Source organism: Sphaerodactylus townsendi, linkage group LG03 (genome assembly GCF_021028975.2).
Source record: "Sphaerodactylus townsendi isolate TG3544 linkage group LG03, MPM_Stown_v2.3, whole genome shotgun sequence".
NCBI lineage: Eukaryota > Metazoa > Chordata > Lepidosauria > Squamata > Sphaerodactylidae > Sphaerodactylus > Sphaerodactylus townsendi.
In genome coordinates, this window is record NC_059427.1 from 150733136 (window position 1) to 150805224 (window position 72089).

The following is a 72089-nucleotide window of genomic DNA, read 5'->3' on the forward strand; positions in this document are numbered from 1 at the left end:
CCTCATCCACTTGACAACCTTATAATGCCAAGTCTGTGAAAAAGGGCAGAGTAGGATGAAAACTCTATGAGGTCACCATGAGTTGTGTATGACTTGACGGCACTTTACACACAGGAGCATTACACTCTCCACCCAATGGTCCATTCTAAACTGTAGGCTGGGCTTGAGTCGGAATGAGCTCAGAAGGACGGGATCAGTGGAATTCAGTGGTGAGCAGCGAATCCACTTTTTGGCACTATTGCTATACTCTGTTTCAGATAAAGTTGTATGGTCAGTTGAGCCGCAGTGGTTGAGAAAATTGTCTGCTTCCACATTAGAATATGTGGCTGGCCTCCACACGGGCCAGGGCTTTTACGGCTCTGGCCCCGGCCTGGTGGAACACCCTCCCTCCGGCTGTCAGGGCCCTGCGGGACCTCAATGAGTTCCGCAGGGCCTGTAAGACGGAGCTGTTCAGCCGGGCCTTTGGAGGGACCAGCCGCTGAAATGGTGCCCCCCCCCCCAGTTGGCTCTTTACATCTGGGCCTGTCATCTTGGGACTTGTCCTCCTCCTCCGGGGAGAATTTTTAAAAATGGGGTTAGTCGGACGCCTCTATTATTGTTATTACCCGTTGCTATCGCTGTTTTTAATGGTTTTAGTTATTTACCTATATTAATATTGTATTTATACTGTACACCGCCCAGAGCCCTTCGGGGATGGGGCGGTATAAAAGTCCAAACAATAAAATAAAATAAATAAATAAATATGGTCCCAAAAGAAAATGAAAATTATCATTCATTTTGACACACCGCCTTTGTCAAAACCATTGTTTTGTGCATTATTGAACATGGTATTTTGATACCAGGGCATTTACAATTCATTGAACCACTATCATCAAACTTTCAAATGGATAATGGGGGGGGGAAGGGGGGGGAAAGCAGGGCTAGGGAGGCGCTCACACCCAGGCAGAGCATTCTACAACAAAGAAGGTCCGGCATGATGAGTTCTGTGGCGGAGGAATACATGATCCGCTAACATCTTTTTGTGAGACAAGAGTATAGCGAGTTGGGTTGCTGGGAGGAGAAAGTCCTGCAATTGTGCCATTAATAGAGGCTTAATGTGTGGAAATAGGAATGGGCGGCAAGGCTTTTAACAGCATGGAGGTAAATCACAACACTTGGTAAATAACATGCCATTAAGCCTCTATTAAAGCGACAGGGCCTTTTTCCCCCCTGCAGACAGCTGGCAGTCCTTCTAATGAGAGGTTGTAGACAGAATAGTTAATGTGTGTGTAGCACTAAATGTCTTTTTCTCTGTAGTGGAGAAAATGCAAGCTTAAGAACATCACTTGGATGGAAACTAAACTTTTCCCTAGTGCTTCCAACATCTGGAATGAGAAGTAGGGTTTGCCCACTTGTGTCCTACCACAGCCATTCCCCCCCCCCAAAAAAAAATCTCATTAAAAGTCACTGAGCACCACCCCAAAGCCCAGTTCTCAACATTCTGGTCCAAATATTGTCACTTTCTAGTCTAGTGTGATAAGGAAACAGAACCAAGGAGGTGCATCAAGAGGGGAGAGAAATTAATTTCACATACTACACAATCATTCCACCGATTCCCCAGTTAGGATACACACATAGTGTGTTGTAATGATCTGGGAGATCCTATTTTCAGTTGCCAGCCTGCCATGGAAATTCACTGGGTTATCTTGGATGCCTGCCACTCTCTTGGCCTCAACTATCTCACAGAATGGTTGTTGAGAGGGGAAAAAAATGGAGAACAGTGTTGTAGGTTTCCTTGGGTCCCTCCCAGGGGCAAAAGTGAGGTATAAAGATCTAAATAAATAGAGAAGCAGTCCATTGGAAAGAGCAGGAAAGCTCAGCTCCCAGATTTATCACATATTGACTCTCTAGGAGCAGCAGTGGCGCAGGTGGTTAAGAGCTCGTGTATCTAATCTGGAGGAACCGGGTTTGATTCCCAGCTCTGCCGCCTGAGCTGTGGAGGCTTATCTGGGGAATTCAGATTAGCCTGTACACTCACACACACGCCAGCTGGGTGACCTGGGGCTAGTCACAGCTTCTCGGAGCTCTCTCAGCCCCACCCACCTCACAGGGTGTTTGTTGTGAGGGGGGAAGGGCAAGGAGATTGTAAGCCCCTTTGAGTCTCCTACAGGAGAGAAAGGGGGGATATAAATCCAAACTCTTCTTCTCCTTCTCCTTCTCCTTCTCCTTCTCCTTCTTCTTCTTCTTCCTGTATAGTGCTTCATTTTAACATATCCTGAGATCATCAATGCACGAAGGTTTATCCTGGACCAACATCAGCGTATGACTGAGGACTTCCACAGACCAGCTTGGGTGGGCCAGAAAAGTCTCCTCGCGCTTCCAGAGAGGCTAATCAGCAGCTATTTCAGGAAAGTTTATTTGTGCCTCTGGGGCAGGATGACACCATCAATGGGTGGCTTTAAACAGCAGCAAGCAAAGACTGGGTGGGTGGATCAGGAAGCTCAGATCCTGTGAGGGTTGCCAAGTGGCGCTGACAGACAGGAGATTTCCTCTGAGGAAGAGATGACTTTGGAACAATGAGAAGGGGCGGAAAGTGCTTGAACGTCTAATTAAGCCAAGCGGAGCTCAATCCAAGAAGCTGTTTTCTTCACTCTGCTTACACTGTGGAAAACCTCTAATGGAATATCAGTGCTCTTGGGCAAAATCTCCTGCTAAAGATGGACACTGCATCCATCCTGGCCTGTACCTTTTTCAGGGTCTGTTTCTCTTATAAGGGCCAATTCACTCAATAGCTGTGGAGAAGAGGAGGAGGAGGAGGGGGAGGGGGAGGAGGAGGAGGAGGGGGAGGAGGAGGAGTTTGGATCTAAGTCCCACCTTTCTCTCCTGTAAGGAGTCTCCAAGTGGCTTACAAAGTCCACTGCCTATGTGGAGGAAGGGTGAATCAAACTAGGTTTTCCAGATTAGAGCCCACCATTCCTAATCACTACGCCATGCTGTACACGGTTTGATGCGCTTTGTTCCCTGTCCAGAACTAATCACGTACGTGGCAAATGAGCGAATGTGCAAAACACTCAACCTGGAGCAATGGTTTGATTGACACTGAACGGAACCACTGCTTCTGGACATAGTTTGGACAACCCATTTGCAATGAACTTTAGTGGAATTTATATGGGGGCGCAGCCTTGCCTGTGGGCAAAACAACTGTGTGAACCAGGGCCAAAATACTGTTTTATATATTTATTTATAGACTGCTTTCCCCTAGAACAACAAGCTCAGAGCAGTTTACAACATTTGATTTCCAATAAAATCAGTATAATATAACCATGGCTCCCTAACATAAAAAACCAGCAAAGAGCCAAACAGAACACTTGGGATTTAAACCCAGCTTTTCTCAACTGTAAGGAGTCTAAAAGTGGCCTACAAACTCCCTCCTTTCCTCTCCTCACAACAGACCCCTTGTGAGGTAGGTGGGGCTGAGAGAGTTCTGAGAGGACTGTGACTAGTCCAAGGTTACCCAACAGACTTCATGTGGAGGAACAAGGAAACAAACCCAGTTCATCAGATAAGAGTCTGCTGCTCGTGTGGAGGAGTGGGTAATCAAACCCAGTTCTCCAGATAGGAGTTCACCACTCCCAACCACTACACCTTGCTGGCAAAGCCATCTCTCTGGTGCCACTGATGGGATCATGGCCAATATGGCCCCCCATGGCCCCCCCCCACTGCTCCTGCTTTGGCACTGGTACAACAGAGCTCCTCATATTGAGGGGCCTGCCGTCCCCCCCTTCTTGGGGTGGGTTTTTAAATTGAGCCTGGACGCCTCTTGTTTAATTTGCTAATTGTTAGCCGCTGTTTTTATGTATTTTAAGATGTTTTATTGACGGAGCCTATGTTTGTATTGTACCGGATTTGCTCCTGCTTATTGTTTATATATTATGTTGTTCACCGCCCGGAGCCCTTTGGGGATCGGGCGGTATAGAAATTGAATTAATAATAATAATAATAATAATAATAATAATAATAATAATAATAATAATAATAATAATAATAATAATAATAATAATAATAATAATAATAATAATCCTCTTCACCCTCACTTCAAATTAGCTCCTTGGTATATCTTAGAGTAGGGGGTCTCAAAATTCTTAGGGGCACACTGGAAGGCTGTACACCCCCTCCACAACTTCCCCATTCCAAACGCCACATGGATTTCCACATGGCGATTGGGGCAGGGGCACAGTTGAATGCCGACGAGTGGGGCTCAATGACCCCAATCTCCATGCGGAGATCAGGTGCAGCCAGTTGGGCTGGTCCCATCACAATCTCCATGTGGAGTTGGAGAGTGGGGCCAACAAGGTTGCCCGACTCTGAGCTCCACATGGAGGTGGGGAGCAGTTGGGGCTGTTTGAGGCCTGTAGCTGAAAGACTGGAGCCTGCAGTTTAAAGCCTGAACCAAGCCTTGCTGAGGCCAAGTTCAAACAGCCCCCGACCTCCACGTGGAGTTAAGGGTGGGGCAGCCTTGCTGGCTCCACTCCCGACTTCATATAGAGATCGGGGGCTGTCCAGTCTGGCTGGCCACGCACAATCTCCACATGGAGATTGGGGGTAGTAAGCCCCGTTCACCAGCGTTCAACTGCACCCCTGCCCTGATCTCCATGGGGAAATGCACATAGTGTTCCGAATGGGAGTGCAGTTGCGAGGGGGGCGCAGCCTTGCAGTGCACCCCTAGGAAGTGGTGCCTGGGGCTCCAGCCCCCCAATGCCTACTAGCTACGCCACTGGGCTTGTGAAGAGGAAGAACCTCAGAGGCGTATAGTGTATAGTGCTGTACAGTCCACCCTCCAAAACGGACATATGCTGAGCTCTGGAGTCTGGAGTCAGTGGGAATTCCAGGAGATCTCCAAGCCCTACCTGGAAATTAGCAACCCTCATGCACATAAATTCGACTCTATATAAAGACCCAAGTTCACAGGCTGAATTAAAATAAAAACCATACCTAATATATCCAAAGTAGCCACATTCAAACACCGCTTCTCCTTCAACTCACTGGCGTAATGCCCATTGGGCAAGGTGGGCAGCTGCCCAGGGCATCACCTTGTGGGGGGCATCAAAATGCTGGGTTCGTTTTGGGGTATTTTTAGTGGTTTTCCATTTTTGGCCTGCAGGGGGCGCAGTTTTTAGGCTAGCGGCACCACAATTTCAGGGTCTCATCTGGAGACTGCCCCTATGCTACCCCCCAAGTTTGGTGAGGTTTGGTTCAGGGAGTCCAAAGTTATGGACTCCCAAAGGGGGTGCCCTATCCCCCATTGTTTCCAATGGGAGCTAATAGGAGATGGGGGCTACAGTTTTGAGGGTCCATAACTTTGGCCCCCCTGAACCAAACTGCACCAAACCTGGGGGGTATCATTAGGGCAATCTCCTGATGAGACCCTGAAATTTTGGTGCCAATACATCCAAAAATGCACCCCCTGCAGGAACATCCCAGAAATTTGCCCAAGAATCTTTGTTCTGCATTGAGTTTTCTGTATTGCTGTCCATGGGGGTTGCTGGCGGCGGGGGGGGGGGGGGCATTTCTGAAGGCACAGTCTCAAAACTTTCAGGGTCTCATCATGAGACTGCCCTGATTATACCCCCCAGGTTTTGGGGCAGTTTGGTTCAGGGGGGCCAAAGTTATGGACCCTCAAAACTGTAGCCCCCATCTCCTATTAGCTCCCATTGGAAACAATGGGGGATGGGGCACCCCCTTTGGGAGTCCATAACTTTGGACTCCTTGAACCAAACCCCCCCAAACGTGGGGGGTAGCATAAGGACAGTCTCCTGATGATATGCTGAAATTATCGTGCTGATATGTCTAAAAAGGCACCCCCTGCAGGCACCAATGTCCTGGTGCAAAAAAGAATTTGGTCATGGTGGAGTGGCCGCCCATGGGGGGGGAGGGGGATCCAACTCAGGTTTCGCCCAGGGCTACAGTTTGCCCAGTTTGCTACAGTTTGCCTCGTTATGCCCCTGCTTCAACTACTTCACTGTCCAAAATAAACAGGAGTCTGTCACACCATAAAGTTTTCAGGATAAGTTTTTGTGGACGAGGACCCATGTAACTGGATGGATCTGAAGAAGCCACGTCGTTTATTCCAAAACGAGAATTTGTTCGTCTCTGAGGTGCCACAAGAATCCCAAGAGCCAGCATAGTGTAGTGATCAAGAGTGACAGTCTCAAATTGGGAGAATAGGGTTCGGTTCCCCGCTCCTCCACATGAAGCTCGCTGGGTGACCTGGGGCCAGTCACAGTTCTCTCAGAACTCTCACAGCCCTTGTGGAGCCAGGCTATGGCAAACCACCTCTCTTGCTTCGAAAACCTCACGAGATCAGCGCACGTCAGCTGTAACCTGAGAAAATATCCCACCACCACCCAAATCCTATCAATTCTTGTTGCAGGCAGGCTAAGATAGCTAGTCCTCTGCAGCTAATTGTCCTCTAAAACCATCTTAGCGATGCTCAAATTGTTCCATTCCCCTCAGATTTTACCTTGTGCATGCAAGTGGGTTTACTGTCCCCCGTCTGAGCAACACTTTGATCTGTGATGAAGTTTTCTGCTCCCTAAATATTCTTGCACAATTTGGTCCTCCTGGATTCCAGAATCCAAATAAGCCAGGATGCCCTGAAGATGCAGTGGGAGGGAGGGAGGGAGGGAGGGAGGGGGGGTCAGTTCAGGTGCCTTAATACTTCAGCTGACAGTTCCTAAATCTTGAGAATCCGCCAGCTCTGATTGCATGAACTGAAGGCGGATGATGAAGCAACGTGGCTGGGGCAATCCAGACTTCCACTCAGATTCGCTGGAACAGCAAAGGCCTTTCTCCCCAAGGAACTGGCAGGGGGCTGGAGGGGGGGGATTAGTACAGATTGTTTTTCTTCAATCTGTAGATGCCGTGCATTGCCTTAAGCCTTGTGCCCTTTATCCTACTTGACAGCCGTGGTCTGGAGCTAGCCTGTCTGTAGGGAGCGTCAGCAAAGCCTGGGGGATAGTGGGAATGTTACAGATGTTCCTTACAGGATCGGTGAAAAAATCTTTACTGGATGATTGGTGTGTGAGGGGGGCAAACAAGGTGCAGTTCTTGCTAATCTGCGGGAGGTTATCCATGGTCGTTTCCAGACAGACACTTTAAAACGTTTTGGAACAGGAAGTAAAACGTTTCCTCCAAGAAATTCTGCATCTCCCCCCCCCCCCAAAAAAACCCCCATTTTATTTGCAGCCTCAAAATGTTTTAAAGGCATCCTCTTTTCTAGTGATTCTTTTGGCTGAATTCTTTTTTCTTAAAGGCTTTATTGGTATGCTGTCTCTTTTTAAGAGCCATTTTGTGAGTTCACTCCTTGCCCTCAGAAGCCCCTTGGCCTGTTTTTTTTGGAGCATTTCGGAGCATTTTTGAGATGGGGGAGGCTTAATCTTCACAGCCTCAATTAGCCTGTGCACTCCCACGCACGCCAGCTGGGTGACCTTGGGCTAGTCACAGCTTCTCGGAGCTCTCTCAGCCCCACCCACCTCACAGGGTGTTTGTTGTGAGGGGGGAAGGGCAAGGAGATTGTAAGCCCCTTTGAGTCTCCTGCAGGAGAGAAAGGGGGGATATACATACAAACTCTTCTTCTTCTTCTTCTTCTTCTTCTTGTGTGGAAACAGCCATATTTATTTTCCTTAGGAGAGCTTTTCTGACACACTCCAGTACATGCCATCAGAAACATGGCTAACAGAGCACATGCAAGCAGGTAGGGGAAGAATGTGAGTGAGGGCATCAGAGGAGATGGCTGGGAATTCAACAGCAGTGTGTCCTGGCAGCTTCCTCACTTCAGGGTATGTGAATGCTGGCTCTGAACAGACACTTGGCTTGTCAATTCTGGGTTGGGAAATTCCTGGAGGTTTTGGACAAGGAGCCTGGGGAGGGGAGGGGCCTCAACAAGACAGAATGCCATACAGTCTTCCTTCCAAAGCAGCCATTTTCTCTATAGTCTGGAAATCAGTTGAAATTCTGGATCTCCAGCCTCCACCTGGAGGTTGGCAAGCCCATCAGATTCTTTCAGCTGTGCTCCCTCATAAGGAGGAGAGGATGGGAAGGAGGTCGTAGGTCACCCAGTCGTTTAGAGGGCAAAGAGGGGGACATTTGTTCACTCAGAAGCAAGCAAAGCAGCTTTTCCTAAGCTGTGTTTCCTTCCCCGAAGCCCAAGGGACTCCACGTTCCGCAACACCTTTCAGAGCTAAAGGGGATTAGTGTTTCTCATCTGACAGTACGGGGCTATGCAATCAGTCCCCTTCGGCCACTCAAATGCTCACACTCCGCACTGAATTTCTGTGCCTGTGCGCTGCTCATCGGGGCCTTTGCTACCAGCACGGTGCCACTTTATACATAGCTCACACCCATTTGGGGGAGGAGATTGTGAGACAGAGGGATGGATGGGGAAGTCTCCAGGTGGGCCAGCCCAGGAGAAAGAAGGGTGATGCATGGCCCAGCCCCGTGGTGGTGAACCTTTGGCACTCCAGATGTTATGGACTGCAATTCCCATCAGCCCCTGCCAATTGGCCATGCTGGCAGGGGCTGATGGGAATTGTAGTCCATAACATCTGGAGTGCCAAAGGTTCGCCACCACTGGCCCAGCCAAACCATCTGGAGGGAAGAATATGGCACTCAGACATGTGCAGCACAGAGAAGGTGGTACCAGTACCTGACTGAGCCACATTGTGGTGGAGCGAGCCTGGCTTGGCAGAAAAGGAAGCTGCAGCCAGTCATCAAGCAGGGTCCTTTCCCCAGCTATTTTTCCTCTGAGTTCTCTCCGTTTGGAGACTCATTTGTGCCTTGTCGAAACCACACCTCCGGATTGTTAATTTCCCAGCACGGCCATCTTAAAAGTCGTTGGATTTGACGGGCTTACACGCAGCAGGCACAGAGTTCTGGCTCAGCAAACATTCTGAAAGTGACAGTTGGAGGCTGTAGCTCTCTAACTCTGCTGAGGAAAGATGTTGTCCAGTGTTCTGTCAACTAAAGCTATGTAAAAGCCTCTGACTGAAAGTTTAATACTATAAACTGTGCTTGTTATTGGTAACCAAATTGTAACCAAAATGATGAACTGTAAATGTATTGATATCTCTCAGTATAAGTAAAGTTATCTTGTTTATGATTTCTGAGGTAAAATGATGGTCTTTATCAAGATAACTGTTCTTATTTAAAATGGCACACAAGCTACATTCTGCTCATTATTCTGCTTACAGGATTATATATATAAATATACCTGTTGACCTTTGAAAGTTAGATATCTACATAGCACGCACAATGCAGGTGGTACTTTACAGAGCAAACAATCGGTGTCTTACTCATAGAACCATAGAATTGGAAGAGATCACAAAGGTCCATCGAGTCCAACCCCCTGCCATGCAGGAAGACAAAGAGGAGTGCAGCCAAAGCACTCCTGACAGGACACGCACAATCAAAGTACTTTTCAAGGAACTTTAGTTTAGAGTCATTTACAGACATACCAGTGGTGCCCAATGAACTTGCATGAGGAGAGGGAGATCACAGAGCAAGCACCATCTAGGGTCCCCAGGTTTCATGGTATCGTGGAAGATAGGGGCCTGGAGATCTCCCAGAATTACAACTGATCTTCAGACCACACTAAATTCTCTGGAGCAGTGGCGGAGCTACAAGGGGACAGGGGGTGCGCCGTGAACCAGGCGCACGCCTGGGGGCGCAGAAAATCGCCCCCAGGCCCCGTGGCGGCCCCCCTGCGGCCCCTCTTTCCCCCCTTCCCACACTTACCTTAGTTCCTTTCCTTTTTCTAGAACTTTTTCAGGCTGCAAAAGGCCCGTTCGCAGTAAAAACGGCCTAAGGAACTACAGTTCCCAGGAGACCTTGGGGCTCACAAGGTTTTCTGGGAAGTATAGTTCCCATCAGGCTGTTTTTACTGTGAACAGGCCTTTTGTAGCCTGAAAAAGTTCTAGAAAAAGGAAAGGAGCTAAGGTAAGTGTGGGAAGGGGGGAAAGGGGGGCCGCGGGGGGGATATAGAATGTGCACCGGGCGCAGTTTGGCCCAGCTACGCCTCTGCTCTGGAGAAAATGGCTGCTTTAGAAAGACGACTGTATGGCACTATGACCTACTGAGGTTCCTCCCTTCCTAAACCATGACCTCCCCAGGTTTCACCCCCAAAATCTCCAGGAATTTCCCAAGTTGGAGTTGACAATTCTACTGGAAGGCCTTCCACCCCCCGAGGCCATTGCCCACTGCCACTCAGCTGGATGGGAGGAGGAAAAATTGTAGGGGGGAGGGTGAGCTTTGAAGGGAAACTACAGCATCACCCGGTGCGATCATATAACTCAGTGGTTCTCAACCTTCCTAATGCTGCGACCCTTTAATACAGTTCCTCATGTTGTGGTGACCCCCAACCATAAAATTATTTGTGTCTTGGTTCCTAAGACCATCGGAAATATGTGTTTTCCGATGGCCTTAGGCGACCCCTGTGAAAGGGTCGTTCGACCCCCAAAGGGGTTGCGATCCACAGGTTGAGAACCACTGATATAACTTCCCAGTCATGTCAGAAGTGACATAACTGCGCTGGGGGAACTGATTGCCCCCAACCATAAGTCCCGCCTGCCGCCTCCCTTGGCAACCCTACTCTCAGTGTATGTGTGTTACTAATACACTTTCATATGGCCTATGAGCATCCATCTATTTGCATGAGAAAGCCCTATATTAATGTAACCTCTCCAGATGTACAGATGTATACTTGTAGGGCTTTGTCGGCATGAGTGGTAATAAGCATTTCTACATCTGTACCATAAAAACGTGTCTTTTGTATATACTATAAATGTCTGAAAAGGCCTTTTAAAAAAATCTTATTTCGGAACCTAAATGTTTTGCACTTCTTTTTTTTTAAAAAAAGAACTCTTCGGATAACACTTTTGCAAGATTCCCAGGCTACAAAATCTCTCCACTTTTTCCTTCCCATAAAAGCATTTCGCTGCCAGCACTCAGCAGTCCTGGGGGAGATAGTGGTAGCTCATGCATGTGAATATAAAATTCTCTCTCTCTCTCTCGTTCTCTCTTCAGTGCTGATGGGCTCCATCAATAATCCATTTTTAAGCCTCCAAAATAACCATCTCAGTAATCTTCTGGCAAAGACATCTCGAAGAGAATACAGCAGATATTTAAGCAATACCTGCATGATAGGTGATAAAGAATGCTGTGCCAATGTGTGTATGTGTGGAGTAGATGTGTGTGTGTGTGTGTGTGTGTGAGAGAGAGAGAGAGAGAGAGAGAGAGAGAGAGAGAGAGAGAGAGAGAGAGAGAGAGAGAGAGGACGGAATTCCTTTCTGCCCGGCTGCAGCATCAGGTGCACGCCTGAAGTGCTCTTGTTTTCTGCGGGGAAAGCCGAGAGCAAAAGCAGTAGGCGCGCAGCAACTTCCTTGTACTTTAGTACAGGGAAGTTTGCTGCGCGCCACTTCTGTTCCCCATGAACGGCAACTTCCTTGTTCGTTGGTACAAGGAAGTTTGCCGTACCGGGGTTTGGATTTGGATTTATATCCCCCCTTTCTCTCCTGCAGGAGACTCAAAGGGGCTGACAATCTCCTTGCCCTTCCCCCCTCACAACAAACACCCTGTGAGGTGGGTGGGGCTGAGAGAGCTCAGAAGAGCTGTGACTAGCCCAAGGTCACCCAGCTGGCGTGTGTGGGAGTGCACAGGCTAATCTGAATTCCCCAGATAAGCCTCCACAGCTCAGGCGGCAGAGCGGGGAATCAAACCCAGTTCCTCCAGATTAGATACATGAGCTCTTAACCTCCTACGCCACTGCTGGTTCAGTTGCCAGCGTGCTGCAGGGGTCTCCTGCGTGATTGATCAATATTTTCCTCACAGCAATCATTTGCAAAAATGAATGGGCCATCACAGACATACCTCCTCAGGATCCAATTACATGAGATACTGTTCTTGGGTCCATTTGTGGCTTTGGTCAACAGAAACTGCCTGGGAGTTCTGTCATTCCTAGGTATGCAGAACTCTCAAATTGGACCAAGACTGTAGCACAGGGAGAGGGGCACAAGTAGGGTTCCCAGGAGTGCAGAGATGCATCCGGTTCACCAGATAAGCCTCCACCACTCAGGTGGAGGAGTGGGGAATCAAAACCAGTTCTCCAGATTAGAATGCACTTGCTCTTCTGGAGAACCGGCTCTTCTGGAGAACCAGAAAGGGACAGTGTACACATCTGTGGGAATCAATTAAGAACATAAGAACAAGCCAGCTGGATCAGACCAAAGTCCATCTAGTCCAGCACTCTGCTACTCACAGTGGCCCACCAGGTGCCTATGGGAGCTCACATGCAGGATGTGAAAGCAAGGGCCTTCTGCTGCTGCTGCTCCCGAGCACCTGGTCTGTTAAGGCATTTGCAATCTCAGATCAAGGAGGATCAAGATTGGTAGCCATAAATCGACTTCTCCTCCATAAATCTGTCCAAGCCCCCTTTAACGCTATCCAGGTTAGTGGCCATCACCACCTCCTGTGGCAGCATATTCCAAACACCAATCACACGTTGCGTGAAGAAGTGTTTCCTTTTATTAGTTCTAATTCTTCCCCCCAGCATTTTTCAATGGATGCCCCCTGGTTCTAGTATTGTGAGAAAGAGAGAAAAATTTCTCTCTGTCAACATTTTCTACCCCATGCATAATTTTATAGACTTCAATCATATCCTTCCTCAGCCGCCTCCTCTCCAAACTAAAGAGTCCCAAACGCTGCAGCCTCTCCTCATAGGGAAGGTGCTCCAGTCCCTCAATCATCCTTGTTGCCCTTCTCTGCACTTTTTCTATCTCCTCAATATCCTCAATATCCTTTTTGTGACTTTAATGTGATGGGCCTTCCCCAGTTTGTTGTCAGCACTGGGAAATCAAAGGCATGCTGCCTCTGGATCTCATTGGATTCCCCTGATCATTCAAAATATCTTATTGAAGGAGAGAGATCACTTTTGAACAATATATTGGGCACTTATACTTGCAATATGGTAACTGCTTCAGCATACCACAAGTCACTTTATCCTGGCAACCGTGCTCCTATTTCTGCTCTGATTTCCTCACAGCACCTACTCATTGCCTGGGACACTGTGTACTCTACAAGGAGTTAAGGAGCCAACAGATGGCATCAAATAGGCTAAAAAGGCATTCAGAACCAGATAAAAGACTTCCAAAAGGAGACAGAGAGAAAAAGCCAGAAAAAGATATAATAAAGTACGTAGCTTTAGACATATGGAGTTATGACATTTCTATACCGCAGCTGCCAAATTTACATTTAAAAAGTCATAAATCAGCATCTCAAATCATCAGATCAAGGGCTTTTTAAAAAATTCAAATGTAATTGGAATAATATGGTATTTAAAAATTCTTTTTAATGTTTTTAGCACACTATAGCAATCCTATTTTGTTAGGTCTGAAGTAAAATCGAGAGGTCTACCAAACTATCTTCTAATGTATTGTCGAAGGCTTTCACGGCTGGATTCAACTGGTTGTGGTGGTTTTCCAGGCTGTGTGGCCGTGGTCTGGTGGATTTTGTTCCTAACATTTTGCCTGCATCTGTGGCTGGCATCTTCAGAGGTTTAATCTTGCAGAGAAGGAAGCCTTCTGGCTTTCTCACTGCGTCCGATGGCCCTTTCCGCCCCAGTGGCCGAATATGGCGGCCTGAGGAGACGGCAAAGCGCCGGTCCCCTTAGGCCGCTATTCGACCCGCACAGCGAGGCGCAGCGCTGCAAAGCGCGCCACTGGCTTGGCCGCCGCCCTCAAGCTGCTCCGCCTCGATCGGCGCAAAGCCGGCATTCCCAAACCACGCGTGGTTTTTTTCTGGAAACGCCTTGACTTGGAGCCGCTTTTGCCATGCAAGCGGCAGCTGGCTTTCAAGCGTATACTTTCCCCGGATGACTTAACCAGTCCCCGCCCTCGGAGGCGTGCGCCGAGGCCTGGGGACACGCCCCTTGCCTTGGCGTAACCCACTGGAGCCGGAGGGCCGCGGGACTGGAAGTAAAGTCGCCCGGACATACTTGGCGCGTACTCGCGCGCGTCGTCCCAGCTGGTTCCGGGACCGTCCATGCGGACGGTCCCACCATCGTCGGGGCGGCGTGGGTTACGCCGACCCAACCCCTTCCGCCTCCGTGCGGAAGGGGCCTAAGTGAGAAGGGAAAGTTTAGTGTGGTATATTGTCCATGTCCCAGGGTGGGGAACCAATCATTAACTGTTTGGGTGGAACTTGCTGTGCGAAGGTGTGGTTGAGTGACATCACTTTCCCAAGCTCATTTTAATGGACCTGTGGTTGGAGACAATTTAGGGAACGGAGGTGATTATGTTAGGAAGGCAATATTACCCAAGTCTCAGTCCAAATATTCATTCCAAAATCATCTCTGCTCATAGGTTTTTAAATGTTTCAAAACCTGCATAACTTTTTTGGATGAGAAAGACTAAGAGAAAGAAGAAATTCCTCCCTCCCTCCCTTCCCTTTTTGTTTTTCAAAGCAAGTTTTAAAATATGATGGTCTGTAGCCTGGGAGTAACAATGAAGATAGCAAGGTCAATAAGTGAATGCATCTGAATAGGTGAATGTATCCTGGTCTTTGTTTGATTGCTATTGTCTATAGTTGTCCTGTGTTTGTGTGGAGCTGATTAGTCACTGTCTTGATTCTAGAGTTTTTCAACATTGGCAGCCAAATTCTGTTCATTTTCATGGTTTCTTCCTTTCTGTTGAAATTGTCCATGTGCTTGTGAATTTCAATGGCTTCTCTGTGTAGTCTGATGTAGTGCTTGTCAGAGTGGTCCAGAATTTCTGTGTTTTCAAATAATATTCTGTGTCCAGGTTGGTTTATCAAGTGTTCTGCTATTGCTGATTTTTTCTGGCTGAAATAGTCTGCAGTGCCTTTCGTGTTCTTTAATTCGTGTCTGAGCGCTGCGTTTGGTGGTTCCTATGTAGACTTGTCCACAGCTACATGGTATGCGGTAGACTCCTGCAGTAGCTAGAGGACCCCTCTTATCCTTTGCTGAATGTAGCATTTGTTGCATTTTCTTAGTGGGTCTGTAGATTGTTTGTAGGTTATGTTTCTTCATCAGTTTTCCTATACGGTCAGTGGTTCCCTTGATGTATGGTAAGAACACTTTCCCTCTAGATGGCTCTTTATCCTTGTTCATGTGGCTTGTTCTTGGTCTTACAGCCATACAGCCCGGAAACCACACAGCACCCCGTAGATGCAGTTGCTAGCAGTTGCGACCCTCCCATGGGGAGTGGCCAACATCGGTGCCTGCTGCTCCTCAGGTTGCTGCAGTGACTGTAATTATTCAGCAATGGGGGGAAAGGGCAAGCATACAAGAGAATGAATAGCCCCCACATTCTGCTGTTTTGTTTGTTTGTTTTACCTGTTCTGTACCTCCATAAGCCATGTGTGTTTAGCAATTGGCTGGAAGTGAGTCAGTTGTGGCAGTTGGCTCGAAGTGAGCTGTCATCACCACAGCTAGCCTTTTATGTAATAGGATAAAAAAGACGTCCTGTTAAACAGATCTGCGGCCTGAAATTGTGAAGAGTTCTTATTAGAGTTATGCATAGGGTTCCCGTTGGCCTGGTAATGTCGGGCAATCTCCCGCCAGTTAATCAAGCTGTCCGCTGATCCTCAGCGGGTCAGAAGATGGAAGCAGACCTGTTAAAGGAGGGTGTGAGCCACTCATGCAGGCAGGATGATTTCTTGGTTTACTTTGGCAGAGCTGGTATTGCGATGGGGATGCTCTAGCAAGCCATAGGGAGCAGCAGTGGCGTAGGAGGTTAAGAGCTCGTGTATCTAATCTGGAGGAACCGGGTTTGATTCCCCGCTCTGCCACCTGAGCTGTGGAGGCTTATCTGGGGAATTCAGATTAGCCTGTACACTCCCACACACGCCAGCTGGGTGACCTTGGGCGAGTCACAGCTTCTCGGAGCTCTCTCAGCCTCACCTACCTCACAGGGTGTTTGTTGTGAGGGGGGAAGGGCAAGGAGATTGTGAGCCCCTTTGAGTCTCCTGCAGGAGAGAAAGGGGGGATATAAATCCAAACTCTTCTTCTTCTTCTTCTTCTTCTTCTTCTTCTTCTTCTTCTTCTTCTTCTTCTTCTTCTTCTTCTTCTTCTTCTTCTTCTTCTTCTTCTTCTTCTTCTTCATAGAGTTTTTAGAGAACACTGCTGGAGCATCCTGCCACAATGCCAGTGCTTCTGGGTACGCCAAGAAGTTACCCCAGTGTGCCACACACCTGGATTGTTGCCTCCAGCCCTGTCTTCAAGAAGTTCCTGGTAGTACCCAGGAGGACCTAGCAATCCTAGTTATGCATAACATCACTCCCTGATGTTTTGTAGTTGACTCTGCCTCCCGAGGAAGTTTTGCCAGTGCATCCACCACTCTGTCTCAGAATTCCAAAGGCACCCAGAGGCATAAAAAATTGGTATCCTAAAATTGGTATCCTTTTGGTATCCTAAACTGTCAGCACTACCCTGAAGAACTGGGTGTTTTTGTCAAGGGGCCGCTCTTCACTCACCATAAGCCGCGGGGTCACCTCTTTATAAGACACGGGGATCCTGGACGCTCCCCACATCGCCAGCGGCCACTGCGCAGCTGCCAAGAATTTGCCGCTCTCCCACCTCCTTGGCGCGCGTCAAATTAGATCCTCTACAAACAGCAACATTTTCAAAAACCCCGCGGGTGCCGCGGGGTGGTGGGGAACCTCGGCTGATTTGCGCGGCTGATTCGCTGTGACGCACAGCTTTCCGGCCAATCAGGAAACAGGAGCCGCCATTTTGTTAAGGGAGGGTGTCCCCGGCAGAAAGTGCACGAAGTGATGACGTAGACACGAGTCGACATCCTCGTTTCATGGCACATTCGGGGAAATTGTGACGTGTGCACAACGAGATGTGCCAATGTTGCTCTTTTTTAAAACTCGAGCTCCAACTGAAGCAAGCGCGAAGCAAGCACGACCGGCGATTTAATACTGACGTCAGCATGTGCCGACGTCTCAAAACAATGCCTCCAGCCTACCAAAACCAACTTCTCGTCTCAGCCAATAAAAATGGAGGCCCGCCTTTGGCCGGCCGCAACCTCCATGTGAACGCTCGATTGCAACGGGAGTCTTGCTGTAGAACCCCACGCTATTTCCTGAAAGGCTGATGAGTGGGGAACAAATGTCTCCGTGGTCAAAAGCCGCAGAGGCTTCTCTACGCGGGGTCGCTGCGGGGTTGCACACATAAGAGGTAAGTGGGGAGTGGCCCAGAAAGGGGCAGAATTAGAGGTAGCAGTCAAGACAGTATCTGTTTGCTGGATCGCTGGATACAATTTTTCTGGGTTCTTATCACCTTGTATAAGGTGATGAGAAAATATATATGTGAAGTCACAGCATCCATGATGCTCCCCCTCCCCAGCCTTCCCACTGGAGGTGGGGCGGGGCACCTTACCTTTTATTTCTGCCATGGAGGCAATTTTGGGTAGAAAAACAACTCAGTGGGGGAAAAAGTTCAGAAGCTTCTTCCTCGAAAATGTCACTCTTCCATTTCAAATTGCAAACAGCTGTACTTTTGTTTTGTTTTTAAGTATAAACTTTTTAAATCATACACTTCAACTGTGCCTGATCTCAGCCATCAGGCTCCCAGGATGGTAAACAACATATAAAATTCAGTCAGATTAGCACTATATTCAGTCTAGCATTATGAAACCCACAAAAGTAGTAAAATTCAGTTACCCAATGGGAACAAAACAAACAACAACAAAAAACAAGTAAATCAAGTAAATCTTCCCAAAAGGTAAACAAGAATAATTTCATCTGGAACCTGCCACTAAACTTACAGAGCAATGCAGAACTGGGAGGCAGCCGGGGTTGGCGCTCCTGCCACACCACCTCCAGAGGACTTTCCGGCAGCGTGAGGAGGCACAAAAACAAACAGCCCCCCCCCCAGCCACCCAAAAGCCTTCCAAAGGGGGAAACGGAGTTAAGCCAAAACCCGGTGGGAGGTGACTAATGTCGGTTCCACCTCTGAATGTCTCTGGGAATGCGCCCAGTTGTATCTGCCTACAAATTAAGCCAACACAGCTCTGGAAGGGGCAGCAGAAGTGAGCCCGGCGCCCATGGAACTCTGCAGCGCCTATCGATTCCCTCTCTGCCCTCCCATAAGTTCCACTTACACTGGCCGGGAGAGCAAATGTGATCGGGAGAGAAAATGTGGGGGTGCGAGCCCGCACCACCTCCTATGGCCGTTCAGTCTTCCATTTGTGTTGGGCTGTCCAGCACTGAAGCATAGGTAAAGGAAGGTCACTGTGGCTTAGGGATGCTGGTTGCCCAGTGTGAATATCTGGGAAGCAGGGACCAAGTTCTTTGGGAGTTTCTCTCTCTTTTTAAAATTTATTTATTTATTTATTTATAATCAGTTTTGTATACCGCCCCTCCCCCAAAGGGCTCTGGGCGGTGAACAATAAACAGACAATTGTATTAAAACCCCATTTAAAACAGCGGATTAAATAAAATTACATCGGCATCCAGCATAAAACTTCATAAAACTTCATAAACCCACCTTGGAAAGAACAAACAAGAGGGCGGAAGGCACCCATAGAAATAAAGGGGCCCAGAATATAAAAGGGGGGGAGAGGGCGCACATCAGCAGCCGGCCCCTCCAAAAGCCCGGTGGAACAATTCAGTCTTACAGGCCCTGCGGAACTCTCCAAGATCCCGCAGGGCCCGAATAGCTGGTGGTAAAGTGTTGCACCAGGCAGGGGCCAGGGCTGTAAAGGCCCTGGCCCGAGTAGAGGCCAGCTGCATCATTGAGGGGCTAGGGACAACCAGCAAATTGGCCTCTCATGAGCGCAGAGGCCGTACAGGGACATATGGGGTAAGACGGTCCCAAAAGTACGAAGGTCCCAGGCTGGGTAAGGCATTAATGGTAAGCACCCACACCTTATGAATGATTCGGAACTCGACCAGGAGCCAATGCAAGCAGCATAACACAGGTTGAATGTGTTCTCTGAAGGCACCACCTGTGAGCACACGCCGCTGCATGTTGGACCAGTTTCAGCTTCCGGATCAGACGTAAGGGAAGGACCGCATAGAGCGAGTTACAATAGTCTAACCTAGAGGTGACTGTTGCATGGATCACAGTGGCCAGGTCTGCCTGGGAGAGGAAGGGGGCCAACCGACAGGCCTGTCGAAGATGGAAAAACGCTACCCAGGTTATATGGGCCACCTGGGTCTCCATTGAAAGAGACGAATCCAGGTGGATTCCCAGGCTGCGAACGGAGGGGGCTGGTGCCAATATAGCCCCCTCCCACTCCGGCGGCTGAAAGTCCCCCACCTCCCCCCTACAGCCCAGCCAAAGGATCTCCGTCTTCGATGGATTCAGCTTTAACCTGCTCTGTTGCAACCATCCAGCAACCGCCTCCAAACAATGCTGTAGAGCTGCAGGGGCAGCGACTGCCTCCCCCCCCTCCATCGACAGAATGAGCTGAGTGTCATCAGCGTACTGGCGACAGCCCAAAGCTCCGCACCAACTGAGCAAGGGGTCGCATATAGATGTTAAACAATAGTGGGGATAACAATGCCCCCTGAGGCACACCGCTATGAAGCGGGCACTTCTGGGAGGCTTGATCCCCACACCACACTTGCTGACTCCGGTCTCGGAGGAACGAGACAATCCACTGAAGGACAGTGCCCCGCACCCCGGAAGTGGCCAGGCAGTGGGCCAAAAGATTGTGGTCGACCATATCAAACGCTGCGGTAAGATCTAATAATACCAGCAGTGCCGCTCCGCCTCGGTCAAGTTGTATGCGGAGCGTATCTTTGACGGCGACGAGAACCGTCTCCGTCCCATGCCCAGCACGGAAGCCGGACTGGAAGGGATCAAAAGCCCGTGTGTCCTCCAGGAAGCCCTGCAGCTGCTCCAACACCACTCTCTCAATTACCTTCCCCAGAAACGAAAGATTCGAAATGGGTCGGTAATTGGCCAGATCTCCTGGATCTAACAATGGTCTTTTCAAGAGTGGGCGGACCACTGCCTCCTTCAACCCACCCGGAAAGACTCCTTGCTCAAGGGAGCCATTGATGATCCTCATGATGATCACTCATATCCCCACCAAAAGCGGGGCACAGAGTCAAGTGCTCAAGTTGTCAGGCAGGCGTGTAAGGAAGAAAGTAGGCCTTGAAATAGCCCAGCCGCAATCAAGGATTTAAAAGATGCTCACCAATGCTTTGAATTGTGCTCAGAAGCATACGAGCACCCAGCATAAGTCTTACACCCTGACCTGGACGTCCCAGGCTCAGAGATGGAGCAAGGGGGAATTGTGCCTGGGGCATGTGTGCGCCCTGCACCCCTGCCACACCACCGCCTGTCCCGACACACCCTGGAATGTCCACTGGCTTTGGACGTATGTGCCTGAGCTGCAAATGCATAATAAAGGCTACTGAGCAATATTCCAGATTCTAGTTATTGGAACAAGACTCAAGGACCTAACATGCGTCCATAACTTTATGTTGGGAAATGATCAAAATCCTTCAGGGAGCTGCTTCTGACTGCTGAAGTCTATTATCTGTGCTGGTTTTCTGATTTGGGTAGGCAGCGGCAGGGAAACCCTGACTTGTCAAAATGCTGGGGGGAAGAATTAGGACTAATAAAAGGAAACACTTCTTCACACATCGTGTGATTGGTGTTTGGGATATGCTGCCACAGGAGGTGGTGATGGCCGCTAACCTGGATAGCTTTAAAAGGGGCTTGGACAGATTGATGGAGGAGAAGTCGATCTATGGCTACCAATCTTGATCTTCCTTGAACTGAGATTGCAAATGCCTTAGCAGACCAGGTGCTCGGGAGCAGCAGCAGCAGCAGAAGGCCCTTGCTTTCACCTCCTGCATGTGAGCTCCCAAAGGCACCTGGTGGGCCACTGTGAGTAGCAGAGAGCTGGACTAGATGGACTCTGGTCTGATCCAGCAGGCTAGTTCTTATGCTCTTATGTTCTTATGTCCCCGCCATGCCCCTGCACCGGTGCGTCACCCCCTCCCCCTTGGCCACTGCCCAGGCTAGCCTGATTTTGTCACATCTCAGGTGCTAAGCTGGGTCAATCGTGGTGACGGCTTGAATGGGAGACCATCAAGAAAGTCCAGGATTGCTATGAAGCAGCAAGCAATGACAATCCATCTCTGAACGTCTGTTGCCTTGAAAACCCTACCGTTCCAACCTAACAGCACTTTCCACACTGCCATAATTCTGACAATACTGGTGAGAGACGTTTCTGGTAATGTAGTGTAGCTGCTGCATTGTGAACCATGAGAAACCTCCTGAACTGCAGTCAGAGGCAGTTGCTGATCCAAAAAGCACATATAAGATGTAATTCTGCCCTGAGCACACACCTAATCCTTCCCATATCTGTAGACTGCAGGGAGAGATCGGTAAATCCCAAGCTCATTTGCCATTAATAATCTTCTCAGTGACGAACTCTATGTAAGCATCCAAGGAACGCCAGGGTTGCTCTGGACACAGTTTGAAAACCTAGCATATGCTTAGCAGACAGGACTCGGCATCACAGCATCCAGTGTGTTTAGATTGCTTTACAAGTGACCGGCACGAAGGGGCCTCATAAACAAAGCGGTGGAGGCCAGCAAAATGGGGGGAACTATTTGGGACTTCCGTGCTTTACAATAGAATGCCACGTGGGAAATTATAGCGCGACTGTTATTTAGAGATAAGCGAAAACTCAGAAATAAATAGGAATGGTCGGCTGGAATGAGATCAGGCCCCCGCCTTCCCATTGGACGCATTTCTGGAATGAATGGTAACCTTATCCTGCAAAGGTCATGTGACATCATACCCCAGGAGTCAAGAGTTAATTTAGCCGCAAACGCCAGCGTGTTCTCCTAAATAGGGAAGCAGCAGGGAAAGATTGTGTTTCATCCCGGCGCTGTGTTTACGGGACGCTTCAGCAAAAGCATTAAGTGCAAACCTCCTGTCTGACTCCTCCTGCGGGGCAGCTTTACCTTTGCCAAGTCAGCTCGATGAACTGGCTTTTCAGAGTAATAATTGATACAGCACAGCCTGGGGTGTGGCAGGGCGGGTGGGAGAAGAGACGTGAACCCAGCTATTCGGAACACACACACAGCTTCTGCAGCTTCCCTTGATCAGAGGCGCCCTAGTGTAGATCCACATGCTGTCAGCTGGCTTGCAAGGAGTCTCCCTTCTGCAGAACTAGATTCAAGTCTAGTAGAACCTTAGAGATCAACAAGATTTGGGGGGTATAAGCTTTTCAGAGTCAGAGCTCCCGTCATCTGGTACTACTACTACTACTACTACTACTACTACTACTACTACTACTATTATTATAATACACATAACAGCACAGCACAAGTGTCTGGAATTCATCTCTGAATATCGAGTCCTTCCCAAGGACCTAGGATATTAGAGGTATTTGCGTAGAATATGTGCAGTTCCTAGAAGTGCTGCTTTCTGCAGCAGGTGGACTGATGTTCTGTCCAAGTTTAGGCTTTCCAGATGTTTTTCAAGATTTCTTGGGATTCCTCCTAGAGCACCGACTACTAGTGGGATTACTGTTGTTCTTTTTTGCCACAATCGTTCAACTTCAATTTGTAGGTCCTTGTATTTTGTGATCTTTTCCAGCTATTATTATTATTATTATTATTATTATTATTATTATTATTATTATTATTATTATTATTATTATTATTATTATTATTATTATTATTATTATTATTATTATTATTATTATTATTATTAATTAGATTTAATATACCGCCCTGTCCCAACAGGGCTCAGGGCGGTGAACAGTATAAAACATCATAAAATAACAATTTAAAACAGTTACATTCTAAAACAGTAGCCCACAACCCCACATATAAACCCAAAAACAACCCCCCTCAGAGAAGAACAATGGGTCTCAGTGGTGTTAAAGACCCTTATAAGCAGAGGGGGACACGGGCACGGGCATGGGCACCATCAGCGGCTGGACTCTCCAAAGGCCTGGTGGAACAATTCGGTTTTACAGGCCCTGCGAACAATTCGGTTTTACAGGCTCTAGCATTCACTCAAAATTTTATAGTTTAACCATAGATCAGAGGCATAGCACCAATGGGATGGGGTGGGGCGTGATGTCCCGGGCGTGTGGCATGGTGGGGGCATGGCCGGGGTGTTCTGGGGCATTCTGGGGCGGGGGCAGACAGTGCAGCACCAGGGGCGCAAGGCGCGCATGCATGCACCCCAGGCAGAGTTCCCCCTCACTCCGCCCCGCCATAGGTTGCACTACCCCATTCCAGCTACCATTTTCCTACCATCCGAGCAGAAGTGGGGTGGGCCAGGAGATCTTCCACAGGAATGTGGCAACTCTACTTATGATATCTGATAGCATTGAGTCTCAAGTGAGAAAGCAGACAATACATAGGCCTTTTCTGCACAGCCAAAATAAAATGTTTTGAGGCAGAATATAAAACGTTTCCTCCGAGGAGTTCCGCATTGTTTTTAGCTCAAAACATCTTATTTCCAGCCTGAAAATGTCTTTAATGCATCCTGTATTCTGGCGAATCTTTTGTTGAAACATTTTCAAAACATTTTGGCTTGCTGTATGTATCTCTTTAAAACGTTTCCCATGCCTCTTTGCAGTCCCCGGACTTCCTCATTGGCCCAATTTTCCGAGCGTGCTCTGTCATCTTGCCTGTTTATTTTCATCAGTTTTTTTTTTTAAATTTTGAGGGTGATATTATCGAAGCCTCAAGTGTACAACGTATGAAGAATCATTGCACAAGGCTTTGAAGCACTCAGGAATCGGATCCACAGAGACGTTTTAAAAAGACAGAACAAACACAAAATGGTGGCCAGGAATTGTTTCCGGGGGCAGTGTGTGTGTGAACAAATGGGGGAGGGGTTTGAAAATGCTTTGCAAACTTTTTTCAGACTTTTTCATTGACTGGTGTAGAATGTGCCATCCTGTAAATAAACAAATATTAAACGTGTGAGATACTTCATGAGCCCTTATGGTCTGAGGGCATGGAATTAAAAAGACTCTTTTCAAATAAAGAAATGTTGATTAGGGACCCTTTGCCAAAGTAAAACCAAGTTTATGCCAGTGTTCTGTTATGCCCAGTTAATCCAGACACATCAGGACTTTGCTGGTGAAAGAGCCAAAAATGGGAGAAAAACAAGGTGTATGCCTGTTTATTCAAAAGTAAGTCCCATTTTGTTCAAGTCTTAGAGTAGTGTGTTTTGGATTGTGGTCTAAGCCCCTTCTAGGCTCCCCTGTGCAACGTAACAGTATGCTGGTAAATAAGGCATTGTAATTTACAATTCCACTGAAGCTGATAGAGGGCTGAAAATGTCTGTCCTCCTAGCTTACGGTGACCAGCCATCCCGATTTTCGCGGGACACTCACGCTTTTGCGTAGAGTGTCCCGCATCCCGCCGGGCTTATGCCATTGTCCCGATTAGGGACAATGGCCCGCAGCAGCACACTGCCTTTTGTGGCGGTGCTCCCCAGTCAGGAAACAGGGAAGCGCCCCAGAAGGCACTCACGGCTCTGCAGTGCCTGGGGCAACTTCCCTCCTGACGAGGCGCCACCACAAAGAACAGTGTGCTGCTTTCTTGGGTGTAGCCTGCTTTTTAACAAGAAAAATCTGGTCACTTTATCCTAGCTCCACCGAACACAACCCCAATGGAACACAGATTCCAAATAACTCTGTACACAATGATGGCCTATTAGTAGCAGACACTACACAGTCCTACACAGAACACACATAGCTTTGATCATGCAGTATACAGCTCAAATAGGCCTCACGTTATACAAATTTAAAACACGTGAAGCGGGGGCTTTGGTAACGTGAATGCTGATGAAAAGGTGAGTATACAAAATTATGAGTACTGTGCACCACTGGGACCCAGAGCAGATTGGAAGAATGCATCAGTGTGTGGGAGCTATTGTGTGAATCAGAATAGACTAAGGCCCCTTCTGCACATGCACAACAATGCACTTTCAATCCACTTTCACAATTGTTTGCATATGGATTTTGCTGTTCCACACAGTGAAATCCTGCTGCAAAGTACATTGAAAGTGGATTGAAAATACATTATTCTGCATGTGCGGAAGGGGCCTAACAGGGGGAAAGGATTAAAAAAAAATTAATCAAATGCATGTCACTTGGTAAGCCAGTGGTCTCTCTTGTCCTGCCAAACTGCAGGAAGAATTTTGCCCCACATCACGGCAGCCAGTTGGACTTCGGCATCACAGCAGTAATCAAGCAATCAGCAACGGGCCTAAAGCCAGCTGGCCTGGCGTTCTGACTCCTCATCACGCTATCTTGGCACTAAAAGTAATTGTGTGATGCCAGCCCTTAAAGAAGTATTGGAAGGAGACACAGCCATGAATGTAAGTGACTTCCCAAAATTCATGGACACACGTCAGTCAAATACATGGGGCCTGCCCTTTCTGCAGGGTTGCCAGCTCCAGGTTGGGAAAAGCCTGGAGATTTGGGGGGCGGAGCCTGAGGAGGGCTGGGGTTGGGGACAAGTGGGACATCAATTGGGTATAATGCCAACAGAGTCCACCTTCCAAAGTTTTCTCCGGGGGAACTGACCTCTGTTGCCTGGAGATCAGAACCATAGCCTCATTGTGGACCTTACTGGGCCTTTCCCCACTCTCGTCGTTCCCCTCTATATGATATGGCTGCTCTCATGCGCAGCCTCCCAGCCTTAGCGCCAGCGTCCCGACCCGCGCTCTGCGGCGGGGCCATCAAAAGCTGTTAAGAAGAAGCCTGGGATGCTACACACTGAGAGCAGCGACAGCAGCAGCAGGCGGCTGCGCTGTCGCTGCCTCTCAGTGGGAGTGCTGAGGATCCCAGCTACTCTCCTCGAGTAGCGCGGGGCTTAAGGTAAGTGGGGAAAGGCCCACTGACTTGGCTTTTAATTTATATACCACCCTCCCCCGAAGGGCTCAGGGCGGTGTACAACATAGTAAATAACCACAGCATATCATTACAATAGGCATAAAGCAACGTCAATTACAACAAATCCTAACACTGGTCCAACATCTCGGGTTAACCACTAACACATATCAGCATAACAGCATTGTAACAATTTGTAACAGTATAATAGCATCTTACATTTTACAGCATAATAATGACATAACATCAAATAACACAACATTCTAACTACCAAAAATATCAGCCCACAGTACATAAAAACCTAACCATTACAACTATTAAGCCTCAGAATTAATTAACCGGATAGCCAAGACAACAAAAGATGGCGACTTCCCTAGGTTCCATAACCGGGATGGCCTAGCACAAGGGTAGGGAACCTGCGGCTCTCCAGATGTTCAGGAACTACAATTCCCATCAGCTACCAGCATGGCCAATTGGCCATGCTGACAGAGGCTGATGGGAATTGTAGTTCCTGAACATCTGGAGAGCCGCAGGTTCCCTACCCCTGGCCTAGCACTACAAAACCCTATCCAAACTACCAGAAAACTATGAGCAGTCTAATTCTTATTGCCCCTCCAAGGAGACCAACCAACTAACCTAACTCTAGGACCTCCCACAAAAACTCAATATTCAGCTCAATGGCTTGAAGAGCAATGACCATCAGTAGGCGGGGTCAATAGTTCCAATACTGCTGCAGGAGGCCACCATTGTCCCCGCCATGTTCTAGTCCTTGGAAGGGGTCAACGCCACCACGTTTTTGATGGAGAACGCCCCACTCTCCAATGTTTTCTGGGCGGAAGGTGCCCAAACGGTTCTTTAAACAGAGGGACTCTCAGATGTTTCCTGAGCAGGGGATTCTCGTGGGAATTCTCAAGTGTTCTCTGAAGTTTTCTGCTGCCACCCCCTGTGACTGCCACATGCCACATTTCATCGGGGGGGGGGGGCTGCATGCCATAAGGGGCATTCACATTACTATTCACATTACTAACTAATAAACTCTTAGATTACTCAGTCTTTGGACCAGAGCCATAGCAAGGGGGAACTGTGCCCCTGCCACACCTCAGAATGCCCCCAGAACACCCACATACGCCCTGCGACGCCTGGTCGTCATGCACCCTTTGCCATGGCTATGCCACTGCTTTGGACTGCAAGCCATTTTTTGTGCAAACGGTGTATTGTTGATACCGTGGTATGGTTCAGCAGGAAAAGAGGGGAAAGCCCTTTAATGGGTTTCCAAGAAGGGGGGGGGGGTTAGAAAGTTGAGTGGAACTCCACCCACCTCCTTCACAGTGGGGGCAGAGGGAATGTCCACATGGAAACTTCACAACCACTTCACAGTTGCTCCTTTGAGCCATATTAAAACAACTGTGAAGGGAACACCACAAGCTGGGCTCACTTTCATGTGGGTTCTACTTGCTTTCCATGGGAGGAAAAATCCCCACGTCGAAGCAGCCAAGGTCAGTATGAAGCAGATAATGAAAGAGGAGAGAAGCGACTGAGGGCTTTTCCATTTCTAATTACGGCTTTGATGGTCACCGAGTGGGGCTGCTGGCCGGAAAAGCCGGGTGCTCCCACATTCTATTACTCTCTCCAAGGCTCAGTTCGTTCGGTGCCTTGACGTGAAAGTCCATCTCACCGAAATCCTCCTGGTCACTGGGGAAATAGAGAGGCACCTCAACTGAGATGACTTAGGGTCTGGGATTGTGCATGGTTCAACCGGCTGGTAGGACTGTCAGGTTGTGATCATGTATGGGTGTGACAGCTGGACTGTAAAGAAAGCTGACAGAAGAAGAATAGGCGCTTTCGAGTTGTGGTGTTGGCGAAAGCTACTGTGCACACCACAGACAGCTAGGGTGACAAATGCAGAAGTCTTGAGCCGCATTAAACCAGATACATCACTAGAGGGGAAAATAACCAGGCTCAGACTTACATACTTCGGTCATGTGATGCGATCAGATTTGCTAGAAAAATCTATGATGCTCGGACTTGTCAGTGGTGGGAGAAGACCTGGACGCCAAAGAATACGATGGCTGGATACCATAAAAGCTGATACAGGCATGAGCATCAACCAGCGGAAGAAAGCAGTACTTAATCGAAAAATGTGGAAAGAGCTTGCAGATCGGATGCGTAGCCAGAGATTAGGAACGACTGAATGGATAACATCGGGCCTTTCCCCACTTACTGTAATCCCCCTATGCGATCAGCGCACGGCATCCCTGGCGCACGCCCAGGCATCCCCCCCACCCCGCGCAGAGCGCAGGGTCATCACAAGGCACCATTTAAAAGTGCGCCAGGGATGCCACGCACTGAGAGTGACAGCGGCAGCGTCAGGCCCGACTGCACTGTTGCAGCCCTGTTGTAGGAAGTGGGGACCCAGCTACTTTGGTGGCCCAGCGGGGCTTAAACTGAAGTAAGGAAAGGCCCATCATCATCAGAACTGTCCGGTTGTGATCAAGCCTGTCTCTTCTCAACTAGCAATTCAAAGGAAGACATGACTTCCTTTGCCTGTTTTTCCCATTAATCCTTTTGCAACATCAGCCCCCCTCTCTAGCTGCTGGGGTAAGCAAGACTCCAAACGTTTTACGAAGATGAAGGAAAGGAGCAAACGGAGCATTGCCAACCTCCCAGTAGTGACTGGACATCTATTACAACTGATCTCCAGACGAGAGAGATTAGAAAATGGTGGCCTCAGAAGGTGGCCTCAATATCTTGTCAAAGTTCTTCCCCTCCCCAAACCCCAACCTCCTCAGGGTTCACCCCAAAATCACCGGGTATTTCCCAACACATAGCTGGCAATCCTACCTGCCTGGCCATCTCCCAGAATTATAACTGATCTCCAGACGACAGAGACTAGTTTCCCTAGAGAAAATGGCTGCTTTGGAGGGTAGACTCTTTCTGTGGCATCTCATCCCCACTGGCTCCCCCCTACCGCAGACTCTGCATCCTCCAGGCTTTCCCTCCAGACCTGCAGAACTTCCTAATCTGGAGTTGGCAATGTTAGGGGCTATGGAAGGACTGGACCACAGAAACTGAAGCTGCCGTCTCCCACTTACTCATAAGTTTTAAAAGGACGACAATAAATAAATCCCAATTTTGTTACTTGGGTTACCAGGTCCAAAAATTGAAAAGGCAGCCTAGCCAGAACTTTTGAGCCAGTTGTCATATAAATAAGGGGCAAAATATTTGTCAATCTGATATTGGCTTATCGTTAGGGTTTATTGTCAGATTGTTAATGTCGTCGTTACTATGATCAGTCCTATTGTGTCGTTAGGTTATTGTTGCTTTCATTATGTTGTACGCTGCCCTGAGCCCTTCGGGGGAGGGCGGCATATCAATTAAAGTTCCAATCCAAAATCCTTCCATTGCCATCCTTTCCTTAAAACAAAACAAAAATATTAGGTAACAAATTCCTTTTCGTGCTTGGCTCTGCCCTAGGCTTGCCTTTAGCCTTGTTCTGGGTAGTGCCTACCAGAGGACTGGCTAAAAGGGCAGAGGCCATGGCTAAGTGGGGGGCATCTGCTTAGCACGTGGATGGTATCTCCACTGAAAACAATCTGGTAGTGCAGGGAACAATTTAGATCAGGACCACTGTGTACCGAGGCCCCTCCCACACATGCAGAATAAGGCACTTTCAATGTACTTTGCAGCTGGATTTTATTGTGCAGAATAGCAAAATCCACTTGCAAACAATTGTGAAAGTGGATTGAAAGTGCATTATTCTGTATGTATTCTGTATTCTGAGCCCTTCGGGGGTAGGGCGGTTTATCAAATCGAATTAATAATAATAATAATAATAATAATAATAATAATAATAATAATAATAATAATAATAATAATAATAATAATAATAATAATAATAATAATAATAATATTGTCGAAGGCTTTCCCGCATTTGAATCGCAGGCACAATGGTCGTTTCCGGGCTGTGTATGTGTGGCCATGTTCTAGCAACATTCTCTCCTGACGATTTCACCTGCATCTGTGGCTGGCATCGCTTGAGAGGATCCTCTGAAGATGCCAGCCTAATCTGGCTATCGGGAGAATACTATTCTGTTTCCCTTAATGAAAGCCTAGAGCTCTAGCATAATATCTTTCAGTAATAATAATAATAGTAATAATAATAATGATGGTGATGATGATGATGATGATGATGATGATGATGATGATGATGATGATAATAATAACAATAATAATAATAATATGTGTGGAAGGGGCCCGAGAGTAGGGGTTTAAGGTTTTCCTGACCTGAAATGGACTTGAGGGAGGGGCTCTTTGTCCCATTGGGGGCATTTATGTGCAACTCATCAGTACTGGAGAGGGAAGGTGGGAAATAAAAGGATGGGAGAGGCTACATCAGCACTCTTTCCGCCCTGCTGAACTGGGAGATGTAAACATACATGTTCAGGGAATGAAGCTTTGATCATACTCTTCTGAAGGAGGAGCAAAATTATGGGAGGAGCCACAGATGCCTTTTCTCCCTTGCTGTGGATTTTAAAGTTGCATACTGGGATCATCTGTCACAACCCTAGAAAAAATGTTATCCCTCTGTAGGGTTGCAGTCTACAATCCAGAAAGGTGTTCTTTTCCTTTAAATCTACCAGTCAAATGGGGCATGTAGGGGGCTTCTTGCAATCTCTTGGCCCAACCCCTTTCCACCAATCATAAGAACATAAGAACTAGCCTGCTGGATCAGACCAGAGTCCATCTAGTCCAGCATTCTGCTACTCACAGTGGCCCACCAGGTGCCTTTGGGAGCTCACATGCAGGATGTGAAAGCAATGACCTTAAGAACATAAGAACTAGCCTGCTGGATCAGACCAGAGTCCATCTAGTCCAGCATTCTGCTACTCGCAGTGGCCCACCAGGTGCCTTTGGGAGCTCACATGCAGGATGTGAAAGCAATGGCCTTCTGCTGCTGCTGCTCCTTGGAGGCCCACCTGGTCTGCCGCTAAAGGTATTTTTGCAATCTGAGATCAAGGAAGGATCCAAGATTGGTAGCCATAGATCGACTTCTCCTCCATAAATCTGTCCAAGCCCTTTTTAAAGCTATCCAGGTTAGTGGCCATCACCACCTCCTGTGGCAGCATATTCCAAACACCAATCACACGTTGCGTGAAGAAGTGTTTCCTTTTATTAGTTCTAATTCTTCCCCCCAGCATTTCCAATGAATGCCCCCTGGTTCTAGTATTGTGAGAAAGAGAGAAAAATTTCCCCTCCTCATCTTCTGCTGGGGATCTAAAGCTGGAAGGATGGATAAAGGGGCAGGGACTGAGGAAGTAGGTGAAGCTGCAGCTGTTTCGCGTGGAAATTTAAAAGCATAGCCTCAGTCTGACCACTGACCACTGACCACCGTCCAGCAAAGCCATTCCACCAGTAGTGCTTGAGAGCTGAACAAAGAGTTTAATCAGTTACTAGACAAGCTGAGCGTGGCGCAACTGTTCTCAGATAGGATGGCCTCAAAACCCTCTCATGTCAAGGCCTAAAAGGAAGAAAGGTTATCTAGCCTTTGACATGTCAACCCTTGGACTCGGGGACTTCGAATAAGTCCAATTTTCCAACTAGAATGAAGCCTAAAAGTATCCTTCCTTTGTCAGACGCTTACAAAAGAAGCGGGCAGGAAGCAGAGATATTACGGGCTGTTCAATTCCTTGTTGCATCTATTTCTGGTACACAGCCCTGCCTTCTCCTTGCATAAAGGCCCTAGGAAATCTTGGCTAATGGCCACAGATTTTCCTGTCTCCTAGAAACAAGACATTTTCGGCGTCCACAGTGTCACACAGCAGTGAATTCCACAATTTAGCCATGTTGTGTTTCTGTGTGGTGGTGGAGGTGAATTTCACACGAATCTCTCCTGTGAAGGCTGGGATTTCAAGCAATGCCTCTTTGGTAAAAGATTTCACCAGGTTGCCTTTTTGCCCTTGTTCTGAATGTACAGATTTGCTTTGTTTCAGCAGCAGCAGCACTACTTCGACACTGGAAGTGAGGGCTGCAAAACAAGCCAAATGGGTTACCAACCTCCAGGCGGGGCCTGGAGTTCTCTCAGAATTAGAACTGCTCTCCAGACTACAGAGGCAAGTTCCTCTTGGAGGCAGAGCTGCTTTAGAGGGTTGTCTCTCTTGCTGTATCACAGAGCCTAGCAAAAAACAAACATCCTAGAATGATATCAATTCCCTAACTATTTCCCTCCCTTCCCCAAATTCCACCTCCTTGAACCTTTCCCAAATTCTAGGAATTTCTCAAGCCAAACGTGGCAACCCTAGTTTTAAGTAGTCGAATCCCTCGCCCCACTGAGGGGAACCACGGAGGCACAGGGCTCAAAGACTGACATAAGAGCAAGACTGACATAAGAGCCTTTTGCTCTCCACAAAATGGATGTCTCTCGGGCCCCTTCCACACATGCAGAATGATGCACTTTCAATCCACTTTCACAAGTGTTTGCAAGTGGATTTTGCTATTCTGCACAGCTGCAAAGTGTGTTGAAGGTGGATTGAAAGTGCATTATTCTGCATGTGAGGCAGGGGCCTCAGATAGTCTTGGGCAGGGGTCCCCAAACTTTTTGAACAGGGGGCCAGTTCACTGTCCCTCAGACTGTTGGAGGGCCGGACTAAAAAAAACTATGAACAAATTCCTATGCACAAATGATTGTGAAATGTTTGATTTCACCTTTCAGCCTTTCTGTCCTGGTCTATTTTTAGAACAGTGACCAAAGTATGTCAAGTACAGGGTGGGCTCCAAATATTGTTGGGGAGGCTGTGGAATACCTTCCCCTGTAAAAAAAAAAAAAGCAGAACTTTCCCAATGAAGCATTCCATCTAACCCAGGATCAGGTATCTTCCTGGGTTTGCTTTCCTCCAGCAGCCAGCGGCGATTAAGCCAGCCTGGCTGATGCCAAGCTGGGAGGTGGCCCGGAACAAGAAAGCCTGAGGAAGCAACACATGGAGTAGCTATGAGGCGGAAGGAACGGGCAGCCCTTACGCGTTGCCATAACTGGGTTCCAACTCTGGGTCAGAAAATTCATGGAGATTTGGGGGTGCCATCATGTAATTGCAATCAACAGCAGTTGGGGCCGGTTCCTCCTCTCCCTCGAGCCCCCACTGCACATGAATGGAGCCATCGCCGCCATGCCTGGCGGGCCAGATAAATGCCTTCAGGGGGCCACATTTGGCCCCCGGGCCGTAGTTTGGGGACCCCTGGTCTTGGGTATCAAGCTTAGGCAGGAAGGAAGTTGGCAGCTGAACTTTTCTCCTGGCTCTAAGGTGTATCTGGCTTGTTAATCCTCATTGTGTCGCCCTGAAGTGATTTAATCAGCACTCTGAGCAGACTAATACTTCCCCTGCCCGCACCCATTCCAGCAAATCAATCAGTATTCAAGAAAATAGTCCAGGCATTCTCTTGGGTTCTGATGACTCATCAGGCCCTCCTATCTTATTCTTGGAACCCCGGAAAAGCAATCAATTCGTTGTCTCTGTCTTTCCTGCCAGCTTACCTCATACCACCTCAGGACCCATTGTGCAGTATCAATAACGGCCCTTTGGCCATTCAGAATGTGTATGTTCAGGGTCCTTGTGCACATCCCCACTTGCATGTGGACTTTTTCCTTTGCTCCTTAATATGCTGGTCATTTTCCTCTTCAGTGCTGCTTTCCCTGGAAGTCCCTTCTAGGCTGGCACCTATCGCCTATCCCTGAAACCCTCCCCAATTTCCTTCTCTCTTCGTCAGCTGTTGTAGACATTGTGTGCTTCTGTTCATTGCTTATATATTTCTTGTTTTACTGTTTTTATTTTTTAATAAGACCAATGTTAATTGTACACGTGCCTGTTTCACAGTTTTCACTCAGGTCTATCCTGGTGTACATAGGTTATCGATCTGAGTTACCCAGTGGTGGGATTCAGCTGGTTCGCACTGGTTTGGGAGAACCGGTGCGAACCGGCTGAATCCCACCACTGGGTAACTCAGATTGATAACCTATGTACACCAGGTAGCTAATTTTTTGCTGAGTTAGCTGAACCGGCTGAATCCCACCACCCAAGGGGAAGCGAAGGGGCTTTCAGAGCCCCGGAGAAGCTGCCAGGCTGCGCCTCTATTATTATTATTATTATTATTATTATTATTATTATTATTATTATTATTATTATTATTATTATTATTATTATTATTATTATTATTATTATTGTCGTCGTCGCTGTCATCATCATTGTTGTTGTTGTTATTTGGTATACTGCCCAATCCCCAAAGGGCTCTAGCGGGTGTACAATAAAACCAGGTAGGTAGAGCTGAGAGAGTTCTGAGAGAACTGTGACTGGCCCAAGGTCACCCAGCAGCTATGCAGGAGTGGGGAAACAAATCTGGTTCACCAGATAAGCCTCTGCCACTCAGGTGGAGGAGTGGGGAATCAAACCCGGTTCTCTATGTGAGAATCCACCTGCTCTTAACCACTACACCCCACTGTCTCTACTGTGTATACACCTAACATTGCATGGCTGTTCCAGAGAGGTCAGCTGGCTCAGGCAGGTCCCCTCCAGTGGAATTGGTCCAGAGTATTTTACAGTCCTCTGTGACTGAAGAGTCCTTTATTCGGTGGTGACTACCAAACTGCATTCAGCTCCTGCCATTCAGCTGGTCCTTGTGATCAAGGCCACGATGCAAACCGAGCAAATGTTCCGGTGTGCTCTTTGTGCAAAGCCGCTTGAGAACGACTGTCAGTCTGGCAAATGTCTTAACTCAAACCCTGGGCCCTGGACCCTCTGGAGACACTCTGCACAAAACCGTTATTTTGCTACCAGGATGAAATTCCAAGGGTCGTTTAAGGCCGGCATCTTTTGCATTTGTCCCTGGAGACAAAGCACAGGGCCAGAAAACACGGCAGCCCCTCCCTGCCTTCCCCCTCCTCCCCCTCCACCCCAGAGTTTGCCATGTCAAAGACGTGCATCTGCATTTGGAGATGTCAGACATCTTGCGCTTGACCTTTTGTTTTGAAACTGTGACAAAGAAAGGATTTTTGGTGGCAGAGCATTTATGTGTGTAGTGTGTGTGTGTTTCGGGGGGAGGCCTACGTGAAGCAGCTGTTGTGATTTTTCCCCTCCCCCCTCTCTGTGAGGTGGGTTCAGCAAAGGACTTGTTGGTGTGGGTTTCCAATTCGGCGTCACTGTTATGCAACCAGTCTGTCAGAAGAATGGATTCTTATTGAGGGGCCTGCCTTGAACAGCTCCAACCCCCCCCCCCTCTCCATTCTCTCCTTGGACTTTATGCCGTTTAAACCCTATAATTTTCCAAACCTGCCTTTCCTGCTGTTTTCCTTTTCTCGATCTTTGATATCAATGAGCTTGTTCCTGCTTTTCAAGAGGCAGGGAGGGTATCGGATGACTAAAGAGGGACTGGATCATGACAAATAACACTAAAGAGGGTTCCAAAGAATACTATAGTCACTCTTTTCAGCAGCAACACACTAGAAGTGGGGGGGGGGGAGGGATAGGGCAGGGCTTTTTTATTTGTTGGTCTGTATATAAAACAGAAAGCGGCCAATGTAAGGAAAGCTCAATGCTGTGGGTATGCAAATAAAGGGATACTTAATTAGCAGAGATACGGAAGCAGCATCCAGGAGGAGGAGGAGGAGGATGAAGAAGAAGAAGAAGAAGAAGAGGAGGAGGAGGAGGAGGAGGAGGAGGAGTTTCGATTTATATCCCCCTTTCTCTCCTGTAGTAGACTCAAAGGGGCTTACAATCTCCTTGCCCTTCCCCCACTCACAACAAACACCCTGTGAGGTAGGTGGGGCTGAGAGAGCTCCGAGAAGCTGTGACTAGCCCAAGGTCACCCAGCTGGCGTGTGTGGGAGTGCACAGGCTAATCTGAATTCCCCAGATAAGCCTCCACAGCTCAGGCGGCAGAGCGGAGAATCAAACCCAGTTCCTCCAAATTAGATACACGAGCTCTTAACCTCCTACGCCACTGCTGCTACAGAGAGAGCCAGAGATACTTTGAGTTGCTTTATATAAAAGTTTACAAACATAAAGAGGGTAGGATTACATGGAATAAGAACAAATATAGGCTTCACTGCTCTGTTACATATTTGCAGTGCTAACTATACACTTAAGACTATATCTTGCTCCCTTGCTAGAGCAACGAAAACAAGTTAACTTTGTAACTTCTGATGTACGTGCTCCCTAGCATGTAAGCAATGGCTATCTGACTGACTAATAGCTAATCAATAGATCAGGTCATAAACAGTGCCTTCAGCAACTTGTTTACATACAAACAGTTAATCCTTTCATGACTGGCTGTGATAGACCCTTGCAAATACCAACAAATACCCTTGCTGTATTTTGCTGACTTCTGTTATTTCATGCACCCCCCCACCCCCACCCCCACCCCCGTGTTAGATTTCTTGCAAAAGCCGCTGCTTTTAAAAGGTAGATTTTTTTTAATGACAAAGAGACTCTTCCTGTCTATTACATTTTTAAATCCTGGCCTTCCTCCAAAGAGATCAGCTGAACACGAATGATTTAATAATGCTTAGAAGTTCGTATATAGTCGCCATCTGAGATGCAATGTTTAACTGATTTCATATGTTACAGGGTTGAGAGTGTGTATAGAATTTGTTGATCCTTGACTGTAATTTGCTGTATAGAATTTGTCGGTCCCTGGCCCTTTCCCCACTTACCTTAAGCCCCGCACTACTCTCCGCAAGTAGCGCGGGGTCCCACTGCACTCCCCATGTCAGGGGCGGCAACAGCGCAGCCGCCCCGACGCTGCCGCTCTTGCGCCCGCTCAGCGCACGGCATCCCTGGCGCTGGCGAAAACAGCGCCTTTGGATGACCCCGCGCTCGTGGGGACGCCCAGACGCGCGCCAGGGATGCCGCGCGCTCAGAGCAGCGCGCAGCTACGGCGGCAGCAGGAGAAGTGGGGAAAGGCCCCCTGTCTGTAATTTGCTGGTCTTTGACTGTAATAAATTGATTGAGATTTCATATGTTTATTGTTTATTCATTGCTGTATTGTTTTATCTCTTATATATTGCTACTGATGTTTGTTGTTTATAACATTATGTTATGTTAATTGTTGCTCACAATGCTGTTTTATAATGCTATGTTATTGTTGCTGTTTGATATTTGATTGTTGTTGCTATAGTTATTGATGCTCTGTTTTGTTGTATCATGATTGCTGATGTTTTTGATATTTGAAATATTGGTTATTGCTGTTGCTACTTGATATTATGATGATTATTGTTGTGATGTTTATTGATGCTATATTATGTTGTACACCACCCTGAGCCTTTCAGGGGAGGCCTGCATATAAATTACCAATTCTTGTTACCAATTCTTGCTCTTTTATTTCCTCTCACAATGGGCCTTTCCCCACTTACCGTAAGCCCCGCGCTACTTGAGGAGAGTAGCGCGGGGTTCCTCCTCCCTCCCCACGGCAGGGGCGGCCACAGCGCAGCTGCCCCGACGCTGCCGCTGTCGCGCCCCTCAATGGCTGGCGTGGCATCAGCTCTTCTGAATCGGCCGCACGGCTGACCCAGCACAGATGCGGGGTCAGACGCATTATAGAGGGGGCGCCTGGGCGCGTGCCTGGGATGCCGCACGCTGAGAGCAGCGCGCGGCATAGGGGGGATGGAAGGGAGTGGGGAAAGGCCCAAAGACACACAAGGCTGAGAATAAGTTACTGGTGCCAGGTCACTTACTAAACTTGGGTTGGGTTTCCAGCCTTCAAGGCGGGGGGGGGGGGGGGGCTGGAACTCTCTTTCTTTTACAATGACAGAGATCAGTTCCCTTGGAGAAAATGGCTGCTTTGAAGAGTGGACTCTATACCATGCAGTACCATGCCGGGGTCCCCCCCCCCAATCCAACTCTCTCCAGGCTCCACTCCCAAAATCTTAGGGGTGGAGCAAGGGGGAACTGCACCCGGGGCATGCGTGCGCCCTGCACCCCTGCCACGCCCCCGTCGGCCACCTCCCACACACGCCCAGTGCATCGTGCCCTGCTCCACCCCCTTGGCACTACGCCACTGCAAAATCTCCAGGTATTTCCCAACTCAGAGCTGTGAACTCTAATGGTAAGGGTTTGAGGTCACAGACCTTAGTCCAACACTATACACTACAAAGAGCTCACAGAAGTCAAGAGAGGCCCATTTTTGAGGCTCCTGGTAAATTTAAAAAAATGAAGAAATGCCAAAAGAGTGACAAAATTGTGGTGTATTTTACACATTTTCTTCTTTTACCTGTTAGAGTAGCTCTGCAGAGTACAGGATAACCTCAAAATACTATGAAACCAGCTCTTTTTAAAAAGCAGATATGAAGGATACACATACCTTGCTTACTCCCACTGTAAAAGTTACTAATCAAAAGTTACTCATCATGGGCTTGACTTTTCTCCCCACAGCAATACAATTAGAAGAATGATACTCAAATTCTGGCTGTTATTGACCCATATTCCTGGGTTTTAGGAGGGGTAAGAACCTAAGTGACATATTAGTTAGAGATGATAAAGATATTCATATAAGCATAAGCATAAGCATTTTTATTGTCATTGTGCACGCACAACGAAATTTACAGCAGCATTCCTCGATGCACACAATTTCAGACTCACACATCATCCTCACTTTCCCTTCCTCCACCCATCCCTACACAGCCCCAAACACATCAACACGAAGCCGCAGAGTTTAGCATAGCCACAGCTTTGGAGTAGAAGCTGTCTCTAAGCCTCTTTGTCCTAGTTTTGAGGGCCCTGTATCGTCTGCCTGATGGTAACAGTTCAAAGAGAGAGTGTGCTGGATGAGACGGGTCCCTCAGAATATTTTGGGCTTTATTTAGGCTTCGGGAATTATAGAGTTCTTCCAAGGAGGAGAGAGGGCAGCCGATAATCCTTTGTGCAGTAGTGATAACCCTTTGGAGCGCCTTCCTATCTGCCACTGTGCAACTGGAGAACCATACACAGATGCAGTAGGTTAAGACACTCTCTATAGCGCAGCGGTAAAAGGACACCAGAAGTTCTCCATCCAGTTGTTGCTTCCTTAAAAGTCTCAGATAATACAGTCTTTGCTGGGCTTTCTTAACCACCACGACAGTCTGTACGCCCCAGGTCAGGTCCTCTTTAATCATAACGCCCAGAAATTTAAAACTGGCCACCCGCTCTACTATGACTAGAGAGTCCAAACCTGATGGTCACTGCTCAGCATATAAATTTGTGATCGAATCTAATAGCTTTAAACATCCATCTACCATATTCCAAACCTTGTAAAGTAATACTGAATTGTAATACTGAAATGACTGCGTACACTATCCTCTACCCCTGCAAAAAAAACAAATGTGGATTGCTCTTGCTGCCCAATTAAAACATGCATACCAGAACATGTTTCTAGAATTACAAATGAAGTTTCAGAGGCACCTTTAGTGACACATTACCTTAAAATAATCATAAACCTGATGAACTACGCTATGGTGTACTCACGAAGTATTCCAACATGAGGCCCAATAAAGTTAGTATACAAAAATGGTTACTCCAGCAGGAGGCTTTCTTTATACATAGACTCCATAGCTTTGAACCTGCTAGTCTTAACTCCTCTTGGGATTTATCAGTCCTTCTTTAGTTTGCCTTAACACTCATCTCTGCTCCTTTCTTGCCCTTAATTGGTACCAGCTGTGATGGTTCTTGTGCTACCACTTACCTTGAGGACACTTAAACTTGGTTTAATTAATGTGTTCTCTGGGATGTATAAAAGCATTTGAGGACTGTCGCGTCACTACAAGCAGAGTCTCCCCCTATGAGAGATGTGAAGTATGCTTTATTTCTTTTATTTTCACTTTTATTTATGTTTATATTTCTGAATTGTTGTTACCATACCACTATATTGAATGGCATTTAGAACTGCTGGGTCCCTGACGAAACTCTGAGATGGCGGATGCATATCCTGAACAGCATTTGTTTATGAAGCTTTTCTGATGAAAGAGGCCCCTTCCGCACATGCAAAATAATGCGTTTTCAAACCACTTTCACAGCTGTTTGCAAGTGGACTTTGCTATTCCGCACAGCTCCAAAGAGCATTGAAAGCAGTGTGAAAGTGCATTATTCTGCATGTGCGGAATGAGCCAGACTGATTGTTAAGGAAGGGATGAATATAAACCTTGACTTTTCTATAATCTTCCCTGAGGAAGGAATATACTGAAACGGGGGATAACTAGGCATCCTATTGGAGGATCTGGACTTTTCCTGATTTTAATATGGATTTTTTTTCCTTTTTGTATTAGATTATACTTGTCTTTCTGTATTAGATTATACTTGTTTTTTTGTGTTTTGGTATTATGAAGTTAATATTACAATATATTCCAGTTGGTATGAAGTTATGTTCTCGGAGGAAGTTGTGTTCTCGGAGGAGGACCTATTGGTGATCCCCGGCCCAAAAATGATCAGGCTGGCCTCTACAAGTGGAGAGTGTTGTTTCACCATTGTAGATGAAGAAGCAGGGAAAGTTGCTGGCTGACCAGAGCACATGGCCAGCACAAAGGCCTGCCCGGCCTTTTATAGGCCCTGGCCAGCCTCTTCGGATGACATCGTGGAGCTGGTGCCATGATGCCTGCCCTCAAGGGGCATGGCTGGGAGGCCTCCCATTTGCCCTTACCAGGGCGGATGCCAGGGACTCCTTCCTGCCCTTCCTGGGCAGCAACTAAGGCTGTGATGATTCACAGCTGCTCTTTTCTCAGAGATATTCAAAGACCAAGAGAATCACCAGCCCCTTCCGCACGGGCGGAATATGGCGCCCTGGGGACGGCAAAAACGCCGTCCCCAGGGAGCCATTCGCACAGGGGGCGCAGCTGCTTCGCAACCGCGCCGCCCTCGCTCTGCCCGACCGGCGCGAAGCTGCCGTTTTCCGACCTCGCTTGGGAAGCGAGGTTTTCAGAAAACGGCAGCTTGGAGCTGCTGCCATGCGAACGGCAGCGGCTCCAAGGCGCCCTCCTGTCGCAATGGACCTACCTGTCCTATGGCGCGTCCGGCTACTCGGTGCCGCAGGCCTGGGGACATGCTCCCTCTGGCTCCTGCGACTCCGGAGCGGTCGGCGCAGGGCAGGGGGGCGCTTTCCACCTGGCCCGGGCTGACGATGCTGGAGGGCCGTATCGCGAGGACAGGAAGGTCACCTGACGACGGCGCAGCTCATACTGGCCGTCGTCTGCCGGCCGGTAATTCTTGGGACCGTCGGTCATGCGAACAGTCCTAGAGAGGGGTCCTAGGAGTCTCCATCGCGCTATGTCATCTTACGCCGATCTTCCGACCCCTTCCGCCTCCGTGCAGAAACGGCCACCATGACTTCTGTCCGAAGGAGTTTCCCTCACAAGTAAAGAGTGCTGTTTCACCAGCTGGCATTGTAGGTGAAGAAGCAGAGAAAGAACACTGTGACTTGCCCCTTCTGCACATGCAGAATAATGCACTTTCAATCCACTTTCATAAATGTTTGGATTTTAATATTCCACAAGTAAAATCCAGCAGCAAAGTGCACTGAAAGTGGATTATTCCGCATGTGCAGAAGGGGCCAGAATAAAGAAGGGTTGGTTCACCCATGCATGCACATCACTGGATGACTGCCACATCAAGTGATGACTGGCTTGTGTGAACGGGTCATCACAGATCATTTCTATCACCTTGCGTAATCTCAAACTTGAATATTTCATAGTGAAACATATTCGCACATGCACCAGCTAATCCGTAGTCCAGTGATGTACATGCACATGTTCACCAGCTGTCAGGGTCAAAGATGACCTGTCAATCAAAAAGGATTATTCTCCTCTTGTGGGGGTCACATTTCCCATGTTTGTATGTCTGTCCCCTTCCTCCTTTTGTATTTTTTTAAAAGAAGGATATAAAAGGTCTTGCTCGCAATCCTTATGCTTCTGAATTGGAGCAGAAGAAATGGAAATGCAGACCAATTCTAATGAAGCATGAAAATTGATCATTTGAAACGTAGCACGAAAGACCCAGAAGAAAAATACAGCTATTGCACTACATCACATGACAGCCAGGTTGAGAACGCAGTGAAGAGGTGAACTGCATTCCAGGCACTGAAAAAGTACCACGTTTCCTTGAATTGCAAAGGTCATAAGCCTCCTTTGCACATTTGCAACGCAATCTTAAGCATGGTTACACAGAAGTAAATTCCAGTTAATCCAATGGAGCTTATTCCCAATCAGCTGCACACGAGACTGTGGATGTATTTGTTCCCGTGTACATGCCAGAGGGATAGCCGTGTTCAACAAAAATAACAAAAAGTGATTCGTCACCTTAAAGATTAAACCTTTTTTAAAAATTATGTGTCAAGGCACCCAGCATAATTAACAACTAGCCTCTGGCTGTTTGCTTTATCTGAATTACACTGTGGAATAACACACAGCCTGAACCATTCCATAAAGTATCCGCAGAGCTGTTGATAGAACCTCTTGTTGTGTGCTTCCCCCAGGGTGCCAAGAAGAAGAGGAAGAGGAAGAGGAAGAGGAAGAGGAGGAGGAGGAGGAGGAGGAGGAGTTTGGATTTATATCCCCCCTTTCTCTCCGAGGAGTTTGGATTTATATCCCCCCTTTCTCTCCTGTAGGAGACTCAAAGGGGCTGACAATCTCCTTGCCCTTCCCCCCTCACAACAAACACCCTGTGAGGTAGGTGGGGCTGAGAGAGCTCCGAGAAGCTGTGACTAGCCCAAGGTCACCCAGCTGGCGTGTGTGTGGGAGTGTACAGGCTAATCTGAATTCCCCAGATAAGCCTCCACAGCTCAAGTTGAATGCCCTATCTCCTACTCATAGCCTTTGTCTCATGTGGATGAAAGCATTGAATGGCATAGAATACTGGCCAGCCTTTCTCGCTTTCACACATTAATCCATGCTAGGGTTGCCATTTGCCCTCTCCTCCATCCCTGAGCTTTTAGTGGGGTGTCGAGGGAAAAACTGGGGCCAAAATGGTGATCTTTCAACGTCATAACATCACCTTCATCTATACAACTAAAAGCGATATCACTGGAACATAGTCTACTTCAGGATTCACTTGAAACTCTGTGGTTTACCATAGATTTTCAAATGAATCCTAGAACAGCCCATAGTATAATGACATCACTTTTGGTTATGCAACCAGAAGAGATATTGCATGTCAGAACATCTCCTTTCATGTAGGTCCTGCCTCTACCAGTCTCCTTGAAGTTACCAGACAAGGGCTAGTGACTCAAAGCCATTCCAGTCATTCTGGCTCTTATGTCAGGTCTTTGTGAATGTCACGTAAGTGGCTGGAGAATTCAGGGGTATCGGTCATCTGTACATTTGATAACCTTTCTGCCCTTTGAAGAAGGCTTACATCTCCATCCAACCAATACCCATCAGGCTCCCTTCCTTTCCCTTGCAGGTTTCCTATTTATTAATTTACTTCATTTATACCCTGCCTTTCTCCCCGGTGGGAACTCAAAGCAGCTCACATTATTCTCCTCCATTCAAACCCAACAGAAAAAGTTATGCTGAGAGCTTGTGACTGGCTCAAAGTCACCCAGGCTCATTCCGCACATGCAGAATAATGCACTTTCAAACTGCTTTCAATGCTCTTTGAAGCTGTGCAGAATGGCAAAATCCACTTGCAACCAGTTGTGAAAGTGGTTTGAAAACGCACTATTTTGCGTGTGCGGAAGGGGCCCCAGAGAGCTTCCCTGGCGGAACATGGGTTTCCCAGATCCTGGTTCAATGCAATCCATTACACAACTTTGCCAGGCCACAATCCTGCATACAGTAGAGGGTGCTGGGTTGTCATTGCTCTTTTCTTTGAGAGTTAGTGGCCTCCATCCACAGCTAGGCAAGACCAGGCCAAACTTGCAGATGTTGCCCCCGGGCACCATTTCCACCTGATACGCCTCTGCTCTATTGTAACGTTGGTCACATCATGAGAAGATAAGACTCACTGGAAAAGACAATAACACTAGGAAAAGTTACAAGCAGCAATAAAAGCGGGAAACCTGGAAAAAATGGATTGATTCAGAAAAAGGAGGCAACAGCCACAGACCTGAGCAAGGCTGTTAACGATCGGACATTTTGGAGATCATTCATTCATAGGGTCACAATAAGTCAAAACCAACTTGGCAGCACATAATGCACACAATTCGCATCTTAGTGCATTGTTTATTGGATGCCAGGGGTGGCACTCCAGATGTTCATGGACTACAATTCCCATCAGCCCCTGCCAGCATGGCCCATTGGCCACACCAATCCATAAGGCTTATGCTGCTCTTTCACAGTTTGGAATCGAGTCTCAGCAAGAAAGGTAAGATATACGTAAATGGATGCCTGTTTGGACGCTCCCTGTATAGTATAAGAAGCTTAGCGTTTGCTTGGAATTTGTGGAGTGTTCTGTCTTATGGGCCACTAACAACCCTTGGTCTGTATCACATGATGTTCCTTCAGGCTTCTTGGTAGCTGTGGATATTCCCCCTCAGTGTGCCTGCCAGAGGCGTAGCTCCAAGGGGGCGGGGGGGGTGTGACACACCAGGGCGCGTGCCCTTGAGGATGGCGTGGCGGGGGCATGGCAGGGGCGTTCCAGGCGGGGGTGTTCCGGGGCGGGGCGGAGGACGCACCATTGCGCCGGGCGCTTTCCCCCCTTGCTACACCTCTGGTGCCTGCTCTTTGCCATCAAGATTGGAAGAGATTATCCATCCCCAGCTAGAGTGGGGGAGAAAAATATGTGTGAGAATGGAAAAGGAAAAACCAGCAATCCTTCCTGAGAAGAAAGCAGAATACCCTTTGGAGTTGCAGGATCTCTCTCCCTAGGGATCTAATGAGGTGGGGTTGCCCTATAGCTGTGTCTCTACCCATGCTCGACCTATTTGAAAACTGAGCAAATATGAAAAAGACACCATAAGTTTCCCAGGACATTCTTCTTCCAAGGGAATCAAGCTAGGTAAGCATTAGCCCCTGGAACTTCTCACCACTTGGAGGAGTGGGTCAAGGATAATAATATACAACAAATTAAGATGGGCACCAGGAATGACCATCAATCTCACCAGGGAACCAAAACGGTAGCGCACAGAGGAGTAACCTCATACTACTTATTTCTAGTGACTACCACTGTTGACGTTTCAAAAGGGACTTACACAATGGATTTGCAGCTCCCTGATGTCATACATGAATTTCCAGTGCTAAAAAGAACATTGGGCAGAGCCCAGAAGAATGGGAACACGAAATGACACTGTCTGGATTGCCTTGGCTCCTGAATGTTGAGTAATGGATGGATTAAATCAGCATGAATTTGCGTAGTACAAAAACAACAGACAGTTTTTGCGTAGTACAAAAACAATCATTTATTGCATATTACTATCTCTTTCGATGTCGTTCTCAAGGCTATGCCACAGCAAGCACAAGTTTAGAAAAGGAGCGTTCCTTCCTTAAGTTTGGTCTCCCTTCGGATCAGGCAGCAGGCAAAAAGGGAGTGCCTCTTGGAAGATGGGGCCGGCCATCTCCAGTTCTTATAAGTCCTTATAACAAAGACAATTAACACTTTTTCAAAAAGGAAAAAAAAAAGTTGACTAATCAAGGGGGGCATTTCCAATTTTTTTTTTAAAAAATCCATTAATATAAAGTAAACAATTAACCCACAAAATGTTGCAAGCAACGCCTATTTATTTTGTAACCCGGAGCCTCGCTGCTCTCAAACGTCTCAAGGAAAGAGTTCTGCAGTCCAAAGATGTTGTTTACATTCAGTCTGTGTTTTGAATTCACTGCCCCTTTGTGGCCCCACTATAATCTCTGAGGTTATTTCCTATTGCTGTCACATTGGCTATGCATTCCTGAGCGTTGAGCAATACCTTTCCCCCATAGGCAGGGGTTATGGAGCTGCAGCCGACAGCTCAGTGCGCAGGCCCAAAGCACATTTCTTAATTCAGGGTGGAAAAATACCATTCCATTTAAGATTGTACCTTGAGCCTGAAAGAGCTTCATTGATTATTCTAAATTGCCTGCTTCAAAATCACTGCTTGTTTTGTTTTCCCGCTGTTGTCCTGCTAACACGGATTTGGAAACCAAACCAATAATGCTTTGTGCATTGCGAAAAAAGAAAACAGATGAAAAGCCGTTAAACTGGCATATAGGAAGCGCTTATCTATTTCTGATGCAGCGGGTTTATAAGAAAGACCGGGTACTCATTTCAAGCAATATCCAGTAATTCACAATGTGCCAGGCTTATGCGAGAAATACATTACTTAAACAATGAAAGGAACCACTAAGCCCAAAGCGTTCGCCAGCAGAAGAGGTAGCCCGCTGCATCTCTGCATGATTTATATTGGGCCTCACTGCTTCCATGATGAAGAGACACAATAGAATTACCAACTTTCACAGGCGGCTACTTACTGAGTCTGTACTGTAGGTGTGTTCACTGAAAAAGCTTGCCCAGTTCTGAGACTCTGGTCTCCTCCGTGGGTAGGTAATTCATACTCTAAAGTAAGTCTTTTTAAAAAGTATAGTGATGAAATGCCTTCCATTTTGATTCAGGGAAAAAAGTGTGTCTCAACTGTTACACAATGCATTTCCCCACTTCCCCAAGTGGTAGTAATTCCCAGCAGCCTTCTAAAATATCAGCCAGCTACATGTGGATCATGTAGTGAATGAAACAGTGCTCAGAATGTAGCCCAGAAAATGTAGAGTAGGGTGACCAGCCGTCCCGATTTTCGCGGGACACTCACGCTTTTGCGCGATGTGTCCCGTGTCCCGCAGGGCTTTAACATTTGCGGCGGGCGCCTCCCCGGCCGAGGAAAGAGGGAAGCGCCTTCAAGAAGAGCTACCTATAGCGAGGCTGCACTTGAAAGTGCTCGTCTGAGGCGCTCCCCTGTTTCTTGACCGGGGAGCGCCGCGCGCGCCCCCCGCTTTTCCATTGTAAACACCTGGTCACCTTAATGTAGAGCACAGAATGTAGAGCACAGAAAAACAAAAGTCCAGCAAAAAACAGACACAAAAGTCCAGCAAAAAACAGACACTTTTCGAGCAGTTACTTGGTCCTCAGTGATTGTGGGAATTCCCACAATCACTGAGGACCAAGTAACTGCTCGAAAAGTAGTTGCCAGTCTTGGGCACACTGGCTATGCATTCCTGCCCTGCCCTGGATGGCCCAGTCTAGCCCAGAGGTGTATGTAGGGAAAATGTAGCCTGGTGCAAAATCTTTTCTCCCCCCGGTATGGGGTTTTCCCCACTCCCCCATCACGACCAAACAACTTTTTTTGCACCAGGTCTTGAAGTCAGGGGAAAGGAGGAGGGGGTGATTTTTCACCCCTCGTGTGACTAAATGGACACAGCCCGGGGACATTTTGGCCCCATATGTCCCCCTGGGCAGTATGGGCAGTTTGGCCCCCAGTCCCACCTGGGGAGGGGTGGCATGCAAGATAAGGAGAGGGAGGGAGGGATGGGAGGGAGGGAGGGAGGGAGGGAGTGAGGGGTGGTATGCAAGGGAGGGGAGGTAGGGGGAGGGGGCCCGGCATCTGGGCATGGCTCACCCACCCTAGCAGAGGGAGAGGGAGGGTAGAGAGGGGTGGCATGCAAGGGAAGGGGAGGGAGTAAGAGGTGGCATGCAAGAGAGTGGGGAGGGGGCCCGGCATTTGGACATGGCCCACCCACCCTAGCGAAGGGAAGGGGAGGGTGGCATGCAAGGGGAGGCAGGGGTGGCATGCAAGGGAGGGCCTAGCCACTGGTTAGTACTTGGGTGGGAGAAAGTCCAAGGTTGTTATGCCACCTCTGCTCATCTCTCACCCTGAAAATTCCATAAGGGGTCACAATAAAGTTACTGCAAATTATTATTATTATTATCATCATCATCATCATCATCATCATCATCATCATCATCATTATTGTTTGTTTTTTTGTTTGTTTGTTTGTTTGTTTATTTATTTATTGGGTTTATAGACCGCCCTCCCCCGGAGGGCTCAGGGCGGTGAACAGCACATAAATAGAGCACAGTCAGGTTAAAATACAATAAATATACGTTAGTACGGCTCTAATAAAAATAAACCCTACCCCATTAAAATGCAGCATGTAAACTAATGTTAACTCAAGATGGCGTCTGCTATCAATTCCCTCCAAAAGCCCAGAGGGGAAGGGCGGTAGGATCCACATGATGTTTATACAAAAGAAGAGGGGGAAGAGAGAGAGGGGGCCCCTATCAACGGCTAGTCTCCCCAAAATAACAAAAAAAATTGACACCCCTTTATATACAATCTTGTGCAAACTGGTTGTAAACGATGGTTATTCACAGCTGTCACTAAGTACAGACTAACTGTTCAATTCTGAATGGGGGGAAGGGCTCTGGATAGGATGGACCCCTGTGCTGGCATAGATGCCACCTAACACCAGTGTAACCAGCATTTATGCCTGAACACTTACGCATTTATGATGGTACAGGGACATGGTCATGCAATGGCTGGGTGCTGATGCAGCCGCGGTGCTCCTCCAGTGCAGGAGCCCATGCTAGTGCCAAGGGGTGCATTCCTGGGAGTGGAGCTGACTTTCATTGACTTCCTAAGTCCTTTCGGCCCGGGATCACTCATTAGGATGCGTAGGAGCCCTAAAAGAAGCATAATTAGAGGGACCTTTTCCTTTTTTTCGTTTGCTTGCTGCAAGCTCATCCACAGTCTCACCACCTGTAGTCCTCTCTCTCTCGAGGAGTGGTCGCGGAGTCCACCATGTCTGGCCTCTGCCCATCCATTCTCCCCTTAGGATTTGGCTGCCTGCTTGTTACAGCTGGCAGGTTTGGAGCAGAGTTGATCTCGATAGGATTTTTAAGTGGCTCCCATACCCCTCTCATATGCATACTAAGTCATTTTTAGCCTGTCTCTCTCTGTCCATCTGATGCCACAGAACTTAGAAGGAGCCACAAGATGCTGTTTGTTTTGGTTATAGTATATTAATACAATAACCCCTCTGGCAACTCTCTATTTCTGTGACTGATTGATAGAAACTTTTTCTGTGACATTGATAGAAACAGCATCTGCAGTCTGAACAGTCGAAACTTGTCAGAGCACAGAAGCTAAGAAAGACAGCTGTGAATCACCTACTGGCTGCGGTTACCTCTGGGGGTGGGATGGGTGGAGCCAAGGTGACCGCTTCCGCCTAACTGAGGGTGGAAACGAAGCCCGGGCCATGTTGGGGAAGGGCTGACGTCACCAGGAGGGGAGGGCAGATTGACTCTTTAAAGGGGAAGCCCTCCTTTGTTCTGGCCATGTGCTTCGGCCAGCCAGCGATCTGCCCACCCACCTCTCCCTGGGTTTGTCCGGTTGTTGCATTTTTCTGTCATAGCCGTTTGGCGGTGGCGCATGGGTAATGATCTGGAAGTGCCGACAGCGGCAAGAGGCAACCGCCCTGCCGAACCGGCAAATGGGGATCACCTCTTGCCAGGACCGTCCGCCCGGCAGAGCCCTTCAGTGGAGCGAAGTCCAATACAGGGCATCCGCCCGTTGGAGCTTCGCTATGAAGCAGACAGGCCGGATCAAGACCCATGCTACGCCTCACGCTTCTGCTTTTGGTTGGCTAATAAAATGGCTATGGCCAAATGTTTATCCCAGCAAAGTGTCCAGTGTGGTAATTGGAGAGGATTCACCCTGGTGGTTCCCACCCTCAGAAGGCAAGGGTGAGCCGTGGTTCTTACTTGGATGGGAAATCACAAGGAATTATGCAGAGGAAGGCATTGACAAACCACATCTGCTCATCTCTTGCTTTAAAAACTCCATGAGGGCAGGGGTGTAGCTTTATAAAACAGCACCTGGGGCTTATCCCAGGCCCCAGGCCCCCTCCCCCACACAGCAGAGCCTGGTCCCAAACTCCCCAGCCCAGGGAGTTCGAGGCAAAGGCACAGGAGTGCACCAGTGAAGGGTTGCTATAAGAGCACTGCAAACTGGTGGCACTCAATTAGTATTAGCACCATTACAAGTGCTGAAGCCACAAAATACTTTTCCAAAGCTTCAAAATAACAAAAAACTTAAAATTCGATCAGGGATTGCCAACCTTTTTGGACCTATGGGCACCTTTGGAATTCTGAAACAAAGTGATGGATGCAGCTATAAAATGGCTGCCACAAGAGGTGGCGCTTGTTGGAATTTTCAGCCTTGCTTATATGCAGCACCAGCACCAAGGAATGCGGGGATATTTCTACAAACATTCTAAAGATGACAGTTGAAAACCGTTGGCAATTCTTTTTCTGCTCCCTGACTGACTGAGAGAAAGATGTTCTCTGTGTACTGCTAACCAATGCTATGTAAAATTGCCTTTGACTAAGATACTGTATAAGCTTACTATCACAACCAAAATTGTAACGAACGATGAGCCGTGAATTAAACTATGCATATGTGATACTTTGTTGAGATATATATACTGTTTATTTTTCTCTCTTGGTTAAAAGTAAAGTTTTCTTTATGTTTATGAACTTCTGAGGGGAAACGGCTGGTCTTTTGAAAGATAACTATTCTTATTTAACGTGCCACACAATCCACATTTCTGCTCATTACTCTGCTTGACAGGATTATACATTGTAAATATACCTGTTTTGCCCTTCAGAGCTAACCTGGCCCCACCTGCTTACTAAAAACACTTGGTAGGCACCAAGAAAGGTGGTGAGTGACGTGGAGATGCTGAGAATGACCCCTGGGTCAGACCCAATAATTTTCTTTCACTTAGCAAGGAGCCTTCCTTCCTTCCTTCCTTCCTTCCTTCCTTCCTTCCTTCCTTCCTTCCTTCCTTCCTTCCTTCCTTCCTTCCTTCCTTCCTTCCTTCCTTCCTTCCTTCCTTCCTTCCTTCCTTCCTTCCTTCCTTCCTTCCTTCCTTCCTTCTCACGTTGTTGAAAGGAATAATTGAATCTAACTTGTTTTCATTACTAATCATATGATAGTATTTTTAATACTAAATTTAATAAATAAATAAATAAATAAATATTGCTAAAAAAGTTCTGATAACAACAATCTTGACCATGCTGTAGATCTTCAAGATTAGTCCAGAATTCGCTAGCCTTGAATTTCCTCCAGGCAGTTGGATTAGATAATCTGTAAGGTCCCTTCCACCTCTAGGACTCAGTGACCTACAATACAAACACACATACACCCAGCAGTAATGTGAATAAGGAAATTGTTACAGTCTTGATGGTGGCTGGCAGAGATCATTGAGATGTTTCTGCATTGAACAGGGGTTTGAGTTAGATAGCCTATAAGGCCCTTTCCGCACGGGTGCTGTGCGGGGGTGCATCAGCATAAACAATGCTGACGCACCCCCTGGGACCGTTCGCATGGACCCGTGAACTCCCGGTAAAGGGCTTTTCACCAAGGCGGCACCCAGCCTTCCACACAGGCTGGGCGCCTGTTGCTGAATCAAACCGATGCACCTCGTCTCCTGGCTTCTGGCGTGTCGCAGAGGCCAGGGGTCACCCCCCCGCCGCAGGCTGGAGCGGCGGCTCTGGAGTGATGCGCAGGCCAGGGGGGGCGTGTCCCCCGGCCTCTGCGACACGCCGGAAGCCAGGAGACAAGGTATGACGTTCAGGGATGGGGGGGGGATGGTGCCTTCCACCCGCTGCCATTCACATGGCAGCAGTTTGAAGACGCTGCTTCCGAAAAACCTCGCTCAGGGAGCAAGGTTCGGAAGCAGCATCTTCGCGCCACTTGGGGGTGGCGAGGCCGGCGCGCTGTGTGAACCTCTCCCCAGGGACCCCTGGGGCACTGTATTCCACCCGTGCGGAAACAGCCAAAGACTCCTTTCTACCTCTTCCCTTCCAGCTTTTTAGCATCTTGGGCTACTAGTATGACACTGTTTGAGGACAGCTAAGTAATGGCTACATGTGTGCTTGCTTGAGATCCACTTGACCTGTTTATTAGTAAATAGTGTGTTTACAAAATGGACTGCAACAGTCTCCAGTTTTCACGGTATTAAACACACACACACACACACACACACACACACACACACACACACACACACACACACACACACACAAACCCCTGACCTTGTAAAAATCTCCCCTAGAGTGTGCAAGAGATTTTATAGTCTGAGGCATCTTAGTACAATAATTTATTTTCATGGCATGATATATAAAAAAGAAAATCTTTGCCGTTGCTGTGTAAACTGCCACCATAATCCTGTCAGTGGATTGTTTAATGGAGTGTATTTGCTTCACTATTTTCATAGAACCTATAATTTAAGCAAGTGGTTTTCAAACTGTGTTCACAGGAACCCTGAAGTTCCTGCATTAGAAGCCATGCGGGGGGAGGCGAGCCTTCTCAAAAAGGCGGCGTGTTGTCCACCACTATTGATCTTCCTCGGACATGCACAGCCACAGAGGTTTGTCGAGCACATGTCTATATCGCACTCTGTTTAGTATTCATTCCCTCTCTTCAAAGCACCTCTGAGAGCATTGTTTTGTAGCGGCGGTGTGGATTTCTAACAGAGAAGGCTGGATCCTATGGTGCCATTCTGTCGGCGTGAGAGCAGTTCCTTTGAAAGTACAGATCTTTATTATCCATCTACAGAAAGACATTTTGGCTGATAACCCCCGCCTAAAGCTGACTCACAATTGAATCCCCACACTTTTCGTTCAGAGCCACAGAGCTGTAGCAGAACAGAAGGCTGTAATGGGAAGGTGCTCAGGAGCAACAGCCGCAGAAGGCCCTTGCTTTCACCTCCTGCATGGGAGCTCCCAAAGGCACCTGGTGGGCCACTGCGAGTAGCAGAGAGCTGGACTAGATGGACTCTGGTCTGATCCAGCTGGCTTGTTCTTATGTTCTCATGAAGGTGTAGGAAGGGAAGTTGCCTTCTCCAGTACAACTTGCTGGTACCACTTAAGATGCAACGTAGGGTTGATATCCTACAGGTACAGCCTGGAGTTCTCATATTACAACTGTAGCGATCAGTCCCCTTAGAACAGGAGTCCCCAAACTTTTTAAACAGGGGGCCAGTTCACTGTCCCTCAGACTGTTGGAGGGCCGGACTAAAAAAAACTATGAACAAATTCCTATGCACAAATGATTGTAAAATGTTTGATTTCACCTTTCAGCCTTTCTGTCATGGTCTATTTTTAGAACAGTGACCAAAGCATGTCGAAAGGTTGTAAGGTGGCTCCTATTGTTGGGAGGCTGTATCACCTTCCCCTGTAAAAGCAGAACTTTCCCAATGAAGCATTCCATCTAACCCAGGATCAGGTATCTTCCTGGGTTCTTTTCCTCCCTAGCAGCCAGCTTAGCTTATCTGCTTGCAGCCTGGTTGATGCCAATGGGGAGTGAGGAAGGAACAGAAAGCCTGAGAGCAACATACATGGAGAAGTTGAGACGGAGCATGGAGCAGGCTACATGTGTTTCCAACCTCTGGCCAGGAAAATTCATGGAGGATTTGGGGTGCCACTGCTGCACTGCAATCAACAGCCAAGTAGCCGGTTCCCTCCTCCTCCCTCGAGCCCCACTGCACATGAATGGAGCCATCAGCCACTGCCTGGGATGGGTTTGGATAATGCCTTCAGGGGGCTTCTCAAGATTTGCCCCGGCTTGAAGCCAGTGGGGACCCCTGCCTTAGAAGAACAATAGAGTTTAGGATAAATGGAAGTCCTAGAGTCACTACAGAGAGTAGATGTTCTAGGACTTCCATCTCGTCTATGGTATACTACAGAAATTAGGATTGACAGTCACCTATAAAGACAAGAAGCCAGTTGGGGATTGAGGGAGGTATGGGAATGCTGTTATCATCTTCTTAAGTGTCTTTAGATTGAATTTATCACTGAGATGTCTTTAGATTGAATTTAAAACTGAGAAGACAATTTTGAAAGTTTTTTTAGGTTGAGGAGAAACAATGAAGAAGGAAATTTAAAATTTCAGTTTTGGTGGGAGAAAGTGATCTCACGCAGGAAGGGGAGGAGTTGGAGGAGCTGGCCTATGACCCTGATTGTGACATCACAAGATGTGACACCACATCGCTGCTGAGTTTCCGAGGGTTACCCACCCAGTGCTGGCACCCACCAAAAGACGGGGAAGGGGGGGGCATGTAGAATCAGTATCTTGCCAACATCACGTCACGTTCAGTGTGAACCCAGAAGTGACACTACTACATTGGTGTCACACTGTCAGATTTCCCCAAACTACAGTTTTACCATAAGATTTGGGAGAACTCTAGAGTGTCTCAACAGTGCTGTGGTCTCACTTTCAGTTTAATACTGCCGCCTCCTAATGCCTCCTACTCATAGGTAGAGTTGAGGGAGCGAATCATATGGCGAATCCTTATATCTTTAGATGTTATGGGATTGATACCTTATCAGTCCCTGCCAGTATGGCCAACTAGCTATGCTGGTATTGGATACCCTGCAGTCCATAACATCTGGAGTGCCAAAGGTTTGCCACCACTGGCTTAGGTTTTCCACCATAGTGGGAGAGCCAGCAACCCTACCTCCCTCTCTTCCCAAAACCCCAAACTTTCCAAGCACCCTTCCCAAATCTCCAGGAATTCCCAAATGAAGATGGTAACCCTCTGTGTACGTCAGAATTTTTAGCACTTTCATCAATATAGTTCATTCGCAATGTGTAGTAAATTCTCAAAAGTATCTTAAATCCAGAGACTGGGGCCATGGGCAATCAAGACTTCTACAAACCTGAGAAAAGCCCCAAATTTCCAGAAAATGCTGAAGTCATAAAAGTATACAGTGGGAGGATTAAACTCCCTCAAATTATATAAAAACACCTGCAGCTTTAAGAAATGAATGCCTGCAGTGGCAATCGCTAGGCAACCACAATAGTGTTGCCAGCCTTCAAGCCTTGGTATCTATCAGCAAAAAAATAGGGGGGAGAACCCTTTCTAGGGTTGTTTTGGCCTTTGAGGGAAGACTCTTTGGAGCCAGGCCAAGCATCAACCGCCAGGCAATATGCCACCACCCAACCTGCATGATTCACCCAGCCCAGCTGCTTGCTACTGTTAAACGGTAACCACTCCAAGAGAGAAAATGTGGTACAGTGATTAGAATTTCAGATTAGAATCGGGGAGACCTAGGTTCAAATCCCCATTCTGCCACAGAACTCTGGGCCAATCGCATACCAACCCTACCTCACAGGGTTCTTATGAGGATAACATGGAGGAAAAGAGAATGATCTAAGCTGCTTTAGGTACCCATCGAGGAGAAAGATGCGGTATAAATGAAGTAAATAATAAATATTGCTGAAAATGGGAGAAGACAGATAAAAGGGTGGAAGGGTGAGAAGAGAGTGGAATAAGTTGATGATGTGAAGGCTGCTGAGAAGAGGGAGGCAGAAAACTGTGGGTGAGGCAGTAAAGTGAAGGAGTAACTCAGAGCAGACAGGCTGAGGGGCCCCTTTGGAGAAGGCAAGGCTACTGTGACTCAGGACTCCTGGATTTCTATAGCCCTTAACACCTTGTTGCTGCAAACTGCACATTGTTGGGGAACTACTGGGAAGGTAGTTGTTTATTTTGCTATGTTAAAATGTTGGAGTTTATTGTTCTGTGGGTTTCTTTGTGGTTGTAAATGCGAGTTCTCCTGGAACCTTCATCATGTTGCATCCTGTTCATCGTGGCTCCCTTGAGTCTTCAGGAGGAGCCAAGCAGTGGCAGTAAAAGGGGAGAATTGACTTAAGCAGCATCATGCATCTAATCTGGAGGAACTGGTTTGATTCCCAGCTCTGAACCTGACCTTGAGCTGTGTAGGCTTATCTGGGGAATTCAGATGTTAGCCTGTACACTCCCACACACGCTTCAGCTGTTTTGTTTAACTCCTGGGCTAGTCACAGCTCCTTCCTGAGTACTGCTCATACCCCACCCACCCTACAGGGTGGCGCTATTGTTGTGAGGGGGGAAGGGCAAGGAGATTGTAAGCCCCTTTGAGTCTCCTACAGGAGAGAAAGGGGGGATATAAATCCAAACTCTTCTTCTTCTTCTTCCCCACTTGTAAACTGCTATTCCCAACAAAGTTTGAGGTAAACCATGGCAATTGATTTAAAAAAAACACACCTGTTTTATCATGTAGGGTTTAGGACTTGCTGTTTCAACTGAGCAAGATGAAGGCTTTCACAGCCGGATTTCAACTGGTTCGGGTGGGTTTTCCAGGCTGTGTGGCCGTGGTCTGGTGGACCTTGTTCCTAACACAGTGTGTAACAGACTGCCCTCTGTGATACACCTCTGAAGATGCCAGCCACAGATGCAGGCGAAACATTAGGAACAAGACCACGGCCACACAGCCCGGAAAACCCACCAGAACCAGTTGAGCAAGATGCGATTCAGCAGGTGTGAGTGAGATCCTGAATGAATTGGGTGTATTCCCTAAAATACACCACAGGATATGCAGGGTTGTCAGCCATAAATATTATATACAGAGAATGTTCTCTGTGGGCAGAAGTCTGACAACTATCAGCTAATAGTTGATAATAGTTAATAGCTAATAGGAGCAGCAGGGGCGTAGGAGGTTAAGAGCTCGTATATCTAATCTGGAGGAACCGGGTTTGATACCCAGCTCTGCCGCCTGAGCTGTGGAGATTTATCTGGGGAATTCAGATTAGCCTGTGCACTCCCACACACACGCCAGCTGGGTGACCTTGGGCTAGTCACAGCTTCTCAGAGCTCTCTCAGCCCCACCTACCTCACAGGGTGTTTGTTGTGAGGGGGGAAGGGCAAGGAGATTGTAAGGCCCTTTGAGTCTCCTGCAGGAGAGAAAGGGGGGATATAAATCCAAACTCCTGCTCCTCCTCCTCCTCCTCCTCCCTTCTCCTTCTTCTTCTTCTTCTTCTTCTTCTTCTTCTTCTTCTTCTTCTTCTTCTTCTTCTTCTTCTTCTTCTTCCTCTTCTTCTAATTATCGGGGTTTTTTAATGCCACTCTTCTTCCCCACCTTCATTTCCCCCTTATTGAACTCTCCTCCTCCCCCCGCTTTACTGATTTGCAAGCGTATCGGACACACACACACATGATCACAAAAGGCTCACAGCTGCACATGACAGCTGTACAGGCCACACAAATGACACGTGCGATTCAACCACCAAGTAAACCATGTGAAATATATACAGAAATTTCAATTACTTCTGGGGGTGGGGCGCAGGGCAGGGGGAGAAGCTCTGAGAAACGGCATGCATATAATGAGTTGGATATCAATTCCAAAGGACAGCTATGCTCATTGCATGCTTTCTATAAGGACATCTCTCTGCTACTATAACGGAAAGACATATTTGCAGCGGACTCCTCATGAGTTTCCCAGTTCTAGGGATGCCAACTCTACCTTGGGAAATTTCTGGGTATTTGGTGATGCTCCCTGAGGGTGGCAACCTTCGTTACACCTTTCTATGCCCTCTGACTTCAGTCGGCTTAGAAGGGTGTTAACTCTGATGGGGACTGGACAGTAAGTCAACATAAGTGAGGAAATACAACAGAGGGCTGCCATTTTAGACCACTGGTCTTGGGCAAAAGGTAAGGTGACCAGATGGTCACCTTTCCATCCCGGGAACTGATCGGGAGGCAGCCAGCGCTGCGATGCACGCCGCCAAGAAAGCCGCAGAAGCACATCGGAAGCTTATGGGCTTGCCGCTTGCCGTTCTGTCACAGGGCGTAAACGCAAGCAAGCTCAGAAGCCCGCGGCGCTGTCAAGAGCGCTGACGGAAGCCAAGGCCTTCGCCGCTTCTGCCGCCCCAGACAAGGCACGGCAGCCCTCAGAAGCCTGTTTGCGTCACGCCAGGCTTGCCGCTTGTCAGCCTCTGTCACAGGGCTGCAAACGGCAAGCAAGCCCTCAGGAAGCCCGCTACGGGAAGGCCGCAGAAGCAAGACAGATTTGGCGTTTCGCCGCCTGGGTCACCGTGACAGGGCAGCAAACAGCGCCGCAGGAAGCCCGCTGGCCGCAGAAGCAAAAGGCAGCTCAAGGCGATTGTTTCCCCTGACTGGGGAGCCACCACCAAGCAGGCAGTGTAGCATAAGGGCCATTGTCCATAATCGGGACAACGGCATAAGTCTGTTGGACGCTGACACCGGACGCAGTGCCGCAGGAGTGTCCCTAAAATAGGACGGATGGTCACCCTAGCAAAAGGTAACACGGGCAGCTGCCCCAGGCCCAATGGTGGGAGGGGCTCTCACCTCCGCTCGGCCATGTCCTAGGAAGGAGGGATGAAAAGAAGGGGAACAGGACCATCCTGCAACTCAGACCCGTGCTATCCAGGGCTCAGGCAGTGGTGGTTGTTTGGCTCCATTCTGAATTTTTGTCCAGAATCACTACGGCTGTTTCTGCACAGCACAATTATACAGGATATAGGTATTTTACAATCTGGGTCTGTTTTATCCTGGTTTCTCCCTCCGCATGGCTGCCCATTTCTGTGAAGGAATCAAGTGAAGACTGAGAAGAAATACTCCAGTTTGTTTCACACAAACCCGGGTCTTTTGTATTTACACTGCAAGTTTATCCGCACATGCGCAAACATCCCCAGTGTGTTCTAATTGGCTGTTGTTGTTTTTTGTGTGGCAGCTCCTTTCCCTTCCTCTCCCCACAACAGCCACCTTGTGAGGCAGGTGGGGCTGAGAGAGTTCCGAAGAACTGTGACTAGCCCAAGGTCACCCGGCAGGAATGTAGAAGAGCGGAGACACATCTGGTTCACCAGATAAGCCTCTGCCACTCACGTGGAGGAGTGGGCAATCAAACGTGGTTCTGCAGATTAGAATCCACCTGCTCTTAACCATTACACCACAGGTGTTATTAAACACCTGTGTAAAACATGGGGTAGGCACAACATCACCTCTGAGGTAAATGCAGAAGTGACATCATACTGTCCTTGGTACTGCTGGAAACTATGGTATAACCATAGAGTTTGCAATGATTCCTGGAGCAATATGACATCATGTCCTGATTTCCCCCAGAACTGATGTTGCACGGTTGGCAGTTTTTAAAATTAAGTATTTCTCCCTTTGGCTGTTGAAGGGCAATGGGAAGCAGGGGTTGCCGATAGGAGGCTGGGCAGCTCTAGTGTTACCTGTAACATCTCATTCATGCCAGATTCACTACTGAACTCCTGCTTGATGTAAAGGGTAACAGCAGCGGACTCACGTTTGATTCCCCACTCCTCCACATGAAGCCTGCACATATCAGCCCCGCTTACCTCACAAGGTGCTGGTTGTGAGGAGGGGAAGGGAAGGAGTTTGTGAGCATCTCTGAGACTCCTTTCAGCAGAGAAAGCGAAATATAAAACCGATTCTTCTTCTTGACGACCACACAAAGAAAGAACACGATGGGGCTTTCCGCACTGACAGAGTTGTACTGGTTTCTATCTAGGTTCACCTCAGTGTATCCGCACTGCAACCGAGCTCAACGTTGTTTTGTCTCAGTTCCCCCCCCCCCCTCAGAACTGCGACATCCCTGTCGCAGTTATGAACTGCACCTCTCTGCTGGAACAAGGTCGATACCGCTTCGAAGCTTCGAAGTGCGGACGCATCAAAACGACACCTCATCTGTTCAACCAATCAGGAGCCGCTTTTGTGGCATGCGCAGAACGGGAGAGTCGTGGCGGGCATGTAACTGTAAACTGTAAAAACTAAAAAAAAAAAAGAACGCTCCCGTTTCCCGCCGTAACACAAGCTCCAATCACGATCGAGGAGCGAAACAGGCACCAAGATGATCCCGCCCACTTAGCTCGGTTCCAGGGGGCCAAGTAAGTTGCTGTGCGGACAGCCTGGAATCGCCCCCTACTGAAGGGAACCGAGTCGACCTTAGCTCCTTGCTGTAGTGCGGAAAGCCCCGATAAGGACAGGACTGATGATTTCTCAGTTGTCCACCTCCCTCTGCTTGCCTTAACCTACAGCTTCTGGGATTCTATGTTTGATGATAGGTACAAAGGACTTCCAAGTGGTGGCACAGAAGGTCATATTGATCCTGACACTCACTGAAGTAGCAGTTTTAAAACAACAGTTAAGCTCAAGGGGGAGATAGGATTTAAGTGATCGTCATTATAATAAACTATGTATATTTGGAATATACTATATATAATAAGGTATGTATTGCCACCTTCCTCTCGCCCTTTCACTTGCTAACCCTGAAGTCAGAGTTTTGCCCTTCCAAGTCCATTGAAGTCGGTGGACTTAGCAGGGTTTAACTCTGTTTAAGACTGGACTACAAAGTAAGAGAATGAGGCATTTAGTTGCAATGGGTCGCTGGATGTCTGCCGTTTCGAGAACATAAGAACATAAGAACAAACCAGCTGGATCAGACCAGAGTCCATCTAGTCCAGCTCTCTGCTACTCGCAGTGGCCCACCAGGTGCCTTTGGGAGCTCACCTGCAGGATGTGAAAGCAATGGCCTTCTGCGGCTGCTGCTCCCGATCACCTGGTCTGTTAAGGCATTTGCAATCTGAGATCAAAGGAGATGATCAAGCATGATTGCAGCCATACACTCCACTTCTCCTCCATAAATCTGTCCAAGCCCCTTTTAAAGCTATCCAGGTGAGTGGCCATCACCACCTCCTGTGGCAGCATATTCCAAACACCAATCACACGTTGCGTGAAGAAGTGTTTCCTTTTATTAGTCCTAATTCTTCCCCCCAGCATTTTCAATGGATGCCCCCTGGTTCTAGTATTGTGAGAAAGAGAGAAAAATTTCTCTCTGTCAACATTTTCTACCCCAGGCATAATTTTGTAGACTTCGAGGTAAACATGATGTGATTCCCAGGGGTATCGGTGCAGAAAACAAGCTGGCTCCTGCATTGACCGCTGCAGAGACAGTTTGCTGGAACAGAAAAGTATTGGGTTTCATCCTACAGGGCTTTTCTTGTATTTTTAATGTATAATAGGGTCGGTTCTTCATTCTTGAGTTACCACAGTAGCACTGTGATGCAAGAAATATTTGAATTATTATTTTTTTAATCTTACAACTCTCTTCTGGCTAAATACCCAGAATGTGCCAGTGTTTTCTGCAGATGTAGTATCTTTAAATCCTTAAATCTCTCTTTCCTCAACATTAGCTTTTGTTCTCTCTGACATCTTTAGTCATACATTTTGGAGAAGCATGGTTAAAAAAAATAATGAACCCACAATCTGCTCATACTACACATATTCCAAACACACAGAGGGATGGGCTCGTATAAACATGTCATACTGGTTATATTAAATGACAATCCCAGGCAGTGTAGGGATTTATACTCAGGGGATCCTCCAGGTATGCAAAAAAAATTCACTTTTTAAATCAACCAAACAAATAAAAAAGCAGGGGGAAGCCCCAAACCTCCAATCTGATTATAACTAAACATTCCTCAAAAAGGACGGAGTGTTAAGAATAATTCAGTGTCAAAGTGAGAAAGAGAGGCAGAGAAATTATCCGAGTTAAGACACTGACAACACAGAGAAGACCATTTTCAGGGGTAGGGTGGCTTTCCAAATTACCTTCTCCCGCCCCCACTCCAGAGAACCAGCGTGGTATAGGGGTTAAGAGTGTTGGACTCTAATCTGGAGAACCAGGTTTGATTCCCCACTCCTCCATGTGAGCGATGGACTCTTATCTGGTGAAATGGTTTTGTTTCCTCACTCATGCGCACGAAGCCTGCTGGGTGACCTTGGGCTAGTCACAGTTCTCTGTAACTCTCTCAGCCCCACCTACCTCACAAAGTGTCTGTTGTGAGGAGAGGAAGGGAAAAGGTGTTTGTAAGCTGCCTTACAGGAGAGAAAAGGTATCTATCCAAACTTCGTTTGTAAGCCGCCTTACAGGAGAGAAAGGGTATCTATTCAAACTTTTCTTCTCCCATGATACCTCACAGGCTCTCATATTACAGGACTGTAATAGTCACCGGTCCATATTTTTTAATTATCTTTATAACCTATCTCTCCATACTAGTATCTACAAGGCAGTAATATGATATAAACATTTAGAGCAGCAGCAAAGAAGCAGTTACTAGTTAAAACTACTATGAAAGAAGATGCTTGGGCACCTCTGAAGAAGTTTTTAAATTAAATATTACACAAATTGTTAAATATAAGATATGTACAGATGGGAGCTGTTTGAAATAGTATATATTAATTTTGAAAATAGAAAAGGAATGGAAGCCAATATTAAGTTCTGTAGCTGCGTATGTTAGAAATTAAACGATCATTAAATAATTTTATATAGTTATGATGTTATACTTTTTTATCAGTTATAGAAAGGCCTAGAGAAAAATAAGAGAGATTCCATTCCAAGAACAAGAAATCATGTATAAAAGAGTATCTATCATTAGGGTTGGATAGAATATTTTCTTTTTGGAGACAAGATCTTTCGGATCTACAGAAGTTATTACTTAGTTCTTTTGATAAATATTGTTAATGTTTTCTGTTTTTACTCTCTTTTTAAAACTCAATAAAGATCACTTGCATAAAAAAAAAACACAACTATGTGTATGTTAAGTGCTTCTGACTCATGACGACGACCCTATGCATCAATGCCCTCCAGAATATCCTTTCCTTGGGCGTTTTCGCACACACTTTTTATTCTAGAATAAAAGCAAACCGCATTGATTCCTGACCTTTTTGATGCAGTTTCGTCGCTCGATGGCATTCACACATGGCCAGGTAGTCACACATCTTCTGCCTGCTTCGCAACTCCCGGGTTTCTGCATCGCCCAGGAATGCGGCGCAAACGACCGCTCTGATTGGCTGTCGCACCATCATGGGGCCGTCCGGGGGCGGGCTTCCAAATTGCTTCCCATCCCGTTTCCGTGGACGGGCTGTTGAGCTACCGTGTTAACGGAGGCGAAACGACCGAATGAGTCACCGTGCTGCAAATGTATCAAAGCAACGGTGCCATGGGGACTTGGTAGCTCGAGCTATCAGGCGCACACAACCGAACGCGAGGAGGGGAGGGAGTCGAGTGAGACTCAAGCGGAACAATGGGATGTGCGCGCGCAACCGGCAAGCCCAATCGCGTTCCCATTGGCTGGATCAAATCGCGTCACACTGTGGGCGTCACCCCTGACTGTCGCTTACTCCAGATTTGTTTCGCACCTAGCCACCAGATTGTGGGGGGAAACCGGTTTTTCCAAGAAAGTTGCAGAAGTATCGAGCGACAGGAAAAATGTGGAACAACGGCTGGAATGTGGCACAGAAGGGGGGTCGGGACACATTTCGGCTTAAGTGTGTGCAAACAAATGTGGGAAACAGCAACGAACTCACATGCTGGATCTGCAACAAACAGTGTGTGCGAAAACGCCCCTTAACACCCTTGCTTGCTGAAGCAATCCTGAAAGCTGCACTTACACAGGAGGGGGGAAGGGAAGAAGAAGCCATGACAGCGATCCTTTCTGAGGGAGTCCAGAGAAGGCATTTGCCTTGTGCAGAATCCACCATTGTTTACCAGTTCTGTAGCCCTAGTCCAACTGTGTTGTTCATTACAGGTTTTATGCTATGTGATTGCATTTGAGGGTGGTTTTTTCATTCTTTTAAATTCTGTAATCTGCCTTCAGTCGCAGTCAGAAAGGCAGGCTATAAAAAAAGTAAATCAATAATGGTACAGTATTTCACACACACACACACACACACACACACACACACACACACACACACACACACACACACACACACACACACACACACACACACACACACACACACACACACACACACACACACACACAAACACACACACCCAACTTGAATCCAGTAGTGTGGGGAGAGAAAAGGCAGAACAGCACATGGACGGATCGTATCCTGGGCCTCTTTCCGTCTCTACACCCCCTTTCTGGTTTCTCATTGGCAGGGCCACGCATTCCACAGCCACACAATCCGGATTGACGGCCAGCCGTGCGCTGCACGCGCTTCATCCACTCTGCATCTCTGTGCAGAAATGGCGTCAAGACATATTTGACTCAACTCCCCCTCTGTCACTGCCCTCTCCAAGATGCCAGCGAAGAGTCACAGTGGCCCCCCCAAATCTTTCTGCCTTTGCACCGACGGGACGTGCCCTGCAATGGAGACCGCCACTCCCACTGAATAACTGATAGAATCATAGAGTTGGAAGAGATGACAAGGGCCATCAAGTCCAACCCCCTGCCATGCAGGAACACACAATCAAAGCACTCCCGACATATGTTCATCCAGCCTCTGTTTAAAAACCTCCAAAGAAGGAGACTCCACCACTCTCCGAGGCAGTGAATTCCACTGTCGAACAGCCCCGACAGTCGGAAAGTTCTTCCTAATGTTCAGGTGGAATCTCTTTTCCTGCACCTTGAGTCCATTACTCCGTGTCCTAGTCTCTGAGGCAATAGAAAGCAAGCTTGCACCCTCCTCGACATGACATCCCTTCAAATATTTAAACTTGGCTATCATGTCCCCCCTTAACTTTCGCTTCTCCAGAGTAAACATCCCCAGCTCTCTAGGGCCCTTTCCGCACACGCAAAATAATGCGTTTTCAAACCACTTTCACAACTGTTTGCAAGTGGATTTTGCCATTCCGCACAGCTTCAAAGAGCACTGAAAGCAGTTTGAAAGTGCATTATTCTGCTTGTGCGGAATGAGCCTAGGTCTCTCTTCGTAGGGCATGGATTCCAGAACTTTTACCATTTTGGTTGCCCTCCTCTGGACACATTCCAGCTTGTCAATATCCTTCTTAAATTGCAGTGCCCAAAACTGAACACAGTACTCTAGACGAGGTCTGACCAATGCAGAGTAGGGTGGAACAGTTACTTCCCTCGATATAAACACTATACTCTTATTGATGCATCCCAGAATTGCATTGGCTTTCTTGGCTTCCATATCACACTGCTGACTCATATTCAGTTTGTGGTCTTCTAAGACTCCCATATCCGTTTCATATGTACTGTTGTCAAGCCAAGAGTCACCCATCCTATATCTGTGCATTTCATTTTTTCTGCCTAAGTGTAGAATCTTACATTGATCTCTGCTGAAATTCATTTTGTTAGTTTTGGCCCAGCTCTCTAATCTGTCCAGAGCATGTTGAATCCTGCCTCTGTCCTCCAGGATGTTAGCTACCCCTTCTAATTTGGTATCATCTGCAAATTTGATTAACATTCCCTCTACTACATTATCCAAGTCACTGATAAAAATATTGAATAGCAATGGGCCCAGGAGAGAACCCTGTGGCACCCCACTACTCACTTCTCTCCAGGATGAAAATGAGCCATTGACGAGCACTCTTTGTGTTCGGCCAGTCAACCAATTACAAATCCATCTAACAGTTGCATTGTCTAGTCCACATCTTTCCAAGTTACTCGCAAGGATATCATGGGGCACCTTGCCAAAGGCCTTACTAAAATCAAGGTATGCTCTGTCCACAGCATTCCCTTCATCTACCAAGTTTGTCACTCTATCAAAAAAAGAGAGATAAGATTAGTCTGGCTGGCATGACTTGTTTTTGAGAAGCCCATGTTGATTTTCAGTGATTTCATTATTCCCTTCCAAGTGCTTACAGGCTGTCTCCTTAATGATCTGCTCTAGAATCTTTCCTGGTATTGATGTCAGGCTGACTGGGCGGTAATTTTGGGGGTCCTCTTTTTTCCCCTTTTTGAAGATAGGGACAACATTAGCTCTCTTCCAGTCTGCTGGGACTTCCCCTGTTCTCCAGTTCTTTTAATACCCTGGGATGTAGTTCATCAGGCCCTGGAGATCTGAATTCATTTAAAGTATTCAGCTATTCCTGTACTAGCTCTTTATTTATTCTGTGCTGAAGTTCCCCTACTATATCTTCTTATCCATGTCCCCAGTTGAGCACTGTTTTTATTTTGGGGGAAAACCAAGGCAAAGAGGGTGTTGAGTAGTTCTGCCTTTTCTATGTCCTGTTAGAATTTCACCATCTTCTCCACGCAGTGACCCTATCATATCCTTTTTCTTCCTTTTGCTACGGACATAACCAAAAAAGCCCTTTTTATTGTTTTTAACATGTTTCGCAAGTCTGAGCTCACGGTGAGCTTTCGCGCTTTTCTGACTTTCTCCCTAAATGTCTTGGCTATTTGTTTAAATTCCTCTTTGGTAATTCCCCCCCTTTTCCATTTCTTGTACATGTCTCTGTTATATCTTAGCTCACTTGAGAGTTCTTTCGACATCCATCCTGGTTTCTTTAGACACCTCTCATTTTTTTTCCTCATTGGAACTGGTTGAGATTGTGCCTTCAAGAATCTCACTTTTAAGAAACTCCCATCCACCTTGTACTCCCTTCTCTTTGGCCCTTTCCGCACGGGCCAAAAACGGCAGCCAGGGGACGGCAAACGCCGGGACCCCAGGCCAAGCCAAGACAGGCGGCGCTTGCTGGAAACGCAGCAGCACCGGACCTGGTTCCTCTTCCTCCTCAGGCCGCTCTCATTGCCAGGGTCGGCCTCAAAACACCTCGCTTAGCAGTTGTTTTTGAGGAAAACAGCGCAGCCTTCTCTGCATGCTGTGCTTAACGGGCACCGGGCTGGAATACGCTATTGCCTCTGTCAGCCTCCTTTACTTACCTCGCCGTCAGCCAGCCTCTGCTGTCTTCCTAAGCCCCACCCACGCTGCCCTCCAACTCCTGGAGGTCAGAGGACAGCGTGGGAGGGGCTTTAGGGAGGACAGCAGAGGGCTAATTTACAGCTGGCTATGAGGTAAGTAAGCAGAGGGACGGGAAGCAGGCGGCTCGCGGCGCGAGCCGCCTCCTGCACTGCCTCTCGTTAGCCGGGCCAAGACGTTATAAGTATGGTAACGCCTTCCACCTCACGCTGCAGAATTCTTATGGCGCTGGAGGAAAGGGCCTTTTAGTATTCTTGGGATCACACCCGGTAGGTTACTGAAATCGGCTTTCTTAGAGTCTAGAACGCGTGTCCGACTAGACCTGGCATCCCCTTTCCATTGTATAACGAACTCCAGAAGAACATGGTCACTCCCACCTAAAGACCCTATCACTTCCACCCCATTAATCAGTTTTTGTTGGTTAGGAGCAGATCTAAAATAGTCGATCCCCTTGTCGCCTCGTCCACCTTCTGGACCATGAAACTGTCTGCAAGGCAAGTATGGAAATTATTGGACCTGGTAGTCTTGGCAGAGTTTGACTCCCAGCAAACGTCTGGATCATTGAAATCTCCCATTACTACCATTTCTCTTCTTTGTGAAAGTGTGGTCATCTGCTCCAGGAAGGCATCATCCAACTCATCAGTCTGGCTTGGGGTCTGCAATAGACTCCCACGATGAGATCACTGTTGTTTTTCTCTCCCCTTAATTTTCACCCAGATGCTCTCAACCTGGTTCCCAGGGCGGCACGGGGTGTCGGGTTTTATTAGAAACGCAGATCATCTCCTCGCAGGTTCATGACTAGCAACAAGCACACGATCGATAGCCGAGATCTCTCCTCCAGATTTCATCCACTTCCTGCATCCAGCTCTCATGGCGAATCGACCAGTGTTCCGCGCCCTCCTTGAATGCAGCCGGCTGTTTAGCAACTCGACCCATCCAGGGTCATGCTGGCTATTCTTTTCAGTGTCTCTAGCACCTTGAATTCACTGGCCTGCTCCCATTGTCTGTGCATAGGGCATCTGCTGGCGGCGCCTGAAAAGCCTCAAACTCTCCCTGACCTCTTTCCGACCTTGGAAGAATCATCTAGGTCTAGCCACTGCGCTACTGGTCCCCTAATCCTTTCGCTGCCTGATCCCATCAACAATGCAAACCTCTTCTTTGCAGATGAGCCCCTTAGCCGGCTGGTTCACATTCAAGTTTAAGCCCCCGCCCCCACTTCCCTTCTGGGAGCCAAATAATATTTCCAGTGTTTTCAGCGTAATGAACACAGCCCTCGCCTGTATCAGCGCCGTGGCAGTAATGCACATTTAAGATTAATGAAATTCAGTGATATTTCAGGTCTGACAGCCCTATTTCTGGCACTCTCCGAAATTAATGCGCTAGGCGGTGCGCTGCAGCTGCTAGGAGGAACCTTCCCAGCTTTCCTCCCCCCCCCCCCCCCCCCCCCCCCCGCCCGCAAAAAATGTGAATAGGTCTCCCAGCCCTTTAGTTCAAATCACTGTGACCATTTATCCTGCTAATGCATTCATCATACTGGGGTTTCATTTGGAAATTTCAAAAGCTGGGCCGAGAAGGGAAATGCAGCAGCCGGTACAGAGCATACCAAGTGCGTTTTTTAGGCAGGTATGCAGGTTGCTTGCCAGAAATGTTGTGGTTGGATGTGTGTGTGAGCGCCTGAGATTACGCTCGAGGAGCTTTGTAAATGAATGGAACGTAAAGAAAACTAAATACAGGCCATCAAACCAGCTTATTGTAGAAAAACAAAATAATCATTTAGGTTTTGTCAGTTTTTGTTGAGTTCTTTCCACTCGCTTGCCAAAGCACCGCACCAGAGGAGCAGCTAGTTCTTGCTGTGCAAATAACTGCCTGCACGTTTTTCTCGGTGTTTCCCTCAGAAAAAGTTAAAGTGCAGTCCTTACGCCCTTCTCAGATAAGTGACTTCAATGGGACTTCGAGGGGTGTAACTCTTCCTAGATTTGTTGTTGTACTGTTAGGCCAAGCTTTCCTTAAGATGGCCAAAACGGCGCCTGGGGATCGGTAAATGTCACTTCCCCAGGTCATTGCTCGCGACAGGTGGCGCTGCTGAAACGCAGCAGCGCCGACCTGGCTTCCCTTCCCCTTCCTCAGGGCGGGCAAGCAAGCCAGGTCATCTCTCAAAAAACACCCCCCTTTAAGGTATTTTGAGAAAACCACGTAGCTCCTGGGCGCGCCGGGTGCAAACGGCAATCACTGGAACACGCCAGCTTCTCTTCCTCTTTCAGCCAGCCGCCGTTAGTCGCCTTTGTTAAATGAAGCTCCGCCATCGCCGTCCCTCCGACCCCTGGAGGTCGGAGGGCAAGCGCGGGCGGCTTAGGAAGACAGCAGGGCGACGACGGCGACAAGGCAAGTAAGAGAGGGACAGAGAAGAGGCGGCTCCATGCGGAGTCGCTTCCTGCGCCGGGTACTGCTGGGGCCGGCCAAGACGCTAGAAAAGGTGGAACGGCCTCCACCTCCCCATCGCCAGCAGAATTTTGCCGCCGCGGAGGGATGTTTCTGGAGGCCTGTGCGGAAACGGCCATAGAAAATGTTTTAAAAAATCTTGAAAGGTCTTGAGGCTTTAACAGAAAAATCCAGGAAGGTACCTTTATAACTTTATATACAGTGATTATCGTGTCGCTGCTCTTAGCCACAACACCAAACTGGTTTTCTCAGCCCCACCTACCTCGCAAGGTGCCTGTTTTGGGGAGAGGAAGGGAAGGTGATTGTAAGCTGCTTTGAGACCCCTTTCGTTAGAGAAAAGCCTGGTATTAAAACCAACTCCTCTTCTGAAATCTGAAATGGCAACCCTTAATAGGAAGTAGTCACAAATTTAAAATGTCCATGAGCCCAGAGGTGGGATCCGGCAGGTTCTCACAGGTTCCCGAGAGTAGGTTACTAATTATTTGTGTGTGCCGAGAGGGGGTTACTCATGGGTGATTTTGCCACGTGATTTTTGCCTTAGTTACGCCCCTCCTCTCAGCAGTAGCGCGCAGAACAAAGCAGTTTAGCAGGAGGTGCACTGTGTAGCGCGGGCAGTTGCCTTCGCGCATGCATTCTCAAGCTTCTCCTGCCCAAGGACAGGTACAGCGGCTGCGTCCTTGCCACAGCCCCGCCCAGGAATGCCCCGCCCCCAGAATGCCCGGTCACACCCTCATTGTGCCCTGCCCACCCCCATTGACGCTATGCCACAGTTTGAATCCCACCACCATGGGAACCTGTTACTAAAATTTTTGGATCCCACCACTGCATGAGCCTCAAAGCAAGATTCCTCGTGCTGTCTAAGGAACAATCTTTTACACTGTGGCACCCATTGAATTTAAAACCAGAGTTTTGAGGCTTCGGTCACTGCCTAATTTCGTTCAGCCTTCTCGATCTGGACATGCTCAACATTCACATTATTTCAAGATCTGATTTTGATCACTTCAATTGATTCCAGCTGTCATCAAGCATCTAGTTTTGCAGGAACGCTATTTTGATGAGGTGAAGTTTGATAGAACAATACTGGTGAAGTCTGATAGAACAATACTTTAATCCAGCTGCTGACCGTTACAGTATGCCTATTTTTTAAAATTAATCTTACCTCTAAGAACTATGGCCCACTGCATTTTATCCCTATAACAATTCTCTGAATGTGATTGGCCCAAGGTCACTCACTGAGTTTCATTGGGGGTTTACTCCTGGTTTTCCTTGGTTCTAATCCAACCACTATACCACACTATTGCCATTGATACATGACTTGATGCAAAAGTTTACTGAGGATTGTTATTTGAAATCTTACTACCCTCACTTGTAGTAAAAGACAAAATCTGCTGTCAGCTTCACATGTCCACAGTGAAGCGAACCGAAGGAGGGTTGTTCATATGTAACTGGATTTTTGACAGCTTTAAAAAGCAGGCGAGGGAGGTGTTTGTAAGAAGCACGGCTGTGCTGTTTTAATTGATGACTGAGGCTAGAATCTCCTCAGAACCCCCATAGCACGTACCCTGGCACCAAACCTGCGAGCAGCTTAGCCCAAAAATATCACAAGCAAATCCTTTCTTCCAGTTCCAAACTGTTATTTTACTAATGAGAAGAAGAAGAAGAAGAAGAAGAAGAAGAAGAAGAAGAAGAAGAAGAAGAAGAAGAAGAAGAAGAAGAAGAAGAAGAAGAAGAAGAAGAAGAAGAAGAAGAAGAAGAGGAGGAGGAGGAGGAGGAGGGAGTTGATTTATAATCCCCCCCTCTCCTGCAGGAGACTCCAAAGGGGCTTACAATCTCCTGCCTTTGGGTTCCTCACAACAACAAACACCCTGTGAGGTAGGTGGGGCTGAGAGAGCTCCGAGAAGCTGTGACTAGCCCAAGGTCACCCAGCTGGTGTGTGTGGGAGTGTACAGGCTAATCTGAATTCCCCAGATAAGCCTCCACAGCTCAGGCAGCGGAGCGCGGAATCAAACCCGGTTCCTCCAGATTAGATACACGAGCTCTTAACCTCCTACGCCATTTATAGCTGTTTAGAGGGGGGGGGGAATGTTTAAAAGTCATGTTTTGTCACCTCTCTCTTGGTTCCCTCTCAGTAGACACTGAGGAAAAGCTGTATTTATCCTCAGAAGCAGTTGACGCTAATAGAACACTTCTCGGTGAAACGACGTTTTTGTCTGAGACTTGCCAAGAGCCCCATAGACATTGCTTCAGTCACAGCCTTTGTTTCAACATGCCTTTATGAGAAGTGTCCCCACCAAGAATACATGGTTCAAAGTTGCTCATATAGCTTAATGGGATGCTGGTTTCAGAGGCAGAGATTGAAGCAGCACTCCTCTTTTGGAAAAAAAATAATTGCTAGAAAGAAGAGACCCAATGTGCCTAGCAGATTGACTGCATATGATAGATTTTCTTCACAGAGTAAAATCTTACATTTGCCCAGCTGTCATTCTTCTCTTCCCCCTCAATCAGTCATATTCTACACCTACCCATCGCTTCATTTCTTTATTTTATTTATTTAAAACCTGCAATCTGATATATTTTTTTTTGCCTTCCAGGAGCATTCATAACATTGCTTTGACATCAGAAAGCGACGTAAAATACAACAACATTTTTAAAAAAACCATTAAGAACACTGGAGTCAGAAATCTAATAACACACCTCAGACCAGTTCTTAACATTCCAGCCGGGTAAAATATAATGGTTTCCTTTCTTTCTTTCTTTCTTTCTTTCTTTCTTTCTTTCTTTCTTTCTTTCTTTCTTTCTTTCTTTCTTTCTTTCTTTCTTTCTTTCTTTCTTTCTTTCTTTCTGTCTTTCTGTCTGTCTGTCTGTCTTTCTTTCTGTCTTTCTGTCTTTCTGTCTTTCTGTCTGTCTTTCTGTCTGTCTGTCTTTCTGTCTTTCTTTCTTTCTGTCTGTCTGTCTGCCTGTCTTTCTTTCTGTCTTTCTTTCTTTCTGTCTGTCTTTCTGTCTTTCTGTCTGTCTGTCTGTCTGTCTTTCTTTCTGTCTTTCTTTCTGTCTGTCTGTCTGTCTGTCTGTCTGTCTGTCTGTCTGTCTTTCTTTCTTTCTTTCTGTCTGTCTTTCTTTCTTTCTTTCTTTCTTTCTGTCTTTCTGTCTTTCTGTCTTTCTGTCTTTCTTTCTTTCTTTCTTTTTCATATGGAAAGGATGTTTGTGCAGGGAAGGCAGTATAGCATAGCCAGCTCTGATCAGATTTTGGAAGCTAAATAGGGTCAATACTTGGATGGGAGACCACCAAGAAAGATTCTACAGAGGAAGGCAATGGCA

At 47.5% G+C, this 72089-nt stretch overlaps 1 long non-coding RNA gene across 1 annotated transcript; it reads left to right on the plus strand.

The window, feature by feature from the left end:
- The first annotated feature begins 24175 nt into the window (after nt 1–24175).
- Nucleotides 24176–36174, plus strand: LOC125428997. The gene is made up of 3 exons (XR_007243926.1): nt 24176–24186; nt 33657–33661; nt 36044–36174. It is a non-coding gene; the product is annotated as an uncharacterized LOC125428997 (long non-coding RNA).
- Nucleotides 36175–72089: the final 35915 nt, after the last annotated feature.